Raw genomic sequence first — 72,089 nt, forward strand, 5'->3', positions numbered from 1 at the left:
AAAACCGGAACGGCGAAAACGTTCTGGGGTGGATGACGTCATGTCAAATATCACAACATATGCATTATAGTAATCAAAGTACAACAACCATTGTATTAATAGTAATAGTTTTACATAAGTTACGTTTCATAGAGACATTAAAGTAATACAGAAACAAGCATAGATGCAGCTCGGTACTAGACTGTCTTTACAAAATCTCCTGGGATGTACCTGTCTATCGCTGACCTGAGCATACAAGTTATTTTGAAAGCGAGTATCAGCATTTTTATAATGCTGGTGAGTTCATAAGTATTTAGTGTCATTTGTGTAAGTAAGCATTTTATTTCAAAATAACTTTACGAAAAGTAGTAGTTTAGAATCTACGGTGTAATAGCGTCCTTTCCAGAAAATCCTATATTTTCTAACTAAAAACAGTCTTCTACCAAGACCCGACAGAGTTATGTTTTAAAGAGTAATTTTCTCCGAAATACTATCATTATCGGAAAACAGTATTTACTTTAAAGGAATAATGAGAAAATCACAAGTAATTTTCCCCGCTCTCCCTCCAGGAGACTCTGGTTACCAACTTGACAACGGGGAAATCCGTGTCCTGAAGATGCATCTCGTATTCTGAATTCTATTAGAGGCGCTGCAGTAATGATATAGACTCACGAATCAGCTGACTCCTCTGGAATTCTCGTACTAGAAAGAGTAAATAGAACCTTCTAACTATTCCTATAATAGTTACTAGTGTCTCTGATCCATGAATGATGAATGGAAGGATGTCCTTGCTACCCAAAGGAAATGAACTGGTCGATGTAAACCTTTATGTCCATACATGTACACATGATATATAACTAATGTTTAAACGACCTTCGGATGGATATCCGATACCCACCAGACCACATCCCAACGAGGAAAAGGAAATAGGGCGAACTAGCCTTCCTAAGTCTTTTAAACATTATTTATATAACTATACAAGTACAGGCATGCATTTAACGAAGTAGAAGCATAGAAGTATAGAAGAAAACTTTGGTAAAACCTTTGGAAAACCTTTAAAAATAAGAATTTACGACTTGATATCGTTATGTAAAACAAGCTTTGAAAACCGTTCATAAACACATTTTGAATATAATTTGATAACACAATATAAGCAAAGAAAACCTTTGTTTAAAACACTGATGTAACTGGTTTAGAAGTAAAACCTACAGCACGAGAGATAATTTGAGAAAAGATTTAAACAAGTAAAGACGTTTTGGAAAACCATTTATAGTATTATACTTGGTAAAACAGCTGAAAGTGTGATAAATCCTTGTGCATGCGGGTTATTAATCACATATGATTGATATGATAACTAGCATGCTTTAACTTGTATTCCCCCCCCCCCCATAAAAGCATGTAAAACATTTAAAAGGTTAGTTCAGGGGTATGAACTCACATGTTGTAAGTGGATCGGACGGAGGTGTCGGTTGGGTGCTCGGTGTCAAGTAAAGACTTGAACACACTTAGTGACCTATTAACATATGATGACATATGTTTACATATAATTAGTAATTATAATACTAATTAAACACGTATACGCATCCTAATATGCGGAAAACACTTTGGTCAAGTGCTAGGAGGCTATTGGGTTGCAATAAGGGAGTGTATGGCCTAGCTAGGGAGTTTACTCTTCAATAGTAAACTCTTTATGGAGTTTTCAGACCTAAGACCATATCCCCATGAGTTTACGTCTGTAAATTCATGGGTGGTGTGATCTTTGATGCTAAAAAGTCTTATCTCACTTGTAGAGTTTGGCTAGGTTCACATTTAGGACATATGAAGGGTTTAAGGCTCCAAATGAACCACTTAAGGGAGTTCACAACTATAAACATGGAGTTTACAGCCGTAAACTCTCACTTGGTCATTCCCTTCATGAATTTAGGTCTTAAATGGAAGGGTATAGAGTTCTATGCATTTTTCTAGGCCATATAGGGAAGTTTGGGCATCATTTGGCCTCTTTAAGGGAGTTTACGGCCCATGGACCAATCCTTGGGGGGTTTACGGTCGTAAACTCCTAAGTCCTTGGACATTTACCCAAGTCATAGGAGGTGTTTGAGGGCAATTCTAACACCTTAAAAGGTGTTCACGGCCCTTGAAGAGGGGTTTACGGTCCAAGAGTGTTCTTGGGCCATAAACTCATGCTTACTCTCCATATAATAAGGTTTTGGTGTTCTAAGCTCGTACATGCAAGTCTACAAGTCATGTCTAACCCCTAGGAGTGATTTGGAAGGGTTTTGGGGCTTCAAAACCCCACTTATGGGTGTTTACGGTCCAAGAGTGTTCTTGGGCCGTAAACACATGATTTGGCCCCTATTGGATGTCTTAAACACGAATTTGCATGTTAAATGAGCTAAACAACAAGTTAGGGTAGATCACTTACTAGTTTGGGGCTCGAAATGGGCGGTTTTTGGATCGAAAGCAACTTGTAGAGAGAGAGAGTAGAGAGAGAGTGAAAAGGGTGTAAATGAGGTTTACTCACCCTTATATAGGGGTTTGAGTTGGTGGCTCGGAGGAAATCTACCCGATACTGACGTTAAACGGGGCTTTTGGTCGCACCCGATTAAATGGTCATAATTTGACTTGGTTGTAACTAATACTTTTTCAAGGGAATAATGAGGGTGTTTCTAATTTGTTCCAACCCTTACGAAGTCATAATAAAGTCCCTATTTAAATAACCTAGTCTAAAAGGTTAACGGAAAAATTAATAAAGCGAGTTTTATTAACGAAAAAAGAGGTTAAAATGACTGAATAAATTTCGGGTTGTCACATCATCCCCCCGTTAGAGTGAATTTCGTCCCGAAATTAGGGTTTAGACAAAAAAATAGGCATGAACAATCGGGTAGAGGTATGAGGGTACTTCCTATTCGGTTGGTCCTCGCACTGCCAAGTGAACTCTGGCCTTTGCTTGGCGTTCTAACAAACGTTCACTTACGGGATGCGGATTCCGTTTCGTTCAGTTAGCGATTCCTACAGGTGTGTCTACGAAGTTAGGGTTCCCAATGGTTTCTATCAAGATGAGTGGGATACAAAGAGTGATGTCGGGAAACACTTTTCAAGTCTAAACAGTGGATTTGATTTGGGGTGAACTGATGGAATTTCCGAAGGTAGTCGTGGTCTGACGAGGGTTGGACCAAATTTGTAAAGAATCCCGGATGGTACTAGGCTCTCAGAAAGGTAGATCTTTTCCGTTCTCAGAACATATTGTACTTCTACGGTGAGATCATCACTGGCGTTATTGCCATTCTGAAGTTCCAAACATTCTCTCATACTGGGAGTGTAATTCTCGGGTTGGTTCTTAGAAAGTTCAGGTTATCCTCAGATTCGTGTTTCCTACTGATTTGCCCTCGGAGGTCTTTCTGGTTCATCGGATGAATTGGATGTCTACGGTTATCTGTTTGCTGTAGGGTGTCTATCTCAACTTAGTGCAAAATGTACGTGCACTTCTGGTTCTTGAGACGTTTCTAACGAAAACTCTCATAGTCGGTGAGATAGGGTTTTACCAGACGACTGTTTAGAAAGCTTTTAAACTTCTCATCATCATCTAGTTGACGCTTTCACGACATGATTTTTATCGGGAAAGAATTATGCTCTTACTTGCTTTGCTATTTCATGAATAGCAAGCTCTGCTCAGGGCTAACTCAATCCTTAGAGATTTTCTGAAGTGTTGGACTATCTCAGGAGGTGGTTCTACTATTTCTGTGTGAGATAGTATTCGTGGAACACCTAGTAGTCCAATGAATCTTCAAGACATGCCCTATTCTCTAAGGCGTTGGTTTATTTCAGTTGTAGAAAGCGCATGCTCTTGTATAACCCATCGGCTAACACCTAGACTGGTGTGAAGTCTATAATCTCTTAGGGATCTGGGTTATAAGGCTTTACGCAACCTACTTTCGTACTTTACTCAAGTATTCTTGGCTGCGGAGGTTATCCTGTGGTTCTTGGCATTCTAGTATCCACTTCGGAGAATGCAGTCTATCGTCTACAGGGCGACGGTGACTTCTACTACACGAGGAGGCGGAGTGACCTAGGCACTACTCGTCGGTAACAGGGTGGACGAAGTGCCTGAGTAGTGCGAGCATCTTTAGCAACTACTCTTCCGGGGGTTCTGAGTTTTCTTGATTTAGGTTAAGTCTAGAAGTATAGGGTTTTGTTACTCGGAACTTCTAATCTCCTCATCCACTCTTCTCAGATTTTAACCTATCGCAGCTTCCAGGGTTCCGGGATATTCGCTGAGATGCTTCATTCGTGGGATTAAGCGTGAATGGATGGGCGTAGTCAATGTCCTTGACTCTTACGATTCAGATTTCTTTACCAATTGAGGGTGTTAGCTACTATGTTGGCTTAACCGGGATGACAACAATTTTTGGATTTGTGGTCATTATAGTAGCTCAACCCGCAGTGGTTCTCTTGACTCTAGTTCCTATTCTACGGAATAGGATGAAGGGTTTTACTATGAGGTTCATGGTAGGGCTCACACTTGACTCAACCACTAATACTTGGTGTATGCAAGCCGTATATAATTGAGGTCGGCAGGATGTTCGGTTGTGCGACTCCACCCCAGACCCACAACCCAACAAGGAACAGGGAGTAGGGAGGAAGCACACATCTTAAATCTTTTTTTATCTCAATTATATACCACTCTTATGCACATACTCAGTTATAGTGGTCAGTCCCATGAGTTCTATTCTCTAGATTCACGAACCTGATTGTGAGGTGTGAAAGGTCTTTCTGGTGGATCTACGGAGTATGTTTTGGGTGGTTATCGCCTTCTGGAATACATGTAGTGTCTTTCGCTTCGGTTTTTATCTTTCTACGAAGGGGTTGGTTAACAGCGCGCGATACCCTTCTCCTGGGTACTTCGGAAAGTTTTTAGATAAGAGCGACGACCGACGGATCGCATTAGGTTTTTATTATTTTTAGGTTCGGAAGAACCTTTATTTTCCGAAATGGCTATGGTGAAAGTTCTTTTTACACAACACTAGGGATTTACACATGGTTGCACTAAGTCGAACCATGATTGATAGGGGCGTCGAAGTTGGCATACATCGACATGATATAGAAGGAGGGCCGATAGGGCCATGTGCTGAACGGGCACACAAGTTCTAGGCTTCTCGGGTTTCGTCCCGTGTATCAGTGCCGCGGATACTGGGACCGATAGAGGCGACGCGGAACTATAGAGGGTCCTGAGGTTTCGGAATGACGTACTTCTCATGAATGGATTCTCATGAGGCCTCTCTATAATCGCCTAGTATACACTAGTCATGTATAATTAAGGTGGTAAGGACTGTTGACTGAGCAACTCCGCCCTAAATCCACAACCAAACGAGGAACAGGAAATGAGGCAGCATCACTCACTCGAGGTCCATCCATCTTAATTATATATGGCCTTAACGTACATATCGAGCCATTATAGCTTTACCTGCTGAAACTTTGAATTCTTACGACAGTGTTGCGACTTTCGAATTATCGGGAGAGTAATTACATTTAGAATTAGTCTTTTAATGTTTTCGGTTAGTTATCTAGGATTGAGAGACGTACCAAAAATTCTACCGGGTTTCTTGATGCTTCTTCTTAGGCATTAGAGTTAGAATCCTCCTGTGCCCTTGTCGTTTCTTTCAGTTGGGTAATCTCACTTTAGGTGCCCAATCTCACCACAGAAATGGCATACTGGATTGGTCGCCACACTGGTGGTTAATGTAATAAACTCAACTGGGGTTCTGCAAACGCGAGCGGTATGCCCCTTCATGTTGCACCTAGCACAAAAGAGTTCTCGACAGATACCATGATGATGGTAGCTCCACTTGTTGCAGTGGGGAAGGTTTCCTAGGTATGGTCTTCTTGAAGTCGGGATGGAAGGGCTGGCAGGGGTATTGACTGTCTCAGCTCATTGCCCTTCGGAAGGTCCTTGAGCCGAGGTACTTCCCTCCTCGTTCTTGAACTTTCTCTTCAGTGGATTTGGTTGAGGTTCTTGGGTGGCTGGGTACACAGAGGTTGGTTGTTGTTGTCCATTACTTGGATCGGGAATCCCGATAGGGCTCTTGCTAACATTGGCGTTGTTAGCATTTAGATGAGCCATGACAGTGGCTACGGCTGCCAAAATTGCAATTTGGAACATAGCTTCATCGAATAGGAGAGTCGGTTTCTTGCCAGCGGATTGGTTACGTTTCTTCGGAGGCATGGGTTTCCTACACGAAAAAGAACACAAGTTGATGAGAGACGATGGTTAACCCTGGACGTATCTATCCTTACTATAATAGGCATATATTTTTCCCGTGCCTTGGATGTTGGTTATCTGAGTGTCGACCTACATCCGTATGATGTAGTCCAGGTCTCAAGGTAGGAGTAAGAATATCGGAAAGCCATAAGATGGAAGTCGTTCCTACTAGGTTATATTTATGCTGGAAAGGTTCACTCTCCGACTTTGGAAAGATTTGAGGGGAGTTCGAAACGAAGACTGCGGAAAGAAAGGCTCATGAAGACTTATGGCTAAGCATTCTCAATCGAGGTTTTGATATCCGGTCCAATCGTATTACTTGCGACGGGAAAAGGCAATTTACCTAACACATAGTGTGAGTAGTGTAATCACTAACTCACTAAATTTTATTATTTTATGGGTGTATTAGCGCAACAATAATGAGGAAAAGACACTTCTCGGGTTCCATGTACTGGCTCCCTCTGTCTACCTCTATCCTAGACTGAGACCGGCGTTGGTTTTATTCAGATAGATACCTAGGGTTCTCTCCTCGTGTAGACATACCGAATCTCTACTCCGCCTTACTTCCGATCCTGACTCTGAGTGTCATCGCTTCATGATGGATGACTGGAAATCTCGGAAGTTCAGGCGAATTTCCCACCGATGTCCCTAAAAGGTATAGGCACTTGGTGGTTTCAGTAGTCTCGTCTTGGTTCATTTATTTCCGAACTGGAAATCTTCTCAATGAATCTCTTCTGGGTCTGAATCAACTCTTCTGTCGAACCCTGAAGTGGATAAGGTTTTCTATAGGGTTCGTGCGAGAATGGAAATGTCTAGAGAATCCTAAGAGATTATTAACATTTCACTGTGTGATCCATATCGAGTCCTGCTACAATTACATAGGGTACACAAATTATATATAATTTAGATCCGATAGGCCTTCGAATGTGCGACACTTCTCTATATCCACATCCAAACAAGGAAAAGGAAGTAGAGCGAAACCACACATTCTTAGCCTATGGGATCCTTACTATGCATAACCTTGGAAGTATACCTTCTGAAATCATTGGTATATCAATAAGGGATCTTTTTAGTTTTTCACACAAGGTTATCTATGGATCCTAAAATACCCCTATGTATTATAATTTCTTGTTTGATTCTTAACTTCTGAATATGATTCTTGGATTAATGTGAGTCTTTTAGTATTCCAAAATACTCCTATAGTATTTTAAAATTTATGTTTAGCTCTAGCATTCCTAGTTGGTAAGTTTCAGACCTGTTGCAACACCACTATCACTCCCAAGCACACGTTCACCGCATCTCGAATAAATGTAGTTGATCAGGTTACATTTATTCTAGCTTACGATTACATAACTGCTCAGGTTTGACGGTAATGCTCAACATCCGAAGACTTTTATTCTTGTTCTTCTTGTGATACTTGTGTTCGAGTGTTTAGATTCTGGATGTTCTTATACTTTGGTAAAATATGGTTATATTTTAAAGTATAATTCTTGGTCAGAGTGTTTTATCCCTATGTGTTTATAGGTTGTATATCTTTTATGAATTGATATACTGAGCTCACTATAAACAATGCTCTGATACCAATCTGTCACACCCCAAAACCGGAATGGCGGAAATGTTCTGGGGTGGATGACGTCATGTCAAGTATCACAACATATGCAGTATAGTAATCAAACTACGACAACCATTGCATTAATAGTAATAGTTTTACATAAGTTACATTTCATAGAGACGTTAAAGTAATACAGAAACTAGCATAGATGCAACTCGGTACTAGACTGTCTTCACAAAAGCTCCTGGGATGTACCTGTCTATCGCTGACTTGAGAATACAAGTTATTTTGAAAGCGAGTATCAGCATTTTTATAATGCTGGTGAGTTCATAAGTATTTAGTGTCATTTGTGTAAGTAAGCATTTTATTTCAAAATAACTTTACGAAAAGTAGTAGTTTAGAATCTACGGTGTAATAGCGTCCTTTCCAGAAAATCCTATATTTTCTAACTAAAAACAGTCTTCTACCAAGACCCGACAGAGTTATGTTTTAAAGAGTAATTTTCCCCGAAATACTATCATTATCGGAAAACAGTATTTACTTTAAAGGAATAATGAGAAAATCACAAGTAAAAATACCAGGGGGAAAAATAACATATGCCTCAGCAGTAATACTGCTGATTAAGGCAAAAGAAATCATAGACTCCAGGGGAATATCGAATGAATGATACGCCTGGCTCAGTCTAACAAAAAGGAACACAGACCCCAGACGGTGTCAAATGAACGATGCGGCTAGCAAGGTCTAAAACAAAGAAACACAGACCCCATACAATATCAAATGAACAATACAGCTAGCAAGGTCTAAAACAAAGAAACACAGATCCCAGACAGTATCAAATGAACGATACAGCTAGCAAGGTCTAAAACAAAGAAATACAGACTCCAGACAGTATCGAATGAACTAAACAACTAGTAAAGTCTAAAACGTCCGGTAATCCTAAGTGGAATGTCTCGAAATACAGTATTGATTCTCATTACCTTAAGGCCATGAATTATAAGGTAAACATGGAGATACTCGTAACCATACTGATTGACAGTAGAGTACTTGACGCCCTGCAAGCGTCGGAATAAATGTGACATTTGTCACCCCTTGGCTTGGTAGGCCGAGGACTATAGCTAGCAGTCAGGGTGCGGGAGTGTCAGTCCCGTATAGATCTATAAACACAATGCCCGCACTCCCTCCAGGAGACTCTGGTTACCAACTTGACAACCGGGAAATCCGTGTCCTGAAGATGCATCTCGTATTCTGAATTCTATTAGAGGCGCTGCAGTAATGATATAGACTCACGAATGAGCTGACTCCTTTGGAATTCTCATACTAGAAAGAGTAAATAGAACTTCCTAACTATTCCTATAATAGTTACTAGTGTCTCTGATCTATGAATGATGAATGGAAGGATGTCGTTGCTACCCAAGGGAAATGAACTGGTCGATGTAAACCTTTATGTCCATACATGTACTCATGATATATAACTAATGTTTAAACGACCTTCGGATGGATATCCGATACCCACCAGACCACATCCCAACGAGGAAAAGGAAATAGGGGGAACTAGCCTTCCTAAGTCTTTTAAACATTATTTATATAACTATACAAGTACAGGCATGCATTTAACGAAGTAGAAGCATAGAAGTATAGAAGAAAACTTTGGCAAAACCTTTGGAAAACCTTTAAAAATAAGAATTTACGACTTGATGTCGTTATGTAAAACAAGCTTTGAAAACCGTTCATAAACACGTTTTGACTATAATTTGATAACACAATATAAGTAAAGAAAACCTTTGTTTAAAACACTACTGTAACTGGTTTAGAAGTAAAACCTACAGCACGAGAGATAATTTGAGAAAAGATTTAAACAAGTAAAGACGTTTTGGAAAACCATCTATAGTATTATACTTGGTAAAACAGCTGAAAGTGTGATAAATCCTTGTGCATGCGGGTTATTAATCACATATGATTGATATGATAACTAGCATGCTTTAACTTGTATTCCCCCCCCCATAAAAGCATGTAAAACATTTAAAAGGTTAGTTCAGGGGTATGAACTCACATGTTGTAAGTGGATCGGGCGGAGGTGCCGGTTGGGTGCTCGGTGTCAAGGAAAGACTTGAACACACTTAGTGACCTATTAACATATGATGACATATGTTTACATACAATTAGTAATTATAATACTAATTAAACACGTATACGCATCCTAATATGCGAAAAACACTTTGGTCAAGTGCTAGGAGGCTATTGGGTTGCAATAAGGGAATGTATGGCCTAGCTAGGGAGTTTACTCTTCAAGAGTAAACTCTTTATGGAATTTTCAGCCCTAAGACCATATCTCCATGAGTTTACGGCCGTAAACTCATGGGTGGTGTGCTCTTTGATGCTAAAAGGTCTTATCTCACTTGTAGAGTTTGGCTAGGTTCACATTTAGGACATATGAAGGGTTTAAGGCTCTAAATGAACCACTTAAGGGAGTTCACGGCTGTAAACATGGAGTTTACGGCCGTAAACTCTCACTTGGTCATTCCCTTCATGAATTTAGGTCTTAAATGGAAGGGTATAAAGTTCTATGCATTTTTCCAGGCCATATAGGGAAGTTAGGGCATCATTTGGCCTCTTTAAGGGAGTTTACGGCCCATGGACCAATCCTTGGGGGGTTTACGACCGTAAACTCCTAATTCCTTGGTTTAATTGATGTTTAAAGCCCCTACTTCATTTGTGGTTGATTCTAGACATTTACCCAAGTCATAGGAGGTGTTTGAGGGCAATTTTAACACCTTAAAAGGTGTTCACGGTCCTTGAAGAGGGGTTTACGGTCCAAGAGTGTTCTTGGGCCGTAAACTCATGTTTACTCTCCATATAATAAGGTTTTGGTGTTCTAAGCTCGTACATGCAAGTCTACAAGTCAAATATAAGCCCTAGGAGTGATTTGGAAGGGTTTTGGGGCTTCAAAACCCCACTTATGGGTGTTTACGGTCCAAGAGTGTTCTGGGCCGTAAACACATGATTTGGCCCCTATTGTATGTCTTAAACACGAATTTGCATGTTAAATGAGCTAAACAACAAGTTACGGTAGATCACTTACTAGTTTGGGGCTTGAAATGGGCGGTTTTTGGATCGAAAGCAACTTGTAGAGAGAGAGTAGAGAGAGAGTGAAAAGGGTGTAAATGAGGTTTACTCACCCTTATTTAGGGGTTTGAGTTGGTGGCTCGGAGGAAATCTACCCGATACTGACGTTAAACGGGGCTTTTGGTCGCACCCGTTTAAATGGTCATAATTTGACTTGGTTGTAACTAATACTTTTTCAAGGGAATAATGAGGGTGTTTCTAATTTGTTCCAACCCTTACGAAGTCATAATAAAGTCCCTATTTAATTAACCTGGTCCAAAAGGTTACCGTACAAATTAATAAAGTGAGTTTTATTAACGGAAAAAGAGGTTAAAATGACGTAATAAATTTCGGGTTGTCACAAGGGTTATTAGTAAGGAATGACATCTAAGTGGTTGTTTTGGTTCAGGGAGTGAGTAGAGCTGATTCCGGATAGAGAAGTTTCAGCTATCATCCGACAGTGAGGTGAGTTTCCTCCTGGTTTGAACGGGTCGAAGGCACCAAGGTCGGCCCATATATGTTATGTGTATTGATTAGTAGCTGAGTGTGGGCGGGTCCGTATCTCATAGATAGTTGAGTGTGGGCGAGGCTCGTATCTCATAGCATTATTTGAGTATGGATATAGGACTAGTTGATAAATTTGATTATACTTGTTGTCTATGTGATACTTGTATGTATGCTTAGTAGTTGAGTGTGGGCGGGGCCTGTATCTCATAGTTCGCTGAGTGTGGGTGGGGCCCGTATCTCATAGTTAGTAGAGTGTGGGCGGGGCCCATATCTCGTAGTCAGCGGAGTGTGGGCGGGGCCCGTATCTCCTAGTTAGCCAAGTGTGGGCGAGGCCCGTATCTCGTAGCCAACGGAGTGTGGGTGGGGCCTATATCTCCTAATTAGCTGAGTGTGGGAGGGGCCTGTATCTCCTTGAGTGTAGGTGGGGCCCGTATCTCCTAGTAGCATGATTATGTGTATGATATGTGGTAGTTTGGGGAGACTCACTAAGCTTCGTGCTTACATTTTTTAGTTTTGGTTTCAGGTGCTTCCAGTAGCAAGGGGAAGAACTTAGGATGACTGCAATACACACACCATTTGTTTAGCTTGGGATGTTTTTACTGTGATATGTTGATATAAGTTTTGATAAGATACTTTGATTTGATACTTTGACTTATGTTTTTGGATGAAATGATTTTGATAGATATGGTTATTTTAATAAAAATGAAATCTTCGGTCATTATTTTTGGGATGTTACACTTTTAGCCTTGGATTATCCCAATGTTTAAACTAGTTTTAAATAAAATATCATTGTATTTATTGGATATTGCTTGATGTATTATATCATCAGATATATGTTTAAATTATCCAAGACTTCCTAGAAGTGATGACTATGTATTCCTAGCTTGATGATAGAAGCATCATTAGCATCACAGTGATGCTTTTACTAGGTATCATGTTCAGGTTAATTGCTCAATGCAAGTAGTTTAGGATTTGTACCTTTAAATGTATACAATTTCATATCTCTCACGAGATTGTCTCTTAAGACATGAACCCATTCATTAAAGTTGTGTCTATTGAATGCTATTGTTTCATTAAGTTATTAAGAAAAATGACAATTCATGATAATAAGAATGGATAATTTTTAACTACAAAATTTTAACAAAATTCATTTAGTATTTTCAATATTTAATCTTTAATAATTAATACCCTTTTATTTTCCAAAAACATTACTTATCAAAGTCTAGGATCCAAGTTGCAAAACAAATAAATGGTTAGTTATCCTTTATCCCATCCATTTAAATTCAACACGGTAGATATCGATTATCAATTATATAGTGTTATATAATTCCAAGATTTATGGGATCTCTAATAACAAATTTAATTAGACATGTTAGACCCCATCTATGCCTCAAAATTCTCTTGCTTAGGTATCCTTTATCACAAAAGATTTTCGATCAAATCATCCAACTTGAAAAACTTGTGTAATCGGCCTATAACTTGGTTATAAAATTGCGATGACACCCCGACTATCAAAAGACAACACGAAGTAGTTAGGTATCCTTTATCCTACTAGTGCATACAAGAGATGTGCGGGTGTTTTTCAAAATGATTGCATAGATTTGAGGTTTGTAAAATAAGGGTCTTTATATGTTTTATAATTCCTGTTTAAAAACATATAATATCATGGTTATTAAATGCATATAATAAACCATGGTATCAATTTTCAAAAGAAAATCACTTTTAAAGGTTCTATATAAAAAGCTAGTTTTGACGCAATTCAACTTTAATAACCGACATTAATTTTGAGTCCAGTTTTAACCTTATGTATGTTTAATAAAACTTCATTTTATTACTTATATATATGGAGTTTGTATAAGTTACAAAAATCACCATTTTAAAACTTACAATGGAGTATTTCAAAATTTTCCGTTATTTTTTTTTTAATAATAACTTGTTACATCTTATGTCCAATTTGAAAACCTAAACTCCGTGTGACGTTTATTTTGTCCAAAATTATTTTAGCACGTGAAAAACTATTTTTTTATCAACCGCACAAAATATTTGCATAAAATAAACAACACAAACATGCATAAAAAGATATGCGCATAAACATAGCCAACTAATGACAATTTTTTGTGAGCCAACACAAAAGATGCCAAGTCCATTCCTAAAGAGACATTTAAGGGGACCAAAAAAAAACTTCTTGTAATGTTATTGAAGAAGCTCCCACTTGAGTAAACACCAATTGCTTGCAAAAGATTGAAAAAACGTTTTGAAGGCTTTAGCAACTGTCGCTAAAAGTCCAACAGCCCTTTGTAAACAACATTAGTGACACTTTTCAGAAAATGTCGCTGAAAATCCTGTACACCTTTTAGACACGAAAATTGCTTTTTTGTCTTCAAAAAATGGTTCCAACTTCATTTCTTGTTACATTTTTGTACAAATAAATTAATTCTAAAAACTAATCTATTACTTACAAAAATAAACCAAGAAAACTAATTTGTTTAATTTATTACATACCATATGAATAAATAAATTGTTACAACCATTTTTATATACCAATTGTTGGGTTTTAGTTCAAAAATAGTTTCATAAACAAGAAAAATATGGCAACGGAAGAATTCAAATTTTGAACATAATATATAACATTTTATACCCACCAAGGATCTCCTTGCAGGTTATAGAAAGATAAAATACCGACAAAAGAAAGGATGAAGAAATAACAACCTTTGTAGTTATTTGGGTCATCTTGGAAGGCTTGGAAGTTGATTAAGAATGTGGAACCTTTGAGACACCAACAATGACTCAACTTGATGTAGATTCCAGTCTATAAACTCTTAATCCCTTAAGATTTAAGTTCCCAACCAATATGAACTTAAAGATAGCATGAAGATGTAAGTAACTTCAAGTGTTATTAACTAATTAAGAGAGAATGAGAGAGAGAGAGAGAAAGAGAGAGAGAGAGAGAGAGAGAGAGAGAGAAAGAGAGAGAGAGAAGTGGTTTCAACCACTAGCCTCAAACATATAAGAATGAGTGCAAGCCTCATCATTTATATGCATAAACTGATTTTATGGACGATAAGTCCTTAACACTTTAAGACAATAATGTCTCCTAAAGCCTACCTGTCTCCCCATGCTTTTAAGACATGCCATACTTTCCTTTAAAATAATCAAAAGCCCATAACATGCTTCCTAGAAGCATGTTTTAGATTTTATATATAAAATAAGTCAAACTTTTATAAAAAAACTCACAAGCCTTCTATAAGTTATAAAGTTTGCTTTTGGCTGAAAGACAAAAGTCTTTCTAGTCCAAAATAATGTACATGACTTATAAATCACATCATATGATATATTATGTTACTTGCTAATGAAAATTATTATTTCTATGAAATAAATAATTTCCAGTTTAATTATAAGACTTTATTGAATATTTATTAAAATCAACTTCTAATAAACAATTAGTTATATCAAGCTGTTGTTAGTGTGGCCCATTAGTATGATATATTAATTAACAATATCACTTTAATATGATTCTTGAGCATACTAGACCTTTCACTATAATGAGACAAAACACAAATGGTTTTTTCCTAGAGCGACAAGTGTAGTGCCCAGGGCGTTGTCCTTTATTTATTCTGAACCAATAACAGACGACCACTAGTGGTTCATGATCCACCAATGGGATCCTCTACGCCTTGTTGGCCAAGATAGAACAAAGGGCACCGTTGGGATCATGCGCAAGGAACAACATGTATGAAATGATCATTTTTCTCTGGAAGAAGGGATCATTTTCTCTCTATCTAAAATCCTAATCACCTTATTCTCAAACATACACTAACTAGACCGTCGGAGCTTCGTATTGGGACCACCTCCTGGACGTCAACTACGTTATCTCTTCGTTGTTGTGATTACAAGACTCGACCCAATCGGAATCATCGAGTTACGATGTCAGGTCCAAAGCACATATCATAACATTTGGTCTCATCTGGGCGTGTACTCAGAGTTACACAACCTTGATACGACTCTAGACGACGACGATGACAGGAAAGGGACGTATGGCGCCCAACATAGGAGAAACGAGCTCACACAGATCCATGTCTTCGCTCGATGGCACGCAAGTATCTGCATCAGAGGAACAAGCCTCCACCCAAACGCCATCATCACAAGCACCAAGTTCCATAAAAAAAACCGCAATGGCAGCAATAGCCGCCCTATGGTGACCGCCACCCATCACAGCAGAGCATCTGGTTGCAACCATGATTGCAGTGCCTCAGATAATGGCAATTCAGCAGTAGCAAGCACCAACCCAATAATCACAACTAGCGACTCAACAGTCGCAGCCACTGGTTTCTCAACCGCATCTGCCGCTACAGAAGGTGGGGACGAACACTTGGTCAACATGAACCATACTAACTGTTGCACAACATCTAATGTCAAGCTACTCGTTCTCTCTTATAGCGGGCATGCCGCACATTTTGCTTTTCGCTTAGTAGCCTCCGATGTTCAATCCCTACTTCCAAGTTCCAACAAGTGCAGGGAGGAATTCCCCAAGCATCACCGTCGTAGGAGTCCAACCCTCATATGCCATCGGTGCAAAAGCTCAATACCCACGCTTAGCAGTCGCATAGGTCAAACTCACAGCAGTTGGGATCGAGCTCATAACTACAGCGAATCATGAAATCAAGCTCACAGAAACAACCATACATCTTGCAAGAAGCGATGTATAATCAAGCGTATGGCAACCGTATTACACCCAACAATTAACGATATATGGTGGTTTTCCATATCCACACATGGAAAATCCATTAATAACCACTAACCGTACTTTCTGCCAAGATCTTCTATAGTACGAGATCCCACACTCAGTGAAGATACCACACATTTCAAAGTATGAGGGTACTACCGATACAGACGAGCATATCAACACTTATGAGTGGACGATGACATCGCTGAGGATGGACAAGTAGTTCGCCTGCACGTATTTCCTTATTATGTTGTCGAGAAATGCAGGCAAGTGGTTTAAGGCATTGGGACTTGGAAGTATCTTGAGTTTCAAGCAGTTGTGGTACCTCTTCATCAACAATTTCATGTAGCTAATAAAGTTCAAGGGAGATGCAAACTCAATAATGGCTTGCAAACAAAAGGAAGGAGATTCGATATGGGCATATTATGACATATTCACTCTGGAAAGGCTATATATCTCGGTTCATGATGAATTCCTTGTAACCGGCACTTTCACCCAAGGTCTACTCCCCAACCATCTATCAAAGAAGATGCAGGGGATGATACCTCAGTCGAGGGACGAGCTCAAGTATAGAGTTGAGAAGTATCTTAGACAGATTGAATGTGAAGAGAGAAAATAGGCCAATCTAAAGGTTATTGTTAATGCGTACATAAAACAGGAAAAAGCACTCTCTTGCCCCAACATTTTCCATTGAGAACGCCAGGACGATGGGCATGACAACTTAACCGAAACTCACGACACCCATCCCGGAGATATCATCCATTTGCAAAGACGAACATCGGGGACATCCAATCAATGTCCACGCCATCGAGAAAAGTCCTTCAAAGTCGAACAAAAAAAGGGAAAGGATTGTTAGTTTCACAAAAGCAAAACTCATGACATTGGAAAGTGTACGTTCCTGAAGAAAGAGATTGAAGAAAAACAACTAAAGGGAGACCTATCTGACATTGCAAAGGACCTGAGATCGAAGTTCGACGCCGATGAGAAGAATGCCCAAACTCTAGAAGACACGTGAAAACACCCAGAGAAAAAGGGTGACATCTTCACCATCGCCAGGCCTCGCGAAAAAGGCGAGCCCCATAAAGGAAAGGATGACATGGAGGTATTATCTGGTAACATACTCAATATCAAATTCTCAATATATGACCCAAGGCCACCAAACTGAGATCTCAGGCATCCACTCTTGATCACTGCTTGTATACGCCAACAGGGGCAGCTCAACTAGTTTGGGGGCTCTAAGCAAACCAAAAAATTGGGGCCTTATGGCATTTACTATATTTAATTATATAAATCCTAATTCAATGGTAATGTACTACACATTTAGTTCCAAACCTAATTCATTGATAATGTACTACACATTTAGTTCAAAGATAGATGTTCCTTCATAGAACAAGAAGAACATCATGTTTACTCCATATTGTTGAAACTGGAACATATTCCCATACAAACTAGACTACTAGAGCATCCACAAAAGTTATAGCCACATCATAATTCATAAATGAAAAAAAAAACTTAACAAATGATTCACTACGGTGTTCAATTTATTGGTATTGACATAATGAATATTAAAAAAATTAACCCCTATTAAGTATTAACCGTAATAGATAATCTATTAATCTGATAATCAGATTCACATATTCATAACTCATATAATGGAACTATTGGAAGGTCCGAAAATTGATATACAATTATACATATAACATATATCAAACATAAGCCTAATAAAATAATGGAGAAATAAGAATCAACAATGGAGAATCAGGTTATCAAAGGAGGAAGTCAAGAAGAACATACCATTTCATTGTTTCAGACTTTCAGTTCCTATCTTATTGTCTTCTTAAGGATAATTGACAACCTTGAAGTTTTCAGTGAGGAAGAAGAAGAATCGAGAATCAACTAATTAAAAATGAAGACTTGATCAATATTCAATCGATATTGTAGATTGGTAATGGTTGCTTCTTCCGAGATAGAGAATCATAGAAAGAGAAGCGGAGAAGGAAGATCGGAAGAAGAAGAAGAGTAGACAGTCGCTTGGTTGATGTTTTCTTCTATGGCATGTGTGAATACCGAATCACTAATAGATATTTGGCTTAAATGGGCCCCATTAGATTTAGGGACCCTAATCCCTTGCTTAATTTTTATTGAAGTAAAGTTGGCCCTGTACGCCAAACGCAAGTTCACCTTGTCTACATAGACAACGGTAGCAGTACAAACATATTGTATGAACATTGATTTAGGTAGTTGCCCACCTCCTCTAAGGAAGGATTAAAGCCTCCTACAGGTGGACAACAGGCTTCATAGAGCACAACCTATGGTTGTAACGCCCACAGATCCGGGCTAGTCAATTTAGAGACAATAAGCATCAAAACTGAGTTTTTTATGGAAGATTATTTAGAAGGATTAATATTTTCCTAGTTTTAGTATATGTTACAAGGGTTCTGTACATATAAAGAACGCCGAAATCCGAGTTATAACGAAGAAGTTATGACCCGTTGAAGTTTTTCGGCAAAACCGGCATGGCACCGGTAGGCGTAAATAGTGAATATACAATGAAGGACTTTTTAGCCTTATAAATCTAAACAAAATTTTTAGTATACTTTAAACCGAGAACATACAAAAAAAGAACGCCCAAATCTGACTTCGTATGAGGAAGTTATGAATTTTCTAACATTTGACATAACAGTGCACGACTCGAAACTCGAATTTTAGATCGAGCTATTTTTGGCCTACGCGACCTAAATGAGAATTTAAGATCTTGTTAATAGGAACTCAACGGTAAAAATACAGACGAAAACGGACTCCGTATGTCGAAGTTATGAATTTTACGTAGACAGTTAACAGTATAATCTCCTTGTACTGTTAAATTTAAGATCGGTCGAGAATTAGCCGACGAAGTCAAAATGAACGTTGTAGATCTTATTTTTACCTACGCTTGGATATAAAGAACGTCGAAAGCTGAGCTCATATGCAAAAGTTACAGGGTTTAGAAATCGGCAGGGTGCTGCTGCAAAAGGGGTGATGTGGCACAATCTTGGTCATTGCTTTCTCCCCAAGGCTTGCCACTAGATGGTGACATGTGGCACCAATTTCAGCCATATTTCACCCTATAAATACAACCCCTGCCACCCTCATTTCTTCACACCTCCACTCTTCTCTCTCTACTCTCTCTCTCTAAACCTCCCGAAACTCCCCTAGCACTAGAAGAAAGCCCCGGAGCGCTCGACGGCTCCGAGACGAAGAGCTTTCGGCTCGGAAGTTCTGCCCCTGCAGAGTCTAGTTTCTAGCCAAACCCCCTCGTAGGTAAGATATGCCTACCTGATTTTTAATATAGCTTTTATTTAAATATAGTAACGTTATTAGGACCTTATAATAATTATTTGAGCTATTGTTATGGGTTATATAAGTGTCGTTATAATATCTTTTTAACCACTCGCGGTATGGAGAATCCGGTTTGAAGGCCAGCCTGAGTTGTTGGATTTTAGAAGTGTTATATGCCAAAATGATCCTGCCCTCCGGTGTTTCATGTCTGGCCCCTGTCTGTACATAGTGGGTGAAGAGTATTGTTTAACGCTTATATAATAGTAATAATAGCTAGACTATTAATTAGTCTCGTTGAACATTAGACTAAACTTTAGTGGAAATGATACCAGGGGTTATCAACGAAAATTTGTTTTAAAGTAAACGAAGTGTTGTCTGAGTAGAGAGTCACCACCTTTGCAGGTGAGTGCATAATCCCTTTCATGAATTTGATTTTAATACAAGTATTGATTGAAGTATTAATTATATGTTTATGTGCGAATTAATTGATGTTGCCTGAAATACGTGTTAAAGAACATACCTGATTATATATGATGATTTAGGATAAAGAGTAAACCTAAATTAATTATGAGAAATTTTGGGTAGTATTTTCTTACGAGTACGTGTGAGTTATACTCAGCGAATAGAACTTTAGTATATGTCATTGATCCGGGAGCATGGATTAGACATAGTCATTGTCCCTAGTCCGAGAGTATGGATTGGACATAGTCAACTGTAATTAATCTGGGAGTATGGATTAAGACATAGTCAATTGTCCTTAGTCCGGGAGCATGGATTAAGACATAGTCAGTTGTCCTCAGTTCGGGAGTATGGATAGGACATAGTCATTTGTCGTTAATCCGGGAGAATGGATTTACACAGACATTTGTCCCTAATCCGAGAGTATGGAATGGGCACAATTGTTGATCCGTGAGCATGAATTAGATCTGAGAGTATAGGTTAAGTAACACGTAAAATTTAAGGTCCGAGAGTACGAATAGTCTCGTTGTGAGGATTAACGGGGTGGGGTAAGAGTTGCTTATATATATATGGTGAAATTGTATATTTTGTGAGCACTAAATTATATATATGATATAACATTGTGGAATTGAAATCTCTGTGTACTCACCAGGTTTCCCAACCTAACCCACTCAAGCTTATTTGTATCACATGTGTCGATACGAAGTTACATTACACTGAGAGATTAAAGAGATGTAGATCACTAGTGTAAATGAATGTAAGTTCTATTTATGCTTATGTTTTTGTATTGACAATGACATCCCAAATGTTTTAAAATGAATAAAAATACATTTCTTCGGAAATGTTTTGATAACATATTTATCATGTTTTACTGGGAACAAATTACGCAATATTTTCACTAAAAGAGGTACTCTGATTTTTATAAAGCATAAAAAATCAGTCTTTTCTGGCCGTGAAAATGGAGATGTCACAATGGCCGCTGGGCACCATACATTTACCACCTACCTTGGTCAGTCACGATGGGAGGGATAAGATCACACAAACGATCAAATTTTCCATGATGCGCCTCCCAACAGGGCACAACATCTTGCTCGGGTGACCGACGTACTTCTAGTTGCATGCCATACATCAAAAATCCATGGTACTGTCAAGTTTATCACACACGTTGGGTCAAACGCAATAGTTGCCATTAGCCCACGAGCACACCATTGCCATCAAGTCATTGCCGCATCAAAGCTGGTGCGAGCGCCAAAAAAGTTAAGAGAAGATTTCCCAACAGAAAAGAACATCATTCACCCAGATTACCCATAGCAAACAATTTGAATATGTGCCAACCTATTGAAAGAAGCAAAGCTAAAGCTAGTCTCCCTCGTGATGCGTCACTCCATGGTCTTCATGTGGCAACCTACTGATATGACAGGGGTCGATCACAAGGTCGTTGAACATAGCTTGAACATTCTCTGGGGGAGCACCTCCATCAAGTAAAAAAAGAGGGGGTAAGCGGATGATAGAAGCAAGGCAATCAACACAGGGGTGGAAAAGTTGGTGGATGTAGGCATCATCCAAGAGGCAATTTTCCTACCTGTATAGCAAACCCAGGAATGGTAAAGAAGCACGACAGATCATGGCATATGTGTATTGACTACTCCGACTTGAACAATGCTTGCCTAAAGGAACATTACCCCCTCCCGGAGATAGATCAAAAGGTTGAATCCTAAGACGGAATCCAGTTCAAGTGTTTCCTCGATGCCTAAAAGGGCCACCATCATGTCCAGATGAAAAGAGAAGATTAGGAGAAATGGCCTTTCATACTGATCATGGCACTTTCTGCTACCGGAAAATGCCATTCGGTCTCAAGAACGCCAGGGCAACATACCAGCGCGTGATGGACAAAGTGATAATGATACTAGGTTTCGCCAAAGGAAAATAAAATTGTTAGAAGCAAAGTGCTGCCCGAGTTTGGAGTCATCATTTTAACAAGTGAGTGCATATTTTCTTACACGAACATGATTTTAATACAAATATTAATTAAAGTATTAAGTATATGTTTATGTGTGAAATATTTGATATTGCCTGAAATACGTGTTAAGAGCACATATGTCGATATATGATGATTTAGGATACAAAGTAAACCTAGATTAATTAAGATATATTGGGTAGTATGTTCTTATGAGTACGAGTGAGATATACACGGAGGGTAGAACTTTAAAATTAGTCATTAATCCGAGAGCATAGATTAGACAAAGTCATTCGTCCCTAATCCGAGTTTATGGAGTGGGCATAGTCATTTGTCATTGATCCTAGAGAATGGATTAGACATAGCTTATCTGGGATATATATATATATATATATATATATATATATATATATATATATATATATATGATATAACATTGTGGGATTGAAATCCCTATGTACTCACCAGGTTTCCCAACCTGACCCACTCAGTTTATTTGTATTACAGGTGTCGATAAGAAGCTACATTACACTAAGAGATTAACAGAGATGTAGATCATTAGTGTAAATGAATGTAAGGTCTGTTTATGTTTATGTTTTTGTATTGACGGTGACATCCCAATGTTTTTAATATAAACATAATACATTTCTTTGGAAGTGCTTTGATAATATATTTATCATGTTTTATGGGAACAAATTCCGCAATATCATTCTTTAAAATGGATACTCTGATTTTTAAATAAGCATAAATAAAATTTTTAAAATGACTGCAAATTTGGGGATGTCACAGTTGGTATTAGAGCATTAGTTTAAGTGAACTAGGAATAAGAATTTATTTCTAGACTTAAACTTTGAATGCTAAGCGATGATCGTGAGGAGTGTGTCTAATATATTTTAGGAAGTACACCTGAATAAACATAAACACTAACTTGTTTAGGAAAGATGACTAAAATGATTTGATGTGCCAAATGATTTGTGATGCTTTATGATGCCATTATTTGATTGGATCTATGCTCTGTTGCCGACCGGATCTGGAAACTTTATGTGTTCAGATTTCTAAACATTTAATTACGGTATTAGAATTGGCATATAACTTTTCGAAATGATAAGGAGATTTATACGTCTATCGTAAATAAAGCTTTCTCTATCTTAATTCTCGTTACTACACACCGAACGTCTGATTTGGTGTATAGATCGACATGGTGAGAACTCGAAGTAGGCTGGGAAATGGTAACCATCAGCCTGAGCCACGAGTGATTGAGTGTGCACCAGAGGTAGCAGCTGCACCTATGCCAATCACGATGGCAGGAGTACAAGCAATGATGCAGGTGATGTTGGATCGTCAAATGGAAGAGACAAGGCGTCTACTTCAACATAATAAGGATGAACCTATTCTGCCTATCGTGCAACCTGAACTGAATGATGAACTGTCGGAGGAGGGAAATTACAGTCGTACAGTGAGTCAAGTTGAACCCCAAGTGGTTAGACGAAATAACCAGGATAAAGGAATTGAAAGGAATGGATGCAAGTATAAAGACTTTACGACTTACAAACCCTCAACTTTTACTGGGAAAGAAGATCCAATCGGAGTTATGGACTGGATCTCTGAGATGGAGCTAGCTTTCATAACATCTGGTTGCAAGGGCAAGCTACAAACAACTTATGTTGTGTGTCAGTTTAGGGGTGGGGCTGTTCGTTGGTGGAACACTTTGGGAAGGATCATAAGCTCCAATGAGCCACTACAACTAACATGGGCAGAATTCTTGGTACACTTTAAATGCAAGTTCTACTCAGCCCAAAACATGCTAGAGCTGGAAAACCAGTTTCTGACGTTGAAAAATGGCAACATTTCCATTGATAAGTATACCAATGCCTTCACAAACAAGATGTAGTTTGCATTGCGCATCGTCCCTGACGATCTAACAAAAATCGATAAGTAAACAAACGGACTACCATGGGAGTACATTGTGCCAATACACCATGCACCTACTATTGAGGCAGCCATCTAGGTTGCTAAGTTTGTTGAAGAAATGATTAAAGGTAGAACCACCAACAAGGTTGAAGTTAGCGAGAAGAGGAAGTTTGAAGGGTCGTCGAGATCCGACAAGAAAAATAGGTTCCTGAAGTTTAATCCCGACAACAAGAGGTATGGGGATAGCAATGGAGAAAGTCGATGTGACAAGTGTAGAAGGAAACACATTGGGAGATGCTCTAAGGAGGTGACCTGCTTCAAATGCGGGAAGACTAGTCACTATGCTGATGAATGCACAAACAAGAGAGAAGTTTGCTTTAAGTGTGGTGAAGAAGGACACTTCAAGAAAGACTGCCCAAATAGGGAAGGAGCTACAAAGCCAAACATACCACCAGAGCCAAAGGCAAGAGCATTCCAGATGATCCTTGATGAAGCAGGTGACAATGCAAGGGATTAGGAGTAAGGGTCTATAAAGTAGCCATATAAATAGTATCATATGGTGTAGCCTAATATAAGAGGCATAGTATAGGGTGAACTTGAATATTATGTAATCATTTCAAGAAATGATATAAACCCTAGTTATGTTACCCGATGTGTTAAATGACTATGTGAAATACTTGTATGGTGAGTTGGAGAACTGCGAGACAATACTTAGGACGAGTATGAGTAGGCGAGGAAGGTAGTAGAGGCCTATACTACCAGAAACACATGACTCACACTTGGGTCATGGAAAGTCACAAGGTTACCAAGGCGCTAGTAATTGATTTCATTTTGTTCATGTCTGTCATTATCATCATTTCGGTAATGACTAAGATGATTGTTATTCCGACCCTAGTGGTCATATTAAATCGAATCCGAATAAGATGATTATGTTATAGGACAAAGGAGTTATGAACCTAGGATGAAAATATAAGGTATGGAGTCATTATACGAGCCTTGTTTCATTGATAATTCTGGGACGTAATCATCCTAAGGTGGAAATAATTGTAACGCCCGCAAATTCGGGCTAGTCAATTTAGAGACAATACGCGTCAATAATGACTTTTTGATAGAAGATTAACTAGAGTAGATAATCTTAACCAAGTTATAGTACATGTCACAAGGATTCCCTGCATATAAAGAACGCTAAAATCCGACTTATAATGAAGAAGTTATGACCTGCCGAAGTTTTGCGACAAAACCGGCACAACACCGCGCATCGTAACAAGTGAGTTTGTGATAAAATACTTTTTAGCCTTAGTGATCTAAATGAAAGTCATAGAATACATTAAGTTGAGATCGTGCATATAGAGAACGTCCAAAGCTAACTTCGTTTGAGGAAGTTATGATTTTTCTAAGATTTTGCATAGCAGTACACAACCTAGAAATCGAATTTTAGATCAATCGATTTTTAGCTGACATAATTTAAACGAGAATCGAAGATCTCGTTGATAGGAGCCCAACGATATAAAGACAGATGAAAACGGACGTCGGATGACAAAGTTATGAATTTTTAATTGACTTTATCTGTGTAAGCCTATTAAAACATAACTTTAAAAATAAAGTCAAAATTAGCCGACAGAGTCTAAATGAAAGTTGTAGATCACGTCACCACCTACGCATGGATATAAATGTTGGATAAGGTGTCTAAGTCCATAACTATTTCGGGTCAGTACTTGACCCGACCCGGCATGGTCCATTTGGGTTGCATGGCACCATGTAATTGGATAGACTAAATGAGAGTAATAACACTTGGAGATTATTAATATATTATAAGTTCTAATATATTAATAATATTATTTGATTAGTTTGATCAAGAATTAATTTAGAATTAATTAAGTGATCAAAGGATAACTAATTAAATATATGGGTTGATTATGTAAATCATTCATATCTTGTATAGTGGGCTAAGAGGCTCCATGGATTATCAAGTTGGGTTCCACCCTTAGGATGCTCCATGGATGCTCCATGGGAGTTACAAACCCATGGGTCATGGAAATGAAGAGTCATGACACATTAGGGTTTACATGGTGAACCCTAGATGTGTCAACACAATATAAGAGTCCCATTCTCCACCAAAATCGGCTACACATAAGAAACTAGAGGGCTTGGCCGATTTTAAGAAGTGTGTATTCTCTCAAAAGTCTTTCCAAGAGCATTTGGTGTTGTGTGAAGCATTTGAGGCATCACACTTGGGGTGCTAGGCTCACAAGGTTTCAAGGAACATAAGCAACAACAAGGTAAGTTATTCTATCTTTCATTCAAGTTAAAATTGTTCCCCATGTATGCTAGATAGGAATATAACCTTGGAAATTCAACTTTGCATGATAATTAGACAAACATAGATCCAAGGTTATTAGGGTTGCATGTACACTTAGGAAGTGTTAGAATGCTCAAAACCCATCACTGGTATCAGAGCCTAGGCTTGTTTGTTTGTTATTTGTGCTAAAAAGTTGAAGAAAGTCGGAAAACTTGATGTCTGACTGCTGGAGTCGTCGAGTCCATTGGGGGACTCGTCGAGTTCACTTGTATCTACAACCTACTCGTCGAGTAGGTTAATGCACTCGGCGAGTAGGGTCGACAGAGTGCAGATTTTCGACTTTAGTTGCTGGAAATGGATTAGAAACATTACCCTAAACTATTTTGGTACTTGAAAACTTTTTTTAGATGGTGTAATGTCTTGCTAATTCATTTACAACAACTAGTTATCAAAATTACAAAGTTTTAAGTGTAGTTTTGATTCATGAAAGTGCTTATGTTCATGTTCTTGATCTTATGATGTTTAGATGATCATAGGAATTATTTGTAACCTATGTGGTAGTTTAATTCTTGATCATAATGTGTTTTAATGGTATCCATAACTTGTCCTCAAGTTATGGAAAACCAAAAGTCACTTGAGTTAAAAACCATTAAAAGAACACAAGAGTTAGAAAAATGAAGAGTCTTCATTTTATTACTCTATTAAACTCATAAGTTACAAGAAATGAAGAGTTTTGAAAGTTTACAAAACTTGCCCTCAAGTTTTGGAACAAGTAAAGTCAAGTTAAAACTTTAGTTCCAACCCTTAGAATTTTAAAAGTTAAAATTCAACCCTTATACTTATATTATTATGATTTAATAATTATATACATATATATATATATATATATATATATATATATATATATATATATATATGTATGTATAAGAACAAAGTTGTCTTACCGCTAGTACGCCTCATTCACGAAACAGCCTATAAAATGGCAACTTAGTGGGTGTCCACTCTCACCCACCGCTTGCTTGACCGGTGGAGGGTCGTTAGCCGAACGGGTAAGACAATGACTTATAAATTCTCATTAAAAGTATGATGAATATTATAAAGTAACTAAATGTTTTATTAAATTCCCAATCTTAGTTACTTTAGGAAAAATGTGAATAAGGTGCTAATCCATGAAATTACACTTTACACTTTTTGTAAGTCGTTGGTGGAGAGTGCGTGGTTAACCGGCACACTAACTTGGACTTAACAAGGTAGGTAAAGGGTGACTTAAGGTTTATTATAGTATCGGTGGAGCGTGTGTGGTTTACCGGCACATCAATTGAGTGATAAACTTTAAGAGTACCAAGTGATTTGCATGGTTACTTCACACCTCGTTTTGTGATCCTCGGTATCCCAGTCACAAAACTTGGAGGGCACACTCAAGATTGAAACATGCCTTTGAAAAGTTCATTGAATCTCAAAGAATCTAGGAATTTCTAAGAACCAATCAAAAACCTAATATCTAATATTTCGGTTTTCGTGGTGGAAATTGGTGAATCGTCATTCACCTACCTTTCAAATATGTTATAGCTTGGATTACGGCATACCTCTTCCAAGTTATAATATATTGTGATTGGATCCTAGCCTTAATATTGCATTTGGGTGTTTTATTAAGGACTCTCCTAATATCTAAACTAATCTTGTCCATTTCTTTCAGATGTCTTCAAACAATGCTGCTTCTGGCTCTAACCCTAATAGCTCCTTTACCCTTACGAACTTGTGTGGGAAAGTCACTTTTGATGGATCCAACTTCAATGAGTGGATCCGAAACATCAGGATGATTACCCGCTACGAGGACAAAGAATATGTCCTTGACAAGGAGCTTAAGGAGATTGATGAGACCACTGCAACTCCTCAGGAGATCGCTGACTTCCAGGCACATGAAAGGGATGCTACGAAAGTGGCATGCATCATGATGGCCACGATGACAGCGGAACTCCAAAAGTCTTATGAGGATTTCTAACCTTATGAAATGCACCAGGATTTGATGGAAAGATACCATCAAAGTGCACGACAAGAGAGGTATGAAATCATCTGCTCCATGATAACATCCATGATGAAGGACGGGGAATCCGTCATGAGCCACATGCAGAAAATGCAAAGGTATGTAGATCGTTTGCTGAAGCTTAATGTGAACTTCCTTGAGGAGCTTGCAATAGATATCATTTTGCACTCCTTACCATCGTGCTATGATCAATTCCGCATGACATATCACATGAATATGTAACACTGTAAATTTCAAAATAATTTTTCACAATTTATAAAAACATATCTCATTAACTTTCCATAAAAACATCAAGTTTAAATCTCAATTCACATTATACAAAATCCCAAGATCAATGTATATCAAAAATCCCATGCGTGTGTACAGATCAAGCCGGCGCCTTCCCACGGTCATCGCTAGTACCTCAAACAACAACACTAACACTGTAAGCATAAAGCTTAGTGAGTTCCCCAAAATACCACATAAACACACACACACACACATATATATATATATATATATATATATATATATATATTAGCCACTCGAGGCTATAACTCTGTGGGTCCGTGCACCCAAGCTCTGTGAACCCTCAGGTTCTAACTCTGGGAACCTTCCGGTTCCAACTCTATAAACATGCACAGCATAAATCACATAGACATCATGCAGTACAACACATAGCATACACATAACATACACATACTATGACACATAACTCTGATTACCTACTCAAGGTAAAGTATAGTGAGAAGACTCACCTCGCGTATCTCGATGACTCATAATCCTGGAATCCCTCGTGCTCGATCCTCCGAGCTATAATCCTCCTATAACATCATATGTCTCTAATTAACACTCTTTACACTAAGGTTGAATACCCCTAAGAAGTCAACACTGGTCAACGGTCAACGGTCAACTTTGACCGGACTCGGCGAGTGCACTATGGCGACTCGGCGAGTCTAGACATTTTCACCAACCTCTCCGGAATTCCCTTTTGACACGTCGAGTACTCCCCCTGACTCGACGAGTTCCACCTGGAAGAATCGCGGGGCCACCCCGACTCAACTCGCCGAGTCTCAAGAACAACTCGGCGAGTCCCAGCTCGACTCGGTCCACCTGACCACCCTCTCTAACTCGTCCTGACTCACTGAGTCAACCTATGACTCGATTGGACCACTCACTGGCCGATCTAAGGGAAATCTTCAAGCTACTCGTCGAGTCTGCTCATCGGACTCGGCGAGTCCATGCCATGCAATCACTCAAACTCGCTTCTAAGGTCAGATCTGCTCCAACAATTCATAGATATGGTCTTCCTAGACTGATTCATCACGTAAAGCCCTTATCTTGGTGTTCACAACACACCCTATGGCTCATAAATAGCATTTTGACCCAAGGCATAAGGATTCCAATCCAAAACCTCCATTGATTCACAGAAAGCTTGGACAAAGGGACACTCTGGACCTCAAGGGTCCAGATCTATGGTCTAAATCGCTTAAGGGGCCAAGGGGGCTCTAGATCTAGCCACAAAAGGGTTCAATACGCCCTAAATCAAATAAACATCAACATAGAAGAGGATAGCTCGAAGATATTACCACAATAATGATGCTCTGGACTCCAAACTCTCAGAAAATGGCTCCCCTTGCTTTCCCCTTAGCTGATCCTCCCTTTCCCTTGCAAGATGACACCTCCAAGATCAATAATGGCCTCCTACTTTGCTCCAAACGCTCACACTCGATTAGGGTTTCACTCAAGGGATTGGTGAGCACAAATGACGGCCATAAGGCCCTTTAAATAGGTCCCAAACCCGAGAAATTATGGTTTCATTAAACAGCGCAGACTCGCCGAGTCCATACCCTGGACTCGCCGAGTCCAGGCGCGAACCCGCGACCAGAACCTCGATCCTACTCGGCGAGTCTGAGCTCCAACTCGCCGAGTCCCCTCTCAAAACACAAAAAACATAAACATAAAAGATACCTGGAAATCCGGGCTGTTACAACTCTCCCCCACTAGAACTAGACTTCGCCCTCGAAGTCTCGCTCTGAAAATAGCTCCGGATGCTGCTCACGCATCTCACGCTCCGGATCCCAGGTCATCTCTGATCCCTTCCGATGTTGCCACTGAACCAACACCAGAGGTACCTCCTTGTTCCTCAGAACCTTGATCTTCCGATCTCTGATGGCCACTGGCCTCTTGGCATAATTCAAGCTCGCATCCACCTGAATATCCTCTAATGGAACCACTGCCGACTCGTCGGCTATACACTTCCTCAACTGCGACACATGAAAAAGTGTCGTGAATCTGCCCCAACTCTGCTGGCAACTCCAAACGATAAGCTACCCAGCCTACCCTCGCAACCACACGAAATGGACCAATATACTGGGGCCCCAACTTGCCCCTCTTCCTGAATCGAATCACTCCTTTCCAAGGAGAGACCTTCAGGAGAACGAAGTCACCGACTTGGAACTCAAGCTCGGACCGGCGTCTGTCTGCATAACTCTTCTGTCGGCTTTGAGCGGTCAACAGCCTCTGTCTGACCTGCTGAATCTGCTCTGTCGTCTGAAGCACGATCTCTGTACTGCCCATCAGTCGCTGACCAACCTCTCCCCAACAAATGGGGGTCCGACACCTCCTCCCATACAACAGCTCAAAGGGTGGCATACCAATTCTCGAATGATGGCTGTTGTTGTAGGAAAACTCTGCCAAGGGTAAATACGCATCCCAGCTACCCTCGAAATCCAACACACATGCTCGGAGCATGTCCTCAAGCGCCTGAATCGTCCGCTCACTCTAACCGTCTGTCTGGGGATGATATGCGGTACTAAAATGCAGTCTAGTACCCAACTCCTCATGAAATTTCTTCCAGAACCTGGAAGTGAAACGCACATCACGATCCGAAACAATCGAGATCGGCACCCCATGCCGAGATACCACTTCCCTCACATACACCTCCGCCAATTTCTCTGCTGAAGAACTCTCACTAATGGCAAGGAAGTGAGCCCTCTTCGTCAACCTGTCCACAATCACCCAAATTGCATCAACTCCTCTGGCAGTCCTCGGCAATTTGGTGATGAAATCCATAGTGATCTGTTCCCACTTCCACTCGGGAATCTCTAATGGCTGCAACTTGCTATGCGGCCTCTGGTGCTCGGCCTTAACCCTACGGCAGGTCAAGCACCTCTCAACAAACCATGCGACGTCCCTCTTCATACAGGGCCACCAATACTTCTTTCTTAAATCCAAATACATCTTAGTGGCCCCTAGATGGATCGAAAATTTCGACCGATGAGCCAACTCCATCAAAGTGGTACGCGTTCCTCCCACAAACGGTACCCAAATACGCCCCTGAAATGTCATAAGACCCCGACCATCGGTCACAAACTCTGAAACCAAACTAACAACCCGTTCCCTCTTCTGCATCTCAGGTTGCACAGCCTCGGCCTGTGCCCCGCGAATGGCGTCCAATACCGGAGCTATCACGGTCAATCTCAAAGACACATCCCGCAGTGGAGTGCTCTCCGCCCTGCGGCTCAACGCATCGGCTACCACATTAGCCTTGCCTGGGTGGTACAGGATCTCACAATCATAATCCTTGACCACATCCAACCACCTTCTCTGACGCATATTTAGGTTGGGCTGATCCATCAAATACTTCAGACTCTTATGGTCCGTGTATATCGTACACCGAACCCCATACAAGTAGTGACGCCAAATCTTGAGGGCGAACACCACTGCCCCCAACTCTAGATCATGGGTGGGATATCTCGTCTCATGAGGCTTCAGCTGCCTCGATGCATATGCTATCACATGCCCTCTCTACATCAGCACCGCTCCCAATCCCAAAATCGATGCATCACAGAATACCACAAAGTCCTCCATCCCTTCCGGAAGAGCTAACACCAGGGCTTCGCACAACCTCTGGCGAAGTGTCTCAAAGGAGGCCTGCTGCTCGGGGCCCCATGAAAAAGCAACACCCTTCCGAGTCAATCTGGTGAGTGGCACTGCGATCTTTGAGAAATCCTTGATAAATCTCCGATAATACCCTGCCAACCCTAGGAAACTCCTGATCTCGGAGGGTGACTTCGGCACCTCCCAACTCATGACATCCTCCACCTTGGCTGGATCGACCAAAATCCCTTCCTGGTTAACGAGATGTCCTAAGAACTGAACCTCCCGCAACCAGAAATCACACTTGGAGAATTTGGCATAGAGCCTCTCCGATCTCAGAACTCCAAGAACCTCTCTCAAATGCTCCTCATGCTGCTCTCTAGATCTCGAATATACCAGAATGTCGTCGATAAACACAATCACCGACCGATCCAGCATCGGCCTACACACTCGGTTCATGAGATCCATGAACACTGCCGGGGCATTGGTGAGCCCAAAAGGCATCACCACAAACTCATAATGCCCATAACGCGTCCTGAACGTTGTCTTCTGGACGTCCTCATCCCGCACTCTCACCTGATGATATCCCAATCTCAAATCGATCTTGGAAAACCAAGATGCTCCCTGCAACTGATCGAATAAATCGTCGATCCTCGACAATGGGTAACGGTTCTTGACCGTCAGCTTGTTCAACTCCCGGTAATCAATGCACATCCGGTGTGAACCATCCTTCTTCTTGACGAACAGGATAGGTGCTCCCCACGGCGAGCTGCTCGGCCGAATAAACCCCTTCCCCAGCAGCTCCTGTAGCTATGAGGATAACTCTTGCATCTATGGAGGTGCAAGGCGATAAGGCACCTTAGCGATAGGCGCAGCCCCCGGAACCAAATCGATACTGAACTCTACTTGTCTCACAGGAGGCACACCCGGCAACTCCTCGGGAAATACATCCGGGAACTCACGCACTACCGGAACCTCCTCCACTGAACTCGGCCTCTCGGAAATCACCCGCGTATCCATCACATACGCCACAAAACCCTTACAGCCCTGCTGTAGACACTGCCTCGCCCTAGCGGCCGAACAAAACGCTGATCCTGAACGTGTACCCTCGCCGTATACCGAAAGAACTCCCCCACTAGGGTCTCGTATCGTCACCAGCTGTCGCTCGCAGTCGATGACCGCACCGAATCTACTCAACCAATCCATGCCCACAATGACACAGACATCACCCATAGCAATAGGAATCAGATCAATCGGGAACTCAACACCGAATATCTCAACTACGCAACCTCGGAGAACCTCCGTGGCATATATCACCCTCTCATCAGCTATGGAAACTCTCAGAGGCCGACTCAACGCCTCACGACTAACACTGATATGCTGACTAAAAGCCAAAGATACAAAAGACCGACTCGCACCCGAGTCAAATAACACCAAGGCAGGTACAAAATTCACAAGAAAAGTACCTACGCATAACATAACATAAGCATAATATCTCAACATCAAAATAAATATATGAAAGAACACATACCAGCCACGACATCGGGCGCTGCGCGGACCTTCTCCGCGGTCAGCTGAAAGGCTCTCCCTCATGCCCTCGGCGCCTCGGCATTCACTGGACGACTCTCTGTAGCTCTGATGGCGGCAGGGGCAGATCCCTGAGGTGCTCCCTGAGATGACCCTCGCAGTTGCGGACACTCGGCCTTCCGGTGTCCGGTCTGATTGCAGTGGAAGCACACTGCAAACCCCTTGGGGCAATCCTTGGCCATATGCCCCTCCTTGCCACATTTGTAGCAAGATTCCGCTCGGCAGACTCCATCATGACCCTTGCCACACTTTCCACAAGTGCGGCCCTTCTGGCTCCCTGGTTTGGGATCAGCGGGCTTGGACCGCTTGGCTGCCGGCTGAGACTGTGCCGGTCGCCGATCCCTCCCCTGAGACTCCGCATCCTCCCTAGCCTGAGTCTCTAGCTCGATCTCCCTCTTCCGGGCATTTTCCTAAAGCTCAGCAAATGTCCGGTACGAGGAGTTCGCCGCGAACTCCCGAATATCCCGCCTCAAAACGCTCAAATAACGGCTCATACGTGCCTGCTCAGTGGACACGTGCTCAGGGCAGAACATCGCCCTCTCATGAAACATCCTCGTGATCGTTGTAACCGACTCAGTACCCTGCTTGAGGGTTAGAAACTCCTGTGCCAAACGCTCCCTCTCCACCTGGGGAACGTACTCATCTCGGAACATGATAGTGAACCTCTCCCAGGTCACTGCCACAAGCTCAGCAGGCGTATAATGCACTGTCACAAACTTCCACCAGTCCTTCGCTCCCAAGCGAAGCTGGTTCAACGCGAACCGAACCTTCAAATGCTCAGGAGATGAGCAAGTGAAGAAGCACCCCTCAATATCAGATATCCACCTCATCGCTGCCACCGGATCTTGGGTCCCATGAAACTCTGGTGGTTTTGTTTTGCTGAACTCCCGGAACAGCAACGCATCACCACCTTGCGGCCTCGCAGCAGCAATCGCTGCGATAGCTGCTGCAACAGCAGCCTCAGAAAGAGCGGCATAACGCTCGTCAAACGTCTCAATCAGCGTGGTCTTTATAGACCCAAACATCTCCGGTATCTCTGCCCTGATGGCCGCAACCACCTCCTCATGAATGATCCGGCGGATCTCCTCATCACTGGTACCACTGCTCTCGGGCATCAAGCGTGTCCTCACCATGATCTACCTCTGAAATACAACATACGATAAATTAGAACCCTTACGAGCATACTCACACTCGACAACTCTTTCCTCCTTGATTCTTGGTATTCCAAAGATTCTTACTTGGGCTGTACACCGCTCCGGTGCTTTCAGTAGTACGGGCCCAATACTACTGTCCACACCGTATCAGAATACACCCCAAGTCCTCCTCTTCGGATCCCAATTTCCAAGTACTCTATCATGCATAGACCTCCCACTAATAGATCTCTCATAAGCCCCTTACTGCTACCTACTCACTTTCAAGCCTCTCATAGCAGCTCACCTCTTCCTAGGCTAAGGCATCACAAATCAGGCCACTCTAGTCCTAATAGGAATACCTAGACTACTCTAGCATGCGAATACATCATATCAGTATCAATATCACATAACATAAGGGTATTTTGGGAAATCACCGTTCAGGCGCGGACTGATCGTACACACAACTCTGCTCTGCATTTTCAAAATCTTTTATACTTCTCTTTTTTTTTTTTTTTTTGAAAATACTTCTCAAATCCTCAGTTTGAGTTCAATTACGCCCGAAGGTGTACTCGAATCTCTCAAACCAAGGCTCTGATACCAACTTGTAACACCGTAAATTTCAAAATAATTTTTCACAATTTATAAAAACATATCTCATTAACTTTCCATAAAAACATCAAGTTTAAATCTCAATTCACATTATACAAAATCCCAAGATCAATGTATATCAAAAATCTCATGCGTGTGTACAGATCAAGCCGGCGCCTTCCCACGGTCATCGCTAGTACCTGAAACAACAACACTAACACTGTAAGCACAAATCTTAGTGAGTTCCCCAAAATACCACATAAACACACATATATGTATATATTAGCCACTCGAGGCTATAACTCTGTGGGTCCGTGCACCCAAGCTCTGTGAACCCTCAGGTTCTAACTCTGGGAACCTTCCGGTTCCAACTCTATAAACATGCACATCATAAATCACATAGACATCATGCGGTACAACACATAGCATACACATAACATACACATACTATGACACATAACTCTGATTACCTACTCAAGGTAAAGTATAGTGAGAAGACTCACCTCGTGTATCTCGATGACTCATAATCCTGGAATCCCTCGTGCTCGATCCTCCGAGCTATAATCCTCCTATAACATCATATGTCTCTAATTAACACTCTTTACACTAAGGTTGACTACCCCTAAGAAGTCAACACTGGTCAACGGTCAACGGTCAACGGTCAACTTTGACCGGACTCGGCTAGTGCACTATGGCGACTCGGCGAGTCTAGACGTTTTCACCAACCTCTCCGGAATTCCCTTTTGACACGTCGAGTACTCCCCCTGACTCGACGAGTTCCACCTGGAAGAATCGCGGGGCCACCCCGACTCAACTCGCCGAGTCTCAAGAACAACTCGGCGAGTCCCAGCTCGACTCAGTCCACCTGACCACCCTCTCTAACTCGTCCTGACTCACTGAGTCAACCTATGACTCGACTGGACCACTCACTGGCCGATCTAAGGGCAATCTTCAAGCTACTCGCCGAGTCTGCTCATCGGACTCGGCGAGTCCATGCCATGCAATCACTCAAACTCGCTTCTAAGGTCAGATCTGCTCCAACAATTCATAGATCTGGCCTTCCTAGACTGATTCATCACGTAAAGCCCTTATCTTGGTGTTCATAACACACCCCATGGCTCATAAATAGCATTTTGACCCAAGGCATAAGGATTCCAATCCAAAACCTCCATTGATTCACAGAAAGCTTGGACAAAGGGACACTCTGGACCTCCAAGGGTCCAGATCTATGGTCTAAATCGCTTAAGGGGCCAAGGGGGCTCTAGATCTAGCCACAAAAGGGTTCAATAAACCCTAAATCAAATAAACATCAACATAGAAGAGGATAGCTCGAAGATATTACCACAATAGTGATGCTCTGGACTCCAAACTCTCAGAAAATGGCTCCCCTTGCTTTTCCCCTTAGCTGATCCTCCCTTTCCCTTGCAAGATGACACCTCCAAGATCAATAATGGCCTCCTACTTTGCTCCAAACGCTCACACTCGATTAGGGTTTCACTCAAGGGACCGGTGAGCACAAATGACGGCCATAAGGCCCTTTAAATAGGTCCCAAACCCGAGAAATTAGGGTTTCATTAAATAGCGTAGACTCGTCGAGTCCATACCCTGGACTCGCCGAGTCCAGGCGCGAACCCGCCACCAGAACCGCGATCCTACTCGTCGAGTCTGAGCTCCAACTCGCCGAGTCCCCTCTCAAAACACCAAAAACATAAACATAAAAGATACCTGGAAATCCGAGCTGTTACAGAATAAGGAAGAGGTCACACTCAGCAAACTTCAGGGACTTCTCAAGATCGCAAAAACAGGTCTTAAGGGGAAGTCGGTTGTTAACACTCCTACTCCAAACTCTACTCCGGTTTTGGCAATCAGGAAAAGTCAAGGGAAGAAAAGAAAGAGCTCTTCGAAGGGTACCAAGGCACGGACCCTTGATGGCTCTTCTTCAAGTGGAACCAAGAAAGGTTTCATCACTCCTTCTTCTGACCCAAAAGAGGCTGAATGCTTCTATTGCCATGAAAAATCACATTGGAAGTGGAACTGCCCAAAATACCAGCAAGATGTGAAGGATGGGAAAGTTAAACCCAACCATGCAGGTATTTACACTATCATTTCTAATAACTCACCCCATTCTAAATCTTGGGTCCTTGATACCGGTTGTGATATTCATATTTGTTGTGACTTGCAGGGACTAAGAAGAAGTGAGAATGTGGAGCAAGGAAGAATAAACTTAATCATGGGGAATAGGAAAGCTTTACATGTTACCAAGATTGGAGTTTATACTTTATTGCTAAGTAGTGGGTTTAATTTAGATTTGAATAAATGTTGTTATTCACCAGGAATGGCAAGAAATATTATTTCCTTTCATGCTTTGTACAAACAAGGGTTTACCTTTTCGTTTAATAATGAAGTTGGTTCTATTGATGCTTTCTTTAATAATGTTCTTTATTTTAAAGCATTACCTTGTGATGGGGTGTATGAAGCTGTATCTGTTATAGATAACTTAGGAAATAATGTTTTGTGTATTGATTCTATTAATAATAATAACTTGGATAAAGCATCATTATGGCATTGTCGTCTTGGACATATAAGCAAGAAACGCATAGGCCAACTCCAAAAGGATGGAGTCTTGGAGTCATTTGACCTAAAGTCAGATGATAGTTGCGAATCATGCTTACTTGGAAAGATGACAAAGTCACCCTTCACAGTTTTTTGTGAGAGGGGTGAAGGTTTGTTGGACCTTGTACACACAGATGTGTGTGGACCATTCAAACATGCCACAAGGGATGCTAATCGTTATTATTTGACTTTTACTGATGATTACAGTAGATATGGATATGTCTACTTGATCAAGCATAAGTCAGAGACTTTCGAACCTTGTTAGATATGGGATAGTCTCACAATTGACACCTCCCAGGACACCTCCCAAGACACCACAGTTGAATGGTGTGGCTGAGAGGCGTGATCGAACCTTGTTAGATATGGTTCGTTCCATGATGAGTCGAGCTTCGCTACCAATCTCATTCTGGGGGTATGCCTTAGAGACTGCCGCCCATATCCTTAATCTAGTCCCTACAAAGAAAGTTGACAAAACTCCTCACGAGATGTGGACTGGTAAAGTACCCAAACTAGACCACATCAAGATATGGGGATGCGAGGCTTTCGTGAGACGCGAGACTCATGATAAGCTCGAACCCCGAAGCGAGAGGTGTATTTTCATCGGCTACCCACAGCAATCCTTTGGTTACCTCTTCTACAGACCTAGTGAAAATGTGGTCTTTGTAGCTAAGAGGGCTTTCTTTAGAGAGAGAGAGAGTTCATAAGCCAAGGAAACAGTGGGAGGCAAGTTGATCTTGAAGAAATTCAAGAGTCAAGCGGTGAAGGAACTTCAAACCCTAGCACTCAACTTGAGGAAACTCCTGTTGAGCCAATTGACAAGTCTGTACCTCTGAGGCGTTCCACAAGGGTTAGGAATGCTCCTGAGCATTACTATGGATTCCATATTACTGCAGAAGGAGATACACTTATCAGTGATGAGATACTAATAGGTCTGGATGAACCTAACAGTACGCGGAAGCTATGGCAGGCCCTGAGTCAGCCAAGTGGAAAGAGGCAATGGACAGAAAAATACAGTCCATGTATGACAATCAAGTTTGGAACTTGGTTGAGAATGTACCAGGTCGTAAGACAGTAGGGTGCAAATGGGTCTTCAAGAAGAAGACCGACATGGATGGTAATGTACACACATATAAGGCTAGACTGGTTGCAAAGGGTTTCTCTCAAATTCCTGGAGTGGACTATGATGAGACCTTTTCTCCAGTAGCCAAAATTAAGTCTATTCGGGTTCTGTTAGCCATAGCTGCATTTCATGACTATGAAATATGGCAAATGGATGTCAAAACCGCTTTCCTTAATGGAAAGTTGGCTGAAGATGTTTACATGAGTCAACCAGAGGGTTTTGTCAGCAACGAGTACCCTAATAGAGTGTGTAAGCTTGAGAAATCCATTTATGGATTGAAGCAAGCACCTCGCAGATGGAATCTTTGCTTTGATGAAAAGGTCAAGGAATTTGGCTTTTCTAGGAGTGAAGATGAGTCTTGCGTGTATGTCAAGGCTAGTGGGAGTATAGTTAGTTTTTTGGTGTTGTATGTGGATGACATACTACTCATAGGAAATGACATCCCAACTCTGCAGGAAGTTAAGTCCAGTCTTGGGAAGTGTTTCTCTATGAAGGACCTAGGAGAAGCTACCTATATTCTAGGGATAAGGATCTTGAGAGATCGAAGTAAAAGACTAATTGGACTTAGTCAGAGTACCTACTTGGATAAGGTGCTGAAGAGATTCAGCATGCAGGATTCCAAGAAAGGAGAGTTACCCATCCAGAGTAACACCAGATTGAGTAAGACACAAAGCCCTAACACTGAGGCTGAGATAGCAGGAATGAGTCGAATACCTTATGCTTCGGCTGTAGGATCGATCATGTATGCTATGACGTTTACTCGACATGATGTAGCCTTTGCCCTGAGCATGGTTAGCAGGTATCAGGCGAACCCTGGCAAGGCACACTAGACTGCGGTAAAGAATATCCTCAAGTACCTACGGAGGACTAAGGACTGGGTCCTTACCCTCGGTGGGAGTGATGACTTGAGAGTTGTAGGGTATAGTGATGCTAGCTTTCAGACTGACAGGGATAATTTCCGCTCTCAGTCTGGCTGGGTCTTTACCCTAAATGGAGGAGCAATTTCTTGGAAGAGTTCCAAGCAAGAGACAGTGGCTGATTCAACTTGTGAATCAGAGTATATTGCAGCTAGCGAGGCGGCAAAGGAGGCGATATGGCTAAAGAACTTCATTGGAGACCTTGGAGTTGTACCAGCTATTAAAGAGCCAATGGAAATTTTTTGTGATAGTGAAAGTGTTGTTGCCTTAGCAAAGGAACCAAGGGATCACGGGAGATCCAGACACATCGACAGAAAATACCATTTTATCAGACATCGAATAGAAGAAGGACTCCTCGTGGCAAAGAGGGTATCATCGGATGAGAACCCAGCAGATCCCCTCATGAAGGGACTAACTCGGGTTAAGCATCTCCAGCATGCTCGGAGCATAGGGCTGAAGGATGATATTAGATTTAGTAGTTAGATAACCCAGAAATTTGTAAAGTGTAATTGACATCAGATGATGAATAAAAGGTGTTTTATTTATGAGTAAAGTGTTGCTATCTCTTGTCGATCGTTTACTATATTTCTTTTGCATGTTTTGACTTCCAGAATAATTTTGTTTGGTATAACATATTATTCAAACCTCCACAGTCGGTCATATGTCGAAAGTAGGTATGAATCAAGACTGTCATGATTGGTTGCAGAGGTCTAAGGTGTTGGACAAGGCTACAACAATCATGAGTGCTCATAAGTTCTGAGCATTGAACTCAACCCACGCTCACGGGAATCACTTCATGGAATTCTATCTCGAGTGATCGTGAGACGGTAATATCATATAAGTCTTCAAACCTAGAGATATGATTTGTTACTTACAAGTTGGTTATGCATTGATTGTACGAAAACGCATTGGTAACTCGATGTTAGAAAACGTGCTTTTGTGTGTAATTCAATGAGTGGTAGAACAAACATATGAGTCGAAGTTTATTTGTTCCTTCCTGGATTAGAAGCTGATATCTGGGCCCCTCGATGATTTTGTTTTGACCTATGTACCGGGCCCGGTCAGAACTAAGTTGATGTGTTCAATTAATTTCTCTGTCAAACAAATCGGAAATCGAGAAACAAACTGCTGGACAATAGGTAAGACATTGTTCCATGTATTTGTCCGGCTGATATCTAGAACGGAGGATTATATGATCCCTTATCTTAAATGGCGTACTATCATCTTCTCAGTTCCGAGAGACCTTGAAAGAGCTACGATTGCCGGTCGGTTCCTGAAGTACTGGAGTTATAGTTATTAGACTTATCCAAGTGGGAGACTGTTGGATAAGGTGTCTAAGTCCATAACTATTTCGGGTCAGTACTTGACCCGACCCGGCATGGTCCATTTGGGTTGCATGGCACCATGTAATTGGATAGACTAAATGAGAGTAATAACACTTGGAGATTATTAATATATTATAAGTTCTAATATATTAATAATATTATTTGATTAGTTTGATCAAGAACTAATTTAGAATTAATTAAGTGATCAAAGGATAACTAATTAAATATATGGGTTGATTATGTAAATCATTCATATATTGTATAGTGGGCTAAGAGGCTCCATGGATTATCAAGTTGGGTTCCACCCATAGGATGCTCCATGGGAGTTACAAACCCATGGGTCATGGAAATGAAGAGTCATGACACATTAGGGTTTACATGGTGTAACCCTAGATGTGTCAACACTATATAAGAGTCCCATTCTCCACCAAAATCGGCTACACATAAGAAACTAGAGGGCTTGGCCGATTTTAAAAAGTGTGTATTCTCTCAAAATTCTTTCCAAGAGCATTTGGTGTTGTGTGAAGGATTTGAGGCATCACACTTGGGGTGCTAGGCTCACAAGGTTTCAAGGAACATAAGCAACAACAAGGTAAGTTATTCTATCTTTCATTCAAGTTAAAATTGTTCCCCATGTATGCTAGATAGGAATATAACCTTGGAAATTCAACTTTGCATGATAATTAGACAAACATAGATCCAAGGTTATTAGGGTTGCATGTACACTTAGGAAGTGTTAGAATGCTCAAAACTCATCAATAAAGAATGTCAGAAACGGATCTCGTATACGGATGTTATGTAATTTAGAAGTTTGTTAAATTGTGGGAGGATGTGAGGCTGACACGTGGCTAAATCCTGACCCTCCCTTTCTCCCCACGGCTTTACTTTGGATGCCGACATCTGCCCCTCGTACACGCAGCGTAAGGCCTCGTACACACAACATACTAAGTACGTGCAGCGTACTCCGAGGTTACGCCCAACGAAGTCCGAAGATGCAGCTTATAAGTAGATGCGAGGATCACCTTATTTTCTCACAACTTTTCCATTATTTCTCTCTCAAACATCCTTCTTAGCCCCTCCCATTCCTCAGTACTTCCCAAGTGCTAGGGGCGAGTCCCAAGGCTAACAAAAGTACCGAAACACCCACAATATGCACCACTTCTAATTGAAAAACAAATTTTAGTCATTTATTCAGCTGTCAATGGATTCTTTGATCGAATGTCGTGCCAGAAGGCTCCAAGAAGAAGAGTTTTCGGCTCATAAGTTCTGCCCTCGCAGAGCCCGACTTCTAGCTAAACCCCCTTGTAAGTGAGTTATTCTTACCCTACTTTAAGTATAACCTATGTTTAAGTTCATTATTGTTATTATGAACCTATAAACAATATATGTGTTGTGACAACCGTCAAAATTTGTGGCAGTTCTAGATTTGAATAAGCTTAGTTGTACATATAGGCACAACACATACTAGACTTTGTAACTAGGAGCTATGTTATAATCTACTATAGACTTGGAAACAAGTAGAATCGAAGAATAGTGTACTTAGATTTCACATTGGTATATGAATTCTACATCTACTTAACAGTAACGACTATCCATATTCGGGTCATTCCTTGAATTAAACATCTTTGCATGAATCATGTAGACACATCATGCACTTGACCTAGAAGTAGAAATTAGATCAAATTCTCATAGAAACTTAAGTCAAAGTTGAAACTAGGACTAGTATACTTCATTCACCAAATTACTTGAATCTCGAAACCACTACATAGAAATTCCAATAAACCGATAAAAATAATATTATTGTTATAAAATATGATCAAATAACAAGATAAATTATAGATTAAAGAAAGACATGAGAATAGAGAGAGATTTTATTCCAATACTTGTGATGAAATCATCAAAACTTTATAATACATAATATTCACTATTTATACTAGACAAAGAAGATGAAAGGTCATGTATGATATGAATGCACATTATGATGGTGCATAAATACACTCATAAAACTCATAATAATGTTTGCTATAATGCTCACTAATTATGGAGAGTAATGGGGGAATATGGAGAATCTAATAGTCATTCACTAAATATTAATTCATAACACTCCCCCTTGAATGACGATTGTATCATGCCTTGTTAAAACCTTAATCGGTAAAACCTCATGGGAAAAACCCTTTATTAAGGAAAAAGAGTACATGATTAATAATAGATATTGGAAACAATTGCCTCGTTAAAAACCTTGCTAAGAAAACCTGGTGGGAAAAACATAGCTATGGAAAAGAGTACAATATGTTTCCAACTCCCCCTGATTAGCACATCACTTGATTTTCTTGAAGCACCACATAGCAATGATTCGTACCATCTTTTCAAATTTCGATGTAGGAAGTGCTTTAGTAAACCAATAAGGAAAGTTGTTACTGCATGGAATTTTCTAGATGTTGATGCCACACTTTTTCTTGAAGATCATGAGTGAAAAACTTTGGTGATATATGCTTGGTTCTGTCTCCTTTGATAAATCCTTCCTTGAATGGAGCTATACAAGTTGTAGTATCTTCATATAGTATGGTTAGAACATCTCTGTTAGAAGTTAGACCACAATTCTTGCAAATGTATTGAGTTAAATTTCTTAACCAAATACATTCATGGCTTGCCTTATAAATTGCTATAATCTCTGCATGGTTTGGATAAGTAGCAACTAAAGTTTGTTTAACAAAATGACAAGAAATTACGTTACCTCATCAAGTGAATAAATAACCTGTTTGGGATCGAGCTTTGTGTGGATCAGATAAATATCTAGCATCTGCATAACTAATTAACTTCGCATTTTAAGAATTTTATTAGTATAAATTCATATCCGTTGTACCTCGAAGATATCAAAGAATGTGTTTGACTCTATTACAATATCTTCTTGTTGGACAAGAACTATATCTTGCTAATAAGTTTATGACAAAAGATTTATCAGGTCTTGTATTAATAGTAAGATATATTAGTGCACTAATAGCAGTAAGATATAGTTCTTCTGAACAAGAAGATTTTCATGCTTTTTATGATGCTGAAATTGATCCTTTTTGGCATCTAAGTGCTTTACCACCTTCGGGTTACTCATGGATGTGAGTTATTCATATAAAACCTTTTTAGCACCTTTTCTAGATATTAATGTACAAAAACTCCATTTTTGTGTGCTTAATTTGAAGACCCAAATAGAATTTCATCTTACCAAGATCATTCATTTCAAAACTTTCTTTCAAACAGGAAGTGACCTTTTCCAATTCTCTTGGAGTTCCAATTATGTTCAAATCATCTACAATAACATCAATTATGACAAATTCTTATCTGGATCTTTTTATGAATACACATGGGCTTAATGGATCATTTTTATAACACTCTTTCAATAGAAATGTACTAAAACAATTGAAGCACATAAGGCCAAATTGTTTCAATCTATACAAAGATTTATTTAATTTTACCAAATATACTGCACAAGAATTAGAAGTTTGTGCTTCTGGCACCTTAAACCCTTCTGTGATTTTCATATAAATATCATTTTCAACTGAACCATATAAATAAGCAGTAAATACATCCATTAGACACATCTCAAGTTTTGCATATGTTGTTAAAATTATAAAATAATTGAATGTAATTGCATCAACTACCGGAGAATACGTTACTTCATAATCAATTTCGGGCCTCTGGGTAAAACCTTGTGCAACAAGTATTGCTTTATATCTCACAACTTCATTTTTCTCATTTCTTTTGCGCACAAATACCCATTCATGTCCCACTGTTCTTACTCTGTTTGGTTTATGAACTACAGGTCCAATAACTTTTCATTGAGTAAGAGAATTAAGCTCTTTATTCATTTCATCTTTCCATTTTGGTCAATATTTTCTACTCATACATTTCTCAATAGATTTAGGTTCAACATCCTCATTTTCTTTATAATCACGCGCGGAACATGATATGAAAAATTATCGTCGACGTCTATCTTATTTCGGTTCCATCTTATTCATGTCATGATATAATTTATTGAGATCTCATCATGTTCATTTTTTCAGGTACCTTATTTTCTTTTGTTATGTCATTGGGCTCTTCTAGAGCTTCATTAATCTTTTCAAGAGATTATGTTTTCTCTTTTGGACCATCAATTGTATTTGCTTCATTTCATTTTCGAGGATTTTTATCTTTGGAACCGGCTGATCTTCCACGCTTCAGGCGTGCCTAAGATTCATTTGCAGTTGTATTTTTCCTTCTGGGATATCAATTCTAATTGGATCATTATAGCTAGTACACGAGATTTTATTTTCCAGCTTCTTTATTTCTTCCCCTAATGTTGGAAAATATGATTCATCAAAATAATAATCATCAAATATAGCTATAAGTAAATCTCCAATTGATGATTTTAAATATTTTACTATAGATGGAGATTCATATCCAACATAAATTCTCATTCTTCTTGAGGACCCATTTTTGTGAAGTGAGGTGGAGAAATGGGTACATAAATTATACATCCAAACATCCTTGGATGGTAAATAATTGGTTACTGACCTCAAACCAGTTGAATATGGGATAACTCATGATAACTAGTTGACATTATGCATATAAGTGATGTTGCATGTAAAATTGCATTCCCCATGTCAATATAGGAAGTTTAGAATGCATTAGTAATGGTCTTGTAATTAATTAAAAGTGTTTGATTAACGACTCAATTAAACCATTTTGTGTATGAACATATGCAACATGATGTTCAATAGTTGTCCTAATCGACATGGAATAATCATTAAAAGCTTATGATGTAAATTCTCCAACATTGTCAAGTCAATTTTTCATAAGTGGGTAATCGGGAAAATGTGCCCTTAGGCTGATTATTTATGCAAGTAATATTGCAAAAACCAAATTACAGCTAGACAACAAGCAAACATGTGACCATCTAGTTGACTCATCAATTAAAACCATAAAGTATCTAAATGGTCCACATGGTGGTTGAATTGGTCCACATATATCCCTTTGAAATCTTTCTTAAAACTATGACTTTCATACCCAACTTTGTTCAATGATGGATGGGAAATTAATTTTCCTTAAGAGGATCCAACACAAGAGAATTCATTAGCTTGAAAAATCTTCTGGTTTTTCAAGGAATGAGCACTTGAAGTTTCAATTATTTTGTGCATCATAATTTATCCGGGATGGCCCAACCGGTCATGTCAAACTTTGAAGGTATTATAATACCTTTTTTTTCATTTTCAATAGCATGAGATTCAATCATTCTAATATTTGTATAATACAATCCGGAGGACAATACAGATAATTTTTTTCAAAAGAGTTTTCTTACCCGATATCATTTTGTGATATTGAGATACTCTTTATCACAATCATTAGTTGTTTCAATATGATATTTGATGGACCGAATATCCTTAAAACTTAATAAATTTCTTGGTGATTTTAATTAAAATAATGTGTCACCAATTGTAATTATTGTCACTTGTGGTAATACTATATTCGCTCTTCCGGAGCCTTCAATCATTTTTGCATTACATGTTATTATATTAACATTTGCTTCTCTAATTGATAAGTAAGCAAAATACTTTTCATTATTAAAAATATTATGTGTTATTGCATTGTTTGTAAGAAATATATCTTCCTTATTTTTGTTGCGAATATCCATATTTCTTTTCAATAAATAAATAAAACACAAGAAACATTCGACTTGGAGAAATAAAGTCATATTTTATTAATTTGGGAAGATTGTGACGACATCATTTCTCATGAAACGAATATGACATAAAAACATAATAAATGTCATGAAACAAAACTATTATATATTATTTTTCCATCACCATCAATAGCACCACTTGTCCCTTCTGGGTAGACAAGATAATTTGCAACATTTATATTTTAGAGAATCTTGATAAAGATCAATAAAATGCTTTGGTAAGTGGCATGTACAAGACCAATGATCGATCATTCCACATTAGTGACAAACATTTTCAACTTTTTTTTTGCCTTGACCACTTTTATCATTAGGATGTGGATTTTTGTTATTTTCCAACTTCTGGTGGTTGCTTGTAATCTTGTTATTTTTTATGATAATAACCTCCACGACCTCGATTATACCCATGACTATTATGATTATATGATATTGCATTCACTTCAGGGAATGCACTAGAACCGGTCAGGATTGATTGATGATTTTTCATCAATAGTTCATAGTTTTATTCAGCCACAAGAAGAAATGAGATTAATTCATAATATATTCTTTTTAAATCTTTCTCACGATATTGCTACTGCAGGAGCATGTTGGTGACATGGAAAGTAGAGAAAATTTTCTCTAGCATAACATAGTTTTTCATAGTGAAAATACTAATCAAAATAAAGTCTTGTATGTTCAAGAATTGTTAGTTAATAAATTTCATAAAATAATTTGTAAGCATTGTACATGTAAACTTATAAAAAATACATAGCTGAAAATAAATAATAAGAGCGATAAAGAGTTAGAGCTCTATGGTAGAGTCGTCCTGATAATGTGTTATAAAATATGATCAAATAACAAGATAAATTATAGATTAAAGAAAGACATGAGAATAGAGAGAGCTTTTATTCCAATACTTGTGATGAAATCATCAAAACTTTATAATACATAATATTCACTATTTATACTAGACAAAGAAGATGAAAGGTCATGTATGATATGAATGCACATTATGATGGTGCATAACTACACTCATAAAACTCATAATAATGTTTGCTATAATGCTCTCTAATTATGGAGAGTAATGGGGGAATATGGAGAATCCAATAGTCATTCACTAAATAATAATTCATAACAATTACAAAAATTATTTCTAACTTGAATAAGAGTTATGAAACTCTAAAATAGTTTGAAGTCTCAAAGATTCAATTTATTTTGATATCCAAAAATTTACAAAAATCCTTAAAACCCTAAAAGTCCTAAAAACTTGAATTTATGAAGTTTTACATTAAAATCCCATTAAATTTTTTATAAACTCTATAATATCAAAATAAAGATGCTGTTAATTTTTTCAAAGCGAAATTCATGAAGTCTGCGGACCACCTCAGCAATCTTCTGTAGCAGAAAAGGTGGAACAAATGGTTGCAGCGTATAATAAGAAGCATGTTTGTTTTTTAATATCTGTAGACTGCTGCAGTAAACTGAAATTTAAATAACTAATTTTATAAACTGAAAATAGTTCTCAACACCGAAATTTTAATAAATCTAGTCTTAAAACATTGAAAGAATACTAAAAAGAACATGTAAAAAAACAAAAATATAAAACTTTTTAAAAAAAACTTACCAAAATATAAAAGAAGCTAACAATTTTATTCTAGAAAAAACTAATTTTAAAAAACATAAAAAAGAAAATAATAAAAAAATTAAGAAAGTATTGCAAACGATGTCTACAAAGTTCGTAAAAAACTACACATGTTAAAAAAGATGCAACTGAAACTGAAAATATTATTAATAGAAACGGTAAAAAAGTTAAAAAAATCAAAGTTTTTTTATAAGAAAAATCAAGGTAAAATGTTTTGTGGAAACTACGAAAAAAATTGTATCAAATCCATAAATAAAAGTTTAAAAAATCAAAGTTGTAACAAAATAAGTTTAAAACAAATAAGTTATACCAAAATTCTAAAAAAAAAACATTTGCCAAAAATGAAAGCTCAAGAGGTTTGAAGAGGCAAGTCAACTGTGTCACGCAACAAATGCACAAAGGTTTTGTAGTCTAAAGCCTTCGAAAAAACAAACTGCTGCGAAAGGGAAAATGTTGCGTGTGTGCTACGCTGCACATCATAAAGTGGCTTGAAGAGGTTTTTAAAAAAAACAAACAACACCAAAATATTTAAAATGTGGAAATATAATCAAGGAAATTAATTTATTTCATTAACATTAACCTTACTTTTATAAGCTAAAAATCTAAGAGATATGAACAAAATTTATATAAAATAAACATTTTATATAAATTGAAAGAAATTGTATAAAAATTTAAGGATTTATACAAAATAAATAAATAAAATAAAATGAAATCACCTCTCACTCCCTCAAATTCGGAATCCCTCTCTGTCTCTCCCCTCATTTCTCCTTCCCAATACTAATCATTTTGATCACCCATTCACTCCACCTTTCTCTTTCTCCCTCTAAAAACTTCTCTTTTCATTTTCTCTGCAAACGATGAACCAAGAAGCAATATCATTGGGAGATATTTTTACATTCAATTCTTCATGAGTTCATAAGCATCTCTGTATTTTGGTGGACAATTTTGGTGGAATATAACCCTAAAGAGATGACGAGAGAGATGAGTTATCTAGAGAGATGGAATCTCTTTTTACTCTCTTTTCTTCTCTCTAAAATCCTCTTTCTTTCCCTCTATGAGTTAGCTCCAAAACCCATGAAATTTCTAAAAAAATATCCCTCATTTTTTTCTCAAAAAATCTTCATCATTTGAAATTGATATTCAAGGTAAAATTAATTTCCTTGTATTTTCTTTACTTTTCTTTCAAAAATTTCATGTTTTGTTGCTTTTTTTTCTCCCTCTTCTACACTTTTCTTTGAGATTATTCACATGCATGTTCATGCATGACAAATTTGATGACGAAGGTGGTACGATTTCACCCAAAAACAATATGCATGTTGTTAGAAGGTGAAATCCAATGATCAAAACCTAAATCCAATCCATCAACTTGAGTTTTACAAGTTTTAAAGATCCAAAACCATATGCATTCAAGTTTTTCATTTAGAAACATCATTTGAACAAAATATGTTCTTACATGGTCTTCAAATTGTAATGCATGTGATGAACATCAAGCTTAAAGGTTTGATTATCAAAGTACATTTCTAAGAATGCTTATAAATGATTTATTCATAAACAAATATCTAAAACTTCTTTTCTGTTCAAATACGACTTTTCTTATAATCCAAACAACAAAATAAGATGATCTGGAAATTTTCAGAAAATAAATCGTTTTTATCGATTTATTGTAATTTTTGCAAGAAAATAGAGAAATAATTCACATAAAATACTTTTTATGGTCAATAAATTATGGTAAATTTTTTATATGACCCACGCACTGATTAAAGAGGTTTCATGAAGTTGCAAGCATTTCTATGATTGTTTTATGTTGATTTTAATTTTTTTAAAGAGAAATCAATTTTAAAATACAATTATAAATGTCCAAAGCCATATTTAATAATTTTCACATCTATTGGACATCATATAGACTCCATGAAACAATTTACAGATTTTTCCATGATAATTTAATAGTTTTCCCGATTTAATGAAGTTTTAAGAGGTTAAATTGATGAAAAATAGCTACACTTGTCCAAAAATTATAAAAATTTACCAGAATATATTGTAGTAAATACTAATCATGAATAAAAAGTTTAATGAATTTCTCTTACTTTTTACTAAATTTTCATTAATTAATGCTCATTTATGAGAATAAATCGAGGAAACATAGTTAAACAATTCTAAAAATTATAATAATTTTTCATAACATCGTGTATTAAAGTTTAGAAACAAATAAAAAGTTTGGTCTGATTTCTAAATAGTTTAGTATTTATTTTCATTTTTAATAAAATAAATACACAAAAATCATAAAAAGAGGTTAAGTTGTTCAAAAACCAGTTTTAATATTTTTCCCACTTTGTATTAATCAAATAATAATTTGACAAAACTTTTGAAGAATTTTGCAATCAGTTTACTATTTATGTTTTATTTCTTACATTAAATACATATATATCCAAAACTTGGACTCCAATATAGGAAAATCAACTTTGGTAATTTTCATAGCTTATGTATACTGTATATGAAATTTACAAAAAGTTTAGTAATTTTCATTTAATGTTTAATAATTATTCACGAATTAGTGCTTATTTATGTGAATAAAACAAAGAAAATATTTACACTATTTGGAAACCAACTTTTATATTTTTCCTAGCTTTTTTATGTCTAATAACACTAGTACAAAAAGTTTGGGAAGTTTTAGAAACAGTTTTCTAATGATCACTATTTTTTTTGAATAAACACACAAAAATCATAAAATTGGGTTACACTGTTTGAAAATTAATTTTAGTATTTTTTCCAGTTTATATACATTGTATAACAATTTTACAAAAAGATTGGGAATTTTTATTAACTGATTATTATTTTTCACGATTTTATGTTTTTTCAATGAATTAAATGGTGGAAAAATACTTAAACATATTTAAAAATCATGAAAAATTACAAGAGAGTTCTAAATTATAGTTAGAAATAAAATATAAAGTTTGGAAATTTTTTGAACTGATTTGATATAGTTTTGGATTTTTAGCTTGTAAAGACTTCCAAAAGTGCTAAAATTGTACCAAAGTTAATTTTCAAACCATTTTTTTTTTCAATTTAAAACACATTTATTCCAATAATAAAATCACAAAATGTCACAAGGTCAAATAATCAAAATTCATATCCAAAACTGTATATAAAACTCCAGGATCCTCTCAGTCATAACTCAATCTGTGATGTGTGTACAATTAAGCAGGCGCCTTCCCGTGATCCAGAGAAGTTCCCGAAACACATAACACATAACACGGTAATCACAAAGCTTAGTGAGTTCCCCCAAATACCACTCACAGCTCAATAACCAGACCATGCTATAACTCAATAAGACCCTCCGGTCAATGTGTCTCAGAGGGACCCTCTGACCGCAACTCAGTAAGCTTATAAAAATAATACTCAACATAAATCACAAAGATATAATGCAGAATATTAAGATACATAGGTAAGCATAATAAACAGCTCAGTCACACAAAGATACCACTCATGGTAAGTATAGTGCGAAGGAAGATTCACCTCGTAAGCTAGCAAGTAAAAGTCTCACACTTGGAAATCTCAAACTAGCCTCCGCCTAACACATTGGATAATTGTCTTTAATTAATACTCTACTCATACTCAAATACACCAAAGGTTGTTCTCTCTTTCTCTCTAACTCTTGGAATGGGTAAAAGACCATTTTACCCCTTCATGGTCTCCATTACTTATGTTGACCAAACCCTAAAGTCAATAGAAGTCAAACTCGAGTCAACAGTCCAGGTTTGACCTGACTCGCCGAGTGCACTCATGTGACTCGTCGAGTCCACTCGTTCCTCATAAGTCTCATGAAGGTCTAGCTTGTCGAGTTAACCCCTAACTCGCTGAGCTATCGCATTGTCCAGCCCATCGGGACAAACCCTAACCGACTCGTCGAGTCAGCTCATGGACTCGGCGAGTCTGTTCGATCTAATTTCTCATTCATACGTTTGAAGGCAGATCTATCACTCCAAACACTAGATCTACCATCCTAAAGCTCGATTGTCATGTAAAGCTTCGATCTTTACGCTCATGCATGGTGGTTTTGCTCCCATCCACCAATACATGTTCTTAAAAGGTGTTAAACACCATACTCCTCATATGGATGAATAAAGTTGGGACCTTTGGGCTCTAGGGACCTCACAAGGTCCAGATCTGAGGTCTAAACCTTTGATAACTTAGTATGCTCTAATCCCCAAAATAAAATGTGATGAAAACCCTAATTTCTCAACTCATAAGATCTAACCAAATAATGGGGAAAGATTCAAGCTTTTTACCTTCCTCTTGAAGCTCTGGACGAAATGGCCTGAATCCCAACAACTCCTTTTTGTTCCTTGCTGAACAAACTCTTCTTCCTCCTCAAAGATGCACAAAAACCCTTAAAGGTTAGCTTGGAGACTCCCTTAGCTCACTACACACGATTAGAGTTTCACACAAAAAGGTTAAGCAGCTGATGAGCCGCAATTGAGGCTGTAAGTGCTCTTATATAGGCCCCAAACCTCGGGATTTAGGGTTTCACTGCCCAACGTCTATTCGGCGGGTCGACTCTTTGACTTGTCGAGTAGATCATTAATCCCACGTGGCACAACGCGACTCTACTCGATGAGTCGTAGCACCAACTCGTCGAGTTGCTAAATAGTGCTCAAAATAAATAAATAAACAATATACCTGTAAGTCTGGATGTTACTAAAATATATTACAAAAAATATTACAAAATGGGATTTGTTGAAGTTAAGTATACTAGTATTAGATTTCGATTGGAGACTCATTAATGTGTAACATCGTTGTAGGAATCGGTAGTGGTACAAGTGGAACATAGTTCAAGGCGTCATTTATATCATCTCAAAGCATTATGAGTATTCACACATCCCCCTATTTTCAGTTTTAATGTTTTGTGGTGGAAAAGCATGTCCGAAAAATTGTTTATTGTTCGTTGTATTTAAATTGATTTGCATCAAACATGATTGCGATATTTTGCTATGTATGTATATGAAACCTGAAACATGAGGCCTTATCGTCTTAAGTTCATTCCCTTACACTTTACTCCAACCATGAACTCTTTGAGCCAATGGTCATTATGGATAGTTCTATTAAGAATTGACAAGTCTTCACTTGCCCGATTGCTGGAGTGCATGATACCATATTAATCTATGGAGCGATAAGCATAGATCTTGATAAGGAATCAATTATAGGCTTGGTTGTGAACTCATTGTTTGTTCATATACATACGAAACTAGCTTACTTTTTATAGCAATAAACTTTGCTTCTCATTATAGCAACGAACTTTTATTACTGGAAACTTATTTACTTTTCTTAACAATAAACTTGCTTGCTCCTTGTATCAACAAACATAATTGGTCATTATAACAATGAAACTTGTTTACTTGTTTTAGTAACGAACTTTATTTCCCATGAGAATATGAACATTGCATCTCATTTAGGCAACGTACTCTATTTCTCGTGATGACAACAAACTTTGTTTATGAAAACTTATTTACTCATTTTAGCAATGTACTTTTATTTATGGAAACTTCTATCAAAACTTTGTTTACGTTTCGTGAAACCAATATTATTCTTAACATGTGTGTACTCACCAACTATTTCGGTAGACTAGTAGACCGCTCATTTTACATGCTTTTTCAGGAACTCGTTTATAAGATGGCACATTTCCATGTGTCGTCTTTCAAATACATTGTAATTTATTTTTTTAAAAGAAGTTGTTCAAAGTCATTGTAAATTGTTATTCTTTTTAATACTATGGTTGGTGTTGTCTTTTAACTTTAGCTATGAGACCCTTTTTACTACCACGCCCCGTATTTCCGCTTTAGCGGGGTGTGAAAAAAATGGTATCAGAGCCGAAGTTTATTGAGAATACTGGTTTTCCTTTGGAGAACCACAATTATAACCAAAAATCTTCAAAACGTTTTTATAATACTGAACATACTACTGGTATAACTAATTCGAGTATGCCTTATTGGACTTAAATTAAGTATAGCCTGGCCAACTATACTTAAAAGGAAATTAATGCAAGGCTGGAAACAGTTATAGTAGAATTATGTTCAAAATGATTTTCAACTTAAACTATTGAAAAACAAAATTTTTCAGTGTGCGTATGGGCATTGCATATTATAGGCATTCATCTAGGTACACTTAGAAACTAAGTTCACTTTTATCACAATGCCTTTATTTAGAAATATTATTATCCCTTATCAAGTTCTAGGCTAACCATTTAGGTTATATCATTAGCCACTCTAGCAGCAATCCACTTAGTACTGAGATTGACTACTCCTCGGTAACTATTGACCCTATAGTAAGGTTAGCATCTAGGTAGACACTAGTAATAATCTTAATTCGAAACCAATACTAATTATACCTCAATACCTCTTCATCGTTTTCATACTAGATTTACAACTAGGAAAAGCGTTCTGATACCGACACAGATGAGAATTAGAGCATCTTGTTAGAAGGTAGATGAGTCGCCACGAGTAGTCATTTGGATACCATTGGAGAGCATTCGCAATTTGACTCACGAGGAGACATGGAGGTTTAACACATTGCTACTGATACGTGAGGCTTCTATTTTACGCTATGATTTAGCTCTAGATGGTTTCCACCTTGAGCTTAAAACTTAACATAGGATATCCCTTTGACCCAAAGCCTTATCTTTGGTGATTCTTACCCTACCATCTTTACTTTGTATTAAAGCACAAACCATCCCCTTTACGGAAAAATTTACAAGTCTTAGTTCGAGACCTCCAAATCCAGTAGTGATCTTCTCAAGTATGCCATCATCTTACACTTTCAAAATTACTAACATGTTACACACCCAACATCAACCTTAAATTTTTATGCCTGATTAAACATCGCACTACTTTGTTGTATAAATTCTTCCTACAAATTTCGAATCCTCCTTTGAACCTTATTATTTTCATACATTCGTTTGAGCGTTAGTGACATTACTAACATTTCTATTGTTATAAAGGATTACATCCTCTTACGTCGTGAGCCAGACACCAAACCTATAACTTAACCTTTAAACTCTATAAAAGGCCGAAAAACTGAATTGACACCATAAAACATTTTCAAACAAATTTTCTTGTCCTTTATTTTGGGGGAAAAGACATTGGTACTCGCCTTATACTCGCATTGTACTCGCTTTAGTATTTAGGTACGATCAGCTACACTAATCTACTTATTCCTTACTTTTTAATCTTCCATCGAAAAGTTATTTCTCATCATTGGTTTTATTTATCATCGATAAAATATTTTATAACCACTTCATACAACTTACTAGACCTAAAATTTTAACAATAGCAATCATTGTGATTTAAAATATCATAAACTTTCACCGCTTTCATTAGAAAAAATGACTCTCTAACTGTATTCTTCAATTATGGTTATATTATTGTAAGAGTACCCGTAGTAGAAATTATAGCTTCGGAAATCCTTGATCGTTTCATAATTTATTTTATAGATGACACTTAAATAGCCTTTACATCTGAGATGTACCAAAACTTCTTTGCCTACCCTTAGCACGTATCATTAGGAACTTACCATTGATTGTTTCTCGTTCATTCGTGCTACCCCTTCTTATTTTGGAACATACCTTTTTCCAGACTTAATAGCCAACCCAGAAGTGAGCAAATAGTCTCTAATCTCTTCTTTATTCGACAACAAATTTACACTTAGTGTTGATTTAGAAAGCGAGTTAAGAATCGATACCGACTTATAACTTAATGCAGTTGGTGCTTCAGAAAAACTTATAATGCTCTTTAATTTAGGTGATATTTAACTAGATAATCTTTTTCGACTAGGTCGCCATGGTTGGATCATGATCTCCATGATCCAAATTTCCCACAATCTAGACTGTAGAACTCGAATTAGGGAACCACTAATTTCATTAAAGTTGGGCTCTTCCCTTGAGAAATAAACTCAAAATAATCAAAGAGCTATTCAATTCACCACCTATCCAACTATAAAGTTGTATTCGGCTAAGTTCTAATAGAATACATCACAAATTAAATTTCGGGACAAAATTCTTTCAGCCGGGGGAGACTGTGACAACCGTCAAAATTTGAGGCAGTTCTAGATTTGAATAAACTTAGTTGTACATATAGGCACGACACATACTAGACTTTGTAACTAGGACCTATGTTATAATCTACTATAAACTTGGAAACAAGTAGTATCGAAGAATAGTGTACTTAGATTTCACATTGGTATGTGAATTCTATAACTACTTAACAGTAACAACTATCCATATTCGGGTCATTCCTTGAATTAAACATCTTTGCATGAATCATGTAGACACATCATGCACTTGACCTAGAATTAGATATTAAATCAAATTCTCCTAGAAACTTAAGTCAAAGTTGAAACTAGGACTAGTATACTTCATTCACCAAATTACTTGAATCTCAGAACCACTACATAGAAATTCCAATAAACCGATAAAAATAAATTACAAAAGTTATTTCTAACTTAAATAAGAGTTATGAAACTCTAAAATAGTTTGAAGTCTCAAGGATTCAATTTATTTTGATATCCAAAGATTTACAAAATTCCTCAAAACCCTAAAAAGTCCTAAAAACTTAAATTTATGAAGTTTTACATTAAAATCCCATTAAATTTTTTATAAACTCTATAATATCAAATTAAAGATGCTGTTTATTTTTTTGATGTGAGAATTTATGAAGTATGCGGACCACCTCTGCAATCCTCTGTAGCAGAAGAGGTGGAACAAACGGCTGCGACTTATAATAAGAAGCATGCTTATTTTTTAATATTTGTAGACTGCTGCAGTAAACTGAAAGATAAATAACTAATTTTATAAACTGAAAATTGTTCTCAACACTGAAATTTTAATAAATCTAATCATAAAACATTGAAAGAATACTAAAAAGAACATAACAAAAATATAATTTTTTTTTTAAAAAAACTTACAAAAATATAAAAGAAGCTAACAGTTTTATTATAGAAAAAACTAATTTTAAAAAACATAACAAAGAAAATAATAAAAAAAATTAAGAAAGTATTACAGACGATGTCTACAAAGTTCGTAAAAAATTACACACGTTAAAAAGATGCAATTGGAACTGAAAATATTAATAATAGAAACGGTAAAAATGTTAAAACACAATAAGACCATCCGGTCAAATTCGGAATCCCTCTCTCTCCCCTCATTTCTCCTTCCTAATACTAATCATTTTGATCACCCATTCACTCCATCTTTCTCTTTCTCTCTCTAAAAACTTCCCTTTTCATTTTCTCTGCAAATGACGAACCAAGAAGCAATATCACTGGGATATATTTTTACATTCAATTCTTCATGAGTTCATAAGCATCTCTGTATTTTAGTGGACAATTTTGGTGGAGTATAACTGTCACACCCCGAAACCGATGGCGGAAACATTCCGAGGCGGATGACGTATGTAAAGTATCACAACCAATGTACATAGTAAGCATAGTAAACTCAGAACATTACATAACATAGGAATATTTACATTTGTTTGAAAGCAAAGCAATACATGTTTATAGATACTTCAGTATAGAAAAGTAAAGACGAGACTTCTAAACGCTCCGTCTTCTTCAAAAGAGCGTGGGGTACCTGTCTAACGAGAACCTGAGAATACAAGCAGTCTTGAAAATATCAGCATAAAGCTGATGAGTTCATAAGCGGTTTGTTTCTGGTAAAAGAACAAGTTTCCTTTGGTTTTCTGAAAAAATTGTTATCCAAGAAAATACCATATTTTCTTATAAGAGAAGCTTAGTTATCCATTTGTTAAACAGCTTGGTTAAAAAAAGTTAAGTTATCCCAAGAAAAACCCTTATTTTCCTTAAAAGTTGGTTATCGATCCGGAATGAAGTGTACAAGTATCTACCATACTTGTAACGTTTAAGTGAAGTTTCCTGAAAGCATGGTTATCCTTGAAAAGTACATTAGTTTTAACACGTATATAAAACTAATAAGTAGGTAGTAAATTAATTACTAAACTAAATTTCCATAATCTAAGTTGCGAGTTCCATAACCATACAATAGACTAGATAAGGCTCGTAATGGGGCCAATATCATTTTATGACTTTTGTCACCTGTTGACCAGTCGGTCCCACTATAGCTAGCAGCCAGGTGTGGGGTAGTCAATCCCGTATAGATCTATACACTCAAGTCACATTCTCCCTCCAGGAGATTCTGGTTACAGGGGTAGTCCTACACTCTCGTATCTAGGGGAGTGTTACCAAGGACGTGTCTCCAATGTTAAGATTAATGAATTTTAAAAGTAATAATACGGAAAATCCTGTTTTATTGGTCCTTCACTCTCGTATCTAGGGGGTGTTACCAAGGACATATCAAAAGTTCTAAGATTAATGTTATTGGTCCTTCACTCTCGTATCTTGGGGGAGTGTTACCAAGGACGTGTCTAAATTTCTAAGATTAATGTTATTGGTCCTTCACTCTCGTATCTCGGGGGAGTGTTACCAAGGACATGTTAAGAATACTGTCACACCCCAAAACCGGAACGACGGAAACGTTCTGGGGCGGAGGACGTCATGTAATGTATCACAACAATGCAAAGTAGAAAACAAGCAACAACATCATCCATTGCATTAATAGTATAATTTTAGTTACAAGTGTGTTCTTTCATAGTATAAGACAACAAAATGAACAATCAAAATAAAAGACGAGTCTGAACTGCTCCGTCTTCACAAAACCTGGTCGTCGTACATGTCTATTTGTGACCTGAGAATACAAGTTATTTTGAAAGCGAGTATCAGCCAAAAAGCTGGTGAATTCATAAGTATTAATGTGTCTTTGATTTGTAAAACTTGTAATGAAAGTCTTGACATTGTTTTGAAAGAAAGTTCGTACAAGTGTGGAAATGTTTGTAAGTAATGGAAAGCGTTTGAAAAACCCTAGAAATCCCTATGATTCCTATTAGTATAGATGAAATCTTCTACCAAGACCTAACTATTCTGAAAGTAAGAAAGATGGTTTTTTTTGTATGACTAGTATTAACAATATATATATATATATATATATATATATATATATATATATATAGTCTACCTCATCGTTTATGTGAATGTATCACAAAATAAAAGTAATAGGAAAAATATAGCCATGTAAGTGTTTATCCTTTTTGTATTAGGATCAACCCGACATCACGATTGCCGAAATAGTAATAACCTTGAACGTCCGTAGATGCTCATTTTCCTCTGTAGCTAACAGCACGGCGTAGGAATGGTTAGTCCCGTAAAGGTACCCTAATATAAGTATTAACTGTAGGCATCCATAGATGTTCATTACCTCTGTTGCTAACAGTTGGGTGCCGGAATGGTTAGTCCCGTCCAGTAAGTAAGTAGTCTTCTCACGAGACCCGCTGTAAGTAAGTAATAATATGATTGATAGTCCCTATTCTACATTTGGAACTAAAGGTGACTTCCGCAACAAATCGCTAGGTCGAAATCCATATTTATTACCAAATCATATATAAGCCTAAACTATACCTATAATAGCTTACTAGGGATATATGAACATATACCTTTGCTACCCAAAGGTATTGAACTGACTGACTAGAACTATTATGTCTGTATATGTACACATGATATATAACTAATATTTAGACGACCTTCGGACGGATACCCGATACCCTACCAGACCACATCTCAACGAGGAAAAGGAAATAAAGCGGGTTAGCCTTCCTAAGTCCTTTAAACATTACTTATATAACTATACATATACATGCATGCTTTTAACAAAGTATCTATGTAAAGGTATCCAAGTAAGTTTACCCATGTAAGTGAATCCATGTAAGTGTATTCAAGTAACTGTATCCCTTCATATATCATTTAGTATAGACTCATGAATGAACTGACTCTGGTGTATTCCTTGTACTTGGAATGGTAAGTAGTATCTCCTAACTATACCTATAATAGTTACTAGTAAGGTACAAGTATACTGAAGGTATACCTTTGCTAGCCAAAGGTACTGAACTGACTGAGGGTACTTTTCAAGTCCGAGAAGTGAAAGGTAAAATGTACGTTACTAAGCTCGCGGTGTAGGTTGGGTTTGTGAGTTTCACGGTCGATTCTGGTTGCAGGAGTCGCACTGGGTTCTAAGTTTGTTCACATGACGATGCGATTACTCGTAGTCTTGGGCAGTCTCCATCCTGAAGTTCATATTAGAATTCATACATGGTTCATTGATCACAGTCTCGTGTATACGAGTCGTATATAATTAAGATTGAAGAGGTAGTAGAATAAATGCTTCCCGTTTAACCTCACATCCCAATGAGGAAACGAGTTAAAGTGAAATCATCAATTCTAAACCTGTAGAACCTTGATCATGTACCACCCCTTTGTATACATTCTTCAGTGATAGATTAACCGTATGGATCTTTCAATTGAACTTGACGTACTGTACGAGTGGTACCTCGGGGAGGTTTACTGAGGTTTCTTAGGAACGGATAAGAACATGAGGTACTCTATGCATGAGTACTCCGGTGTTCTGGAATGGCGGCTTCGCTAGCAAAACGATTTCGGAGAAAAAACATGTGCGCACGAAGCTGGTATTGCAAGGATCGAACTGACTCAAGTTGTATGATAATGTCGGAATCATGTGGAAACTAAAGACATTAGATTTGAACATAAGGCGTTACAGACAAAACACCACAGTGCAACCTTTAACAGAGTTACTGTACTTCAGTTTAACTACAAGACTATTGTTGCGAACAAGGTATACTACAAAAGACAAGTATACGCAGCAAGAGGATCCCTTAACTGACTGGATCTCGCAAAAGATAAGACTCTAGTTGCACTAGTTCTAAACAGTTTATAAGTCTGTTACAAAGGAACGCCTTGATTACTTTAACGTGGGTCCGAAGTAGTCTCTCCTGCGGCGGTGATAGTTAGTATCCTTCCGTCTGTGCCAGTATTCGCTGCTTCTGGGCAGTTTCTTTTGTAGTGAACCACCTTGCCACAACTGTAGCAATCCTGGCTCACACCAGCGTTGGGTACTTGGTTGATCGGTCTTGCTGGACTCTTGCAGTAACGTATGGTGTGTCCCTTTTTGTTGCAGTTTAAGCAATGCATCTCTCGACAAGGTCCATGGTGGTGATAGTTGCATTTGTTGCACTTAGGGAGATTACCCGCATATGGATTTGCTGGTATTGGGTTAGTAGAGGCTATTGCAGGTAGTGTAGCAGCATTGGCTGTAACTTGTTGTTGTTTACTTGAGGATCCTTGTGAGGACTCGTCTTTCCTCTTGTTCTTGTTGTTGTGTTCCTCCTTGTTGATATTGTATAGAAATTTTTGAGTTCCGATGGTTTCCGTGGTCAATCAGAGATTGTGCTAGTTCTTTGGCACTATCGAAAGTATCGGGCCTTGATGCTAACACACTTGACTGAATTTGGGGAGACAATCCCCAAATACACCTCTCTAATTTCTTGCTCTCTGGAGCAGCCATATTCGGGAACAAGTTTGCCAGATCACAGAATCTACCCGTATAGGTTAATATATCGGTACCAACCATTTCCAGACTCCAAAGTTCTTGTTCGAGCTTTTGAACTTCCCCTCGAGGACAGTACTCTTTCATCAGCATGATCTTCAAGTTTTCCCAACTTATTGAATTTGCCACTACTATAGTCAGGGACTTAACATGGCCATTCCACCAAGTTAACGCTTTGTCAGAAAAGGTACAAGTAGCAAACTTGACCTTGTTTCCATCCGGGCAGGCGCAGAGCTCAAAGACTGCTTTTGTCTTTTCAATCCACTGCCTTAGGACCATAAACCCACCAGTTCCATTGAAGTTTTGGGATTTAGCATTTGTAAAATCCTTGTAGGTGCATTCCCTGGGATGCCCCTGGCTCTCGCCATGGTGAGTAGGAGGTGCATCCGTTCCCGATACACTAGGGACAGGAGCATTGATGGCTGACACGGCAACTGCTATTGCAGCCGTGAATGCTGCTTGGAACGTGGCAGCGTCGAAAGGAGGAGGTGGCTGAGGTGGTGGTATTGGTGTTTCGTTATTAGGGTTACACCTTGGGTTCCTGCGAGGCGGCATCTTTTGACTATATGATGAAAAAATGACAACACGATAAGAATAAATGAATAAGGAGAGTGACTGATGGACTAACTCTCCATAGTCCAACAACACAATTTAATAACACGTTTGAATGAGGATCTAGTATCGAAAGGTGAAAGCATTTGGACAATGATGTCCATAAGATTTGGTATCTGTCAAAAATACTGGAATTATAGATGTAACAAGTTCTGGAAAAGTGGTCTAGGAGTAGGCCTTACATCAACCATTGATGGGAAAGTTTTGACAGGACAACGATCTAATCAAGACCTAATAGATCTAAGATTTACAACGATAGGAAATTAGACCAGAGTTTTACATAAACTAGGTTATATCCGAAGGAGAAGTCGATGAGATTCTATCAGCGACGAGAACTATCAGAAAAGTCTTCAGTTAAGTGAGCATTCGAAGGGATTGGGTGATCATTCTATGGCTCCTCTCCGAGCCATACAGGATTGTCGTGGTTAGGGTAGTACGGGTTGTCGTGGGGATGGAATCCAACCATGATATCTACGCGAGAAAAGGGATATAAGAAATAACTAAACAGACGAACTAACTAAGATAATTACAGTAAGACCAAATACCCCTATGGTATTTCTTTGTGGTTGCGTTGGAAAGTTTTTAGACTTGTTGCCACATCACAACCATTCTTGGGCATATGTGAATCACTCCTTGGACCAGCATAGTTGATCAGGATATTCCACTCCCAAGACTGACCATATATCCCTAGGCTTGTGATATTCAACAATCGTAATATTTTTGTTCTTGTCGTTGTGACACCGATTTTTGTATGAATGCAGGCACATATACTTACTTAAATATTTTATTATTTAAAAGTATAAACTCTTAGACAGAGTGTTTTAATCCCAATGTATTTATAGTTAGTATATCTTTTATGGGTTGATATACTATATTCACTATAAACCTGGCTCTGATACCAATCTGTCACACCCCAAAACCGGAACGGCGGAAACGTTCTGGGGCGGAGGACATCATGTAATGTGTCACACCCCAAAACCAAGAACGGCGGAAACGTTCTGGGGCGGAGGACGTCATGTAAAGTATCACAACACAGTATAACAGTAAATAAGCAAACAACATCATCCATTGCATTAAATATATAATTTTAATACAAGTGTGTTCTTTACAGTTATAGACACCAAAATGTAAATCAAAATAATAAGATGAGTCTTGTATGCGCTCCGTCTTCTCAAAAGTTGGCCTCGGTACCTGTCTATTGTTGACCTAAGAATACAAGTTATTTTGAAAGAGTTTATCAGCATTAAGCTGGTGAGTTCATAAGTATTTTAGTGTCGGTGTTTATTATCAAAACGTTTGAACATGGTTTTAAGTATGAGTTTGTAAAAGGTATGTAAATGTTTGTAAGTGTTTGTAAAGTTTGAATCTCCTAGAAAAACCTATTTTTTCTATTAAAGTAGCCTTCTACCAAGGCTTAACTGTTCCATATGCTCGTTTGTTGTAAAAGTGTGTAATTTCCCAAGTGTAACTATCATTAACAAAATATAGTTTGTACATTAATGTTTAAGTGAAATAATCACTAAATATATGTAAAGGGTAAATTACTGTAGTACTGCAGTGTTGTATTATAGGAACTACTGTTGTACTAACTACCTTAAACCGGATTTATATTAAGGTATCATGTGATTAATTGCACCATACTATTGACTGGTAACAACGACATATGAATGGTCGTAAAAAGAAATGACGTTTGGCACCCGCAGACCTGCAGGTCCGGCTGTAGCTAGCAGCAAGGTGTAGGATAGTCAATCCAGTATAGATCTATACGCAAACTCACGCTCTCCCTCCAAGAGACTCTGGCTACAACTCGGGCCATGACATTTAAGGCATGCTCCGATACAGATCACAATGGTTAACGTATTCATGTATATGTAATGTAATGTTACTCGTTCTAGTATAGTTGTATATGTTCTCTTTCTAGTATAGTTGTATATGTTCTTCCTTTAGTATAGTTGTATATGTTCTCTTTCTAGTATAGTTGTATATGTTCTTCCTCTAGTATAGTTGTATATGTTCTTATAGTAAAGTAATGTATATGTTCTCATAGTAATAAGTATTGACTCATGAATGAACAGACTCATTGATCTAGCAATAGTATAAGTATGATCTTGTGCTACCCCGATGGTAGCCTACTAATGATGTAACTAGTACGCATGAATATGGAAGCACTTTTATGTCTATATATGTACACATGATATATAATCAATATTTAAACGACCTTCGGACGAGTACCCGATATCCTATCAGACCACATCCAAATCGAGGAAAAGGAAACAAGGTGGATAGCCTTCCTAAGTCTTTTAAACATTGCTTATATAACTATACATATACGGGCATGCAATTTATAATAAGTGTAACAAAGTTTAAGTAAAAGTATTTGATAAGTAAAACAGTTTGTAAAACAGTTTGAAGTAAAATAGTTTGATAAACAGTTTGAACAGTAATAAAATCATTGGTTTTATAGTTATTAATCACATGTGATTGATTTAATAACCATAAATATTCAACTTGTATTCCCCCCCCCCCCCCCATAAAAGAATTTAAAACATTTAAAAGTATTTCAAAGGTTAATTAAAGGGGTATGAACTCACTTGTGGTGAGTGGATTGGATTGAAGTGTCGGCTATGGTGCTAGGTGACAAATGAAGACTTGTACACACGCACGAGCCTAGTTATCATATAATGAACATATATATAACTAATTAGCCAATTTATAACTAACACATTAAGTTGGGACACCCTAGAACATGAAAACACTTTGTTTCCAAAGTTAAAGATCACAAGGATTGCATCCAAGTGTTAGCAAAGCAAGGCTACGGTGTTTAGGGTTCAAGGGTAAGCTCCTTTGGAGTTTACGGTTTTGGTGGTCAAGACCTAGGGAGTTTACGGTCATAAACTCTAGTCTTAAGGTCCAAGTGTTTTTTTGTGGTTTAGCAACCCTTTTGAAGCAATTCTACTAAGTGGTTTGGCCTTTGGAAGGGACTAGGGCAACTAAACACCCTCTTTGAGGAGTTTACGGTCTAATGGCATTTTCCTTTGGGTTTACTACCGTAAACCCTTATGGAGGAGTGCATAGCCATGTTTTCAAGTCCCTAACATAATTAAACAAATGTATAAGCTAGTTTCTAAGCCTAAGGAAGGAAAATGACCAACTTGTACATACTTTAGGGTGTTTACGGTTTTGGGAGATCCCCAAACCATAAACACCTATATTTTTTGGTTTTTGATGTTTTTCAAAGCTTAGACACATCCAAGGAAGGTTTAATCAATTCATGGGAGGCTTACACAACAAACTAGGGCTTAGATAAAGACTTAGGCACACTTTGGTGCACTTTATGGTGTTTACGACCCAAGCATCTCCTTGGACCGTGAACACCTCTAGCGTTGTGTTCTTGACATAATTTCTTGATGTTCAAATGTAATACTAGCTCAAAATCACTCAAGGATGAAAACACTTACTATTAGAAGGCTTGATTTGAGCTAAAATGCCAAGAACACTTAGTGTGTGTTCTTGGTGTTTTGGAAATCCAGTCAAAATACAAATATGGTTGGATGATTAGATGTATAAACACTAGATTAAGTGTTTTAGTAACTTAAAAATGTTAGAACACTTACCAGATTGAAGATTTGGAATTAAATATTGGATGATACTTTAGAAAGCTCTTGGAGTTTACTCTTTTGTAAACTTGGGGAGTAAACACAATAACTAGACTATTGGGGAGTAAACTTATACATAGGTATGAGTTTATGGTTTTTGGGTGAACTTTCAACCAAAATATAAAAGTTTGGTTGGGAATTTCTAACACGCGAGGTGTTTGCGGTTTTTGAAATTTAAAACCCGGGACGACACTTTCTTTCACCCGTTCGTTTAAAAATAATATTAAAATAATCAAACGAACTTTATATTTCTTAAAAATAAGAAATAATTACATTAATTTATGATACGAAGTGGTTGACTTTTAGGGTTTGACTGAATGGAAATTTCGGGTTGTCACATAATGTATCACAACAATGCAACGTAGTAAACAAGCAACAACATCATCCATTGCATTAATAGTATAATTTTAGTTACAAGTCTGTTCTTTCATAGTATAAGACAACAAAATGAACAATCAAAATAAAAGACGAGTCTGAACTGCTCCGTCTTCACAAAACCTGGTCGCCGTACCTGTCTATTTGTGACCTGAGAATACAAGTTATTTTGAAAGCGAGTATCAGCCAAAAAGCTGGTGAATTCATAAGTATTAATGTGTCTTTGATTTGTAAAACTTGTAATGAAAGTCTTGACATTGTTTTGAAAGAAAGTTCGTACAAGTGTGGAAATGTTTGTAAGTAATGGAAAGCGTTTGAAAAACCCTAGAAATACCTATGATCCCTATTAGTATAGATGAAATCTTCTACCAAGACCTAACTGTTCTGAAAGTAAGAAAGATGGTTTTTTTTGTATGACTACTATTAACAATATATATATATATATATATATATATATATATATATATATATATATATATATATATATATATAGTCTACCTCATCGTTTATGTGAATGTATCACAAAATAAAAGTAATAGGAAAAATATAGCCATGTAAGTGTTTATCCTTTTTGTATTAGGATCAACCCGACGTCATGATTGCCGAAATAGTAATAACCTTGAACGTCCGTAGATGCTCATTTTCCTCTGTAGCTAACAGCACGGCGTAGGAATGGTTAGTCCCGTAAAGGTACCCTAATATAAGTATTAACTGTAGGCATCCGTAGATGTTCATTACCTCTGTTGCTAACAGTTGGGTGCCGGAATGGTTAGTCCCGTCCAGTAAGTAAGTAGTCTTCTCACGAGACCCGCTGTAAGTAAGTAATAATATGATTGATAGTCCCTATTCTACATTTGGAACTAAAGGTGACTTCCGCAACGAATCGCTAGGTCGAAATCCATATTTATTACCAAATCATATATATGCCCAAGCTATACCTATAATAGCTTACTAGGGATATATGAATGTATACCTTTGCTATCCAAAGGTACTTAACTGACTGACTAGAACTATTATGTCCGTATATGTACACATGATATATAACTAATATTTAGACGACCTTCGGACGGATACCCGATACCCTACCAGACCACATCTCAAAGAGGAAAAAGAAATAAAGCGGGTTAGCCTTCCTAAGTCCTTTAAACATTACTTATATAACTATAAATATACAAGCATGCTTTTAACAAAGTATCTATGTAAAGGTATCCAAGTAAGTGTATCCATGCAAGTGTACTCAAGTAAGTGAATCCATGTAAGTGCATTCAAGTAAGTGTATCCCTTCATATATCATTTAGTATAGACTCATGAATGAACTGACTCTGGTGTGTTCCTTGTACTTGGAATGGTAAGTAGTATCTCCTAACTATGCCTATAATAGTTACTAGTAAGGTACAAGTATACTGAAGGTATACCTTTGCTAGCCAAAGGTATTGAACTGATGAGGGTACTTTTATGTCTATATATGTATACATGATATATAACTAATAGTTGAATGACCTTCGGACGGATACTCGATACCCTACCAGACCACATCCCAATGAGGAAAAGGAAATAAAGCGGGTTTGATAAAGAGTTTTAAACATATAAAACGTTTAATGAAACATTTGAAGAAATTTGTTTGGTAAAACAACTAAAGTATAGTAAATCTAATTGCATGTTAGTTATTAATCACATGTGATATATATATATATATATATATATATATATATATATAATAACTAGCATGATTTAACTTGTATTCCCCACCCCCCCCCCCCCCCCCCCCGCGCCATAAAAGCATTGAAAAACATTTAAATCATTGATTAAGGGGTATGAACTCACCTGTAGTGAGTGGCTTGTTCGGAAGTGTCGGGCAAGGTGTTAGGTGTCAAGTGAGGACTTGAACACACACAGTGGTCCTAGTTATCATATAATAGACATATGTTTAATCTAATTAGTCAATTAATAACTAATTAATCAAGTTAAGACACTCTATGACATGGGAACACTTTGTTTCAAGTGTTAAAGATTACAAGGTTTGCAACCAAGTGTTGTAGGGCATGGCTAGTGAGTGTAGGGTTCAAGGAAAACTCCATTAGGGAGTTTATGGTTTTGTGGTCACAACCAAAAGAGTTTACGGTCGTAAACCCTTGAGTTTACGGCCGTAAGCTCACACCCTTTTTGACCATTTGTTGTTTGAAGCCTTAAGAGTCCCTAGAAGCTTTTCTACTTGAAGTATGTGACTAAGGAAGGAACTAGGACACCATTTCACTCCTATTTGGAGTTTACAGTTCCTAAACCTTTTTCCTTTGAGTTTACTACCGTAAACTCATAAGGTTTATTGTATTTTGGGGGTTTTCAAGTCCTTAGCTTATCAAGGTAATAGTATAGGTTAGATTCTAGGCATAAGGATATATGGGACATGTATACATACTTTGGGGTGTTTACGGTTTTGGGAGATCCCCCAAACCGTAAACACATATAAATGAGAGATTTTGGTGCTTTTCATGGGTTTAAACACATCAATGAAGGATTTAGACATGTTTCAAAGGCTTGTGAGGGACTAAGGCACCCTTTGGCACCTTAACTTGGTGTTTACGGTTCAAGAACTTCTTGAACCGTGAACACCTTGTTCTTGGTGTTCTTGGGACATTTTCTTGATGTAAAGATGTAAAACAAGATTTATAAGACTCTAGGATAGAAGTACTTACTATATGGAAGCTTGAAATGAGCTAAAAGTCCAAGAACACTAGTGTGTGTTCTTGGTGTTTTGGAAATCTAAACAAAACACAAAATTTGATGGATGAAAAGATGTATAATCACTAATTGTTATGATAGAACAACAAATCAAGCCAAGAAGTACTTACGTTTTTGGGAAATCGAGTGAAAGACGGGATGGTAGTTGAGAGTGTTTGGAGTTTGCTCCTGAGATTGCAAGTAAGAAGTGAGGTGTTTTGGGGAGTAAACTCATGCTTAAGGCATCATTTTACGGTTTTGGAAGAAATTACGGCCCAGACATAAAAGTTTAGCCGTGAATTTCTTAACTACGTGGTACTTGCGGTTTTGGAATTTCAAGACTCGAGACGGCACTTCCTTTCACCCGTTCGTTTAAAGAATAATAATTATTATAATCAAACGAACTTTAAATTTGCTTTTAAATAAATAAAAATGAACTAGAAATAATTTGAAGTGATTGACTTTAGGGTTTGACCGAACGAAAATTTCGGGTTGTCACAAATACTAAGATTAACAATTTTACCTGTAATGATATGGAAAATCATTTGTGAAATATAAAATATAACATTTTATAATGAGTTTCACAATTAGTCTGAAAATTTAACTCTACAAGTTAAACGGTTGGTAATACGGTTTTCAGTGTTAAAAGCATACGGAATATGAAACATTTCATACGAAATAATAAGTTTGAGTACAAGATTTCCTTGTACTTTTGCTTGTATTCCCCCCTGAAAACATGAAAAACACGGAAAAAGGTGTAGGGGTATGAACTCATCAGACGAGAATGTGCCGGATAGGATGCTAAGTGTCAGCTTAGGGCTTGAACGCGCGCGAGGATCCTATGTAACATGAGGAGATACATAATTGTATCTAATTAGACTTTGAACTACTAATTAAGTAAGATATTACATTCCGAGGCGCAAAAACACTTTATCTCAAGTGTTAGGAATGATCCGGGTTGCATCTAAGGGGGTGTAGGGCCTAGTTATGGAGTTTGCTCTTCAAGAGTAAACTCTTAGAAGAGATTACGGCCCATAGACCATATCCCCATGAGTTTACGGCTGTAAACTCATGGGTGGTGTGTTCTTGGATGTTTAAAGGTCTTACAACACTTGTGGAATTAGCCTAGGTTGAATTCTAGGGCACAGGAAGTGACTAAGGCTTCAATTTGATCAATTTGAGGAGTTCACGACTGTAAACATAGAGTTTACGGCCGTAAACCTTGACTTGGCCCTTTCTTGCATGATTTGGGGTCTCAAATGAAAGAATACAAGGCTTTATGCATTAATCCAAGCCATAAGGCGAAGTCAGGGCACCATTTGACCTCCTTAGAGGAGTTTACGGCCAAGGGACCATTCCTTGTGGGGTTTATGGCCGTAATCTCCTAAGATCATGGTTTCCTTGATGTTTAGGGTCCCTACTTCGATGGTGGTTGATTTTAGACATTATCCCAAGCCATAGGAGGTGTTTAAGGGGCAATTTAACACCTTAAATGGTGTTTACGACCTAAGAATGAGTGTTTACGGTCCAAGAATGTTCTTGGGCCGTAAACTCATGTTTACTCCCCAAATGACAAGATTTTGGTGTTCTAAGTCCATTCATGCAAGCCCTTAAGTCATAGCTAAGCACTAGAAGTGATTTGGAAGGGTTTTGGGGCTCCAAAACCCCATTTAAGGGTGTTTACGGTTTAGGGCTGTTCTAGGGCCATAAACACATGATTTTTATACATTTGGATGATTTAAACACGGATTTGTATGCTAAACAAGCTAATCAACAAGCTAGGATAGATTACTTACAAGTTTGGAGCTTGAAAGAGGTGTTTTTGGATCAAAATTGGCTTGAAGAGAGAGTAGAGAGAGAGTGTTATGAGAGTGGAAAAGCTTCAAATGAAGTCCACTCACCCTTATATAGGGTTTGAGTTTGTGGCCAGGTGGGAATCTATCCAATACCGACGTTAAACGGGGTTTATGTCGTACCCGATTAAGTATTTGTAACCCGACGTGGTCGTGATTTAGAAACTTTTAAAAAGAATGACAAGGGTGTTCACGTGTTTCTAATGCGTTCCGACACTTACGAAGTCATAATAAAAAACGTTAACGGAAAAATTTGATAAAGACGAGTTTTATTGACGGAAACGGGTTACAATGACGGGATAAATTTCAGGTTGTCACATTATCCCCCCGTTAGAGGGAATTTCGTCTCGAAATTTAGAATTAAGATACAAATTATGGAATCGGAAAGAGATGCAGATATTTCTGCTTCATCGAGTCTTCGTGCTCCCAAGTGAATTCGGGTCCCCGCTTGGCATTCCAACGAACCTTCACTATCGGGATGCGGCTCTGTTTCGTACGTTTGATCTCTCGATCCATGATTTCGATTGGTTCTTCCACGAAGTTCAGGTTTTTGTTGATTTCGATCTCATCAAGAGGGATCACGAGGGTTTCATCGAATAAACACTTTTTAAGATTAGAGACGTGGAATACAGGGTGGATATTGCCAAGTTCTTGAGGTAGTCGGAGTTTGTAGGCTACGGGACCGATCCTAGCGAGGATCTCAAAAGGTCCTACGTACCTCGGGTTAAGTTTTTCGCGCTTTCCAAAGTGTATCATACCTTTCCAGGGTGAGATCTTGGACAC

Source organism: Lactuca sativa, chromosome 6, assembly GCF_002870075.4.
Source record: "Lactuca sativa cultivar Salinas chromosome 6, Lsat_Salinas_v11, whole genome shotgun sequence".
In the NCBI taxonomy this organism is placed as follows: Eukaryota; Viridiplantae; Streptophyta; class Magnoliopsida; order Asterales; family Asteraceae; genus Lactuca; species Lactuca sativa.